This window comes from Pan paniscus, chromosome Y, assembly GCF_029289425.2.
Source record: "Pan paniscus chromosome Y, NHGRI_mPanPan1-v2.0_pri, whole genome shotgun sequence".
Lineage (NCBI taxonomy): Eukaryota > Metazoa > Chordata > Mammalia > Primates > Hominidae > Pan > Pan paniscus.
This window is the reverse complement of record NC_073273.2, coordinates 32,621,716-32,693,804: the sequence shown is the minus strand read 5'-3', so window position 1 is coordinate 32,693,804 and position 72,089 is coordinate 32,621,716.

Genomic DNA, 72,089 nt, shown 5'->3' with positions numbered 1-72,089 from the left:
GAGTGGAATGAAGTGGATTGGAGTGGAATAGAATGGAAAGGAATGGAGTGGAGTGGAGTGGAATGGATTGGAGTGGAGTGGAGTTGAGTCGAGTGGAATACAATGAAAGTGATAGGAGTAAAGTGGAATGGAGTGGAGTGGACTGCCGTGGCATGGAGTGGAGTGGAATAGAATGGAATGGAATGGTGATGAGTGGAATGGAGTGGAGTGGAGTGGAGCATTGTGGAGTGGACTGGAGTGGAGTGGAATGGAGTGGATTGAAGTGTTGTGGAGTGTAGTGCTATGGAATGGAATAGAATGGAATGGAATGGCATGGAATGGAATGCAGTGGAATGGAATGGAAGGAAATGGAATATACTGCAAAGCTATGGAAAGCTGATTTTCCATTCTATTCAGTAGAATTCCATTCCACTCCATTCCATTCGATTCCCCTCCATTCCATTTCATTGGAGTAGAGTGGAGTGGAATGGAATGGAAAGAATTGCAATGGAATGGAGAAGTGGAGTGGATTTGACTACTGTGGAGTGGAGTGCAGATGAGTGGAAAGGAAGGGAATGGAATGGAATGGAGTGGTGTGGAGTGGAGTAGAATGGAATGGAGTGGAGTGCACTGGAATGGAATGGAGCGGAGTGGAATATTATGGAGGGGAGTGGAATGGAATGGGGTGGAATTGAAAGGATAGCAATGCAGTGAATTGGAATGGAGTGGAGTGCAGTGGGGTGGAATGGAATGTCGTGGAGTGGACTGGAGTGGAGTGGGTTGGATTGGAGTGCGGTTGACTGGAATGGCATGCAATGTATTGGAATGTAGTGGAATGGAGTGGAGTGGAGTCGATTGGAGTAGAATGGAATGGAATGGAGTAGATTGGAATGAAATGGACTGGAATTGAATGAAACGGAATGGAATGGAGTGGAGTGGATTGGAGAGGGAATTAGTGGAGTGGAGTGGATTGTAATGGAATAGAATGGAATAGAATGGAATGCAGGGGAGTTTAGGAGAGAGGTGTGGAGTGGAATGGAATGGAAAGGAAAGGAATGGAATGGTGTGGACTGGAATGGAATGGAAGGAAGCAGAGGGATGTGGGGTGCAATGGAGTGCAGTGGAATGGAATAGAGATGAATGCGATGGAGTGGAATGGAGTGGAGTGGAGAGTAGTAGAGTGGAGATGAGTTTAATGTGGTGGAATGTAATCAGATGTAATGGAATGCAGTGCAGTGGAGTGGAGTTAAGTGGAACAGAGCAGAATGGAATGGATCGGAAGAAAACAGAAGAGAATGGATTGGAGTAGAGGTGAGTGGACCAGAGTGCAGTGTAATGGATAGGAATGGAGTGGAGTGGAGTGGAGGGGACTGGAATGCAGTAGAGTGCACTGAAGTAGATTGGAGTGTACTGGAGTGGAAGGAGGTGGAGTTCAGTGGAATGGAGTGGAGACGAATGGAGAGGAGTGGAATGCAGAGGAGTGGAATGGAGTGGAATGGAATGGAATGAAATGGACTGGATTGGAGTGGAACGGAGTGGAAAGAAGTGAAGTGGAATGGAATGAAGTGCAGTCGAATGGAATGAAGTGAAATGGTTTACAGTGGAGTGGAGTATAGTATAATGGATAGGAGGGAGGAGGAGTGGAATGGAACGAAGTGCAGTGGAGTGGAATGGAATGGAGTGGAATGGAATGGAGAATAATGGAATGGAATGGAATGGAATGGAATGAAATGGAATGGAGCAGAGTGAAATGGAATAGCATTGAGTGGAATGAAATGGAGTGGAGTTGAAAATAATGGAGAGGAGTGGAGGGGAGTGGAGTGGATTGCAGTGGAATGGAATGGAATGCAATGGAGTGTAGTGGAGTGGAGGGGAATGGAATGGAATGGAATTTAGTGGAGGGGAGTGTAGTGGAATGGAATGGAATGGAATGAAGTGGTGGGGAGTGGAGTGGAAAGGAATAGAATGGAGTGGAGTTGAGTGGAGTGGAGTGGAACGGAATGGAATGGGGTGGAGTGGAATAGAACGGAGTAGAATGGAATGGAATGGAATGCACTGCATTGAAGTGAAGCGGAGTTGAATGGAGTGCTGTGCATTGGAGTGGAATGGACTGGAAGGCAATGGAAAGGAATGGAATGGATTGGAGGAGTGCAGTGGAGAGGAATTGAGTGGAGTGCAGTGGAATGGAATGGAATGGAATTGAGTGGAGTGGAGTTGACTATTGTGGAGTGCAGTGGAGTGGAAAAGAATGGAGTGGAATGGATTGGAGGGGATTGGAATGGAGTGGAATGGAATGGAATGGAATAGAGTGGAGAGGAGTGGAGGGAAATGGAAGGAATAGAATGGAGTGGAGGGGAGTGTAGTGGAATGGAATGGAATGGAGTGTAGTTGAGCGGGGTGGAGTGGACTGGAATGGAATTGGGTGGAGTGGAATGGAATGGATTGGAATGGAATGGAATGGATTGGATTGGAATGGAGTGGAGTCGTATGGAGTGGTGTGCATTGGAGTGGAGAGGAGAACGGAAAGAATGGAATGAAGTGGAGGGGAGTGCAGTGGAATGGAATGGAATGGAGTGTATTTGAGGGGAGTGGAGTGGACAGGAATGGAATTCGGTGGAGTGGAATGGAATGCAGTGGAATGGAACGGAATGGAGTGGATTGAAATGGAGTGGATTCATATGGAGTGGTGTGCATTGGAGTGGATTGGAGGGGAATGGAATGGAAGGGAATGGAATGGAATGGAGGAATGAAATGTAGAGGAATTGAGTGGTGTTGAGTGCAGTGCAGTGGAAGGGAATGGAATGGAATGGAATTGAGTGGAGTGGAGTGGACTAGTGTGGAGTGCAGTGGAGTGGAAAGGAATGTAATCGAATGGAATGGAGTGTTGTGGAGTGGAGTGGAATGGAATGGAATGGAGTGGAGTGCATTGGAATGGAATGGAGAGGAGTGGAATGGAATGAAGTGCAGTGGAATGGAATGGAGTGGAATGAAAAGGATTGGAATGGAATGAAGTGGAATGGAGTGGAGTCGGATGGAATTGAGTGGAATTGACTGGAGTGGAGTGGGTTGGAGTGGAAAGGAGTGGAGTGGAGTTCAGTGGAGAGCAATGGCATGGAATGGAGTGAAACGGAATGGAGTGGAGTGGATTGAAGTGGAATGAAGTGGTATGGAGTGTAATTTAGAGGAATAAACTGGAATGGAGTGGAATTGAATGGAATGGAGTGTAGTGGAGTGTAGTGGATTGGAGTGGAAGGGAATTGATTGGAATGGACTGGAGTGGAGTAGAATGGAGAGGGAAGGAGTGGAGTGGAGTGGAGTGGAGAGCAATGGTATGGAATGGAGTGTAATGGAGTGGAACTGAGTGGAGTGGAGTGGATTGAAGAGGAATGGAATGGAATGGAGTGGAACTCAGTGGAATGGAAAGAAATGGAATGGAATTGAATAGAATGGAGGGGAGTGCAGTGGAGTGGATTGTAATTAAAGGGAATGGAATGTAGTGGAGTGCAGTGGAGTGGAATGGAATGAAATGGAATGCAGTGGAATGAAATGGTATGCAATGCAAGGCAATTCAATGCAATGGAATGTAATGACTTACAATGCAATGCGGTGCAATGGAATAGAATGCAATGCAATGCAAAGTTGGCATGTAATGTGAGCTGAGATTTTGACACTGCATTTCAAACTTCGTGACACAGTGATATCTTGTCAAAAGAAAGGATTGGAATGCAATGGTGTGAAATGAAATGGAGTGGTGTGAGGTGCAGTTGAAAAGAGTGGAGTGGAGTGCAATGGAGTCGAATGGAATGTAATGGAGTGGAATGGAGTGGAGTGGAGTGGAGTGGAGTGAAAAAGAGTGGAAAGCAGTGGGATGGAATGTAATGCAATGGAATGGTGAGAAGAAATGTGAGCTGATAGTGTGCCTCTGCAGTTCCGACTTTTTGACGCAGAGAGATCATGTCTAAAGAAAGGAATGGAACGGAATGGAGTGGAAAGAAATGGAGTGGAAGGGAGTGGAGTGAAGTGGAGTGGAGTGGAGTGGAATGGAATGGAATGCAATGGAATGGAATAGAGTGGAATGGAGGGGAGTGGAATGGAATGGATTGGAATGGAATGGAATGCAGTGGAATTGAGTGGAGTGGAGTGGATTGGAGTGGAATGCAGTGGATTGGAATGGAGTGAAATGGAAAGGAATGGAATGGAATGGAACGGAATTGATTGGAATGGAATGGAATGAAATGGAATAGAATGGAATGGAGTGGAGTGAATTGGAATGGACTGGAGTTGAGGGGAGTGGAGTGGAGTGCAGGGGAGTGGAGTCGAGTGTAGTAGAATGGAGTGGAATGGGATGGATTGGAGGGGAGTGGAACGGAGTTGAATGGGGAGGAATGGAGTGGAGTGGAATGCAACGGAATGGTGTGGAATAGAGTGGTATGGAATCTTATGCAATGGAGTAGAGTTGAGTGGATTAGGGTCTAGTGGAGGGGAGTGAAATGGAGTGGAATGCAGTGGGATGGAATGGAATGGATTGGAGTGGAATGGAAAGGAGTGGAATGGAAGGGAGTGGAAAGCAATCAAGTGGAGTGGAATGAAATGGATAGGCGTCAAAGGGAATGGAATGGAATCGAGTGGAGTGGAATGAAATGGAATGGAGTGGACGTGAATGGAATGAAATGGAGTGGAATGCATGGAGTGGAGTGGAGTGGAATGGAGTGGAGGGGAATAGAATGGAATGGAGTTGAGTGGAATGGAGTGGAATGGAGTGTAGTGAAGAGGAGTGAAGTCGAGTGGAGAGGAGGGGAGAGGAATGGAGAGCAGTGGAGTAGAGACAACTGGAATGGAGAGGAGCGGAGTGGGGTGAAGTGGAATGGGATGGAGTGTAGTGGAATGGAGTGGAGTTGAGTGGAGTGGAGTGCAATGGAGTGGAATGGAATGGAGTAGAGTGGAGTGGAATGGAGTGGTATGGATTCTTATGGAATTGAGTGGATTTGAGTGGAGTGGGTTGTAGTGCAGTGGAGTGGAATACAGTGGAATGGAACGGGATGGAGTGGAATGGAGTGGAGTAGATAGGAGTGGAAAGTTTTAGAAAGGAATGGAATGAAGACGAGTGCTGTGGAGTGGAGATGAGTGGAGTGGAGAGGCATGGTGTTGAACGGAATGGTATGGAATGGAGAGGAGTGGATTGGAGTGGAGTTGAGTGGAGTGGAGTGTAGAGGAATGGAATGGAATCGAATCGAATGAAGTGGAATGGAGTGAAGTGGAGTGGAGTGGAGTGAAGTGGAGTGGAGTGGAGTGGACTGGAGTGGAGTGGACTGGAATGGCGTGCAATGGCATGTAAGGAAGCGGAGTGGAATGGACTGGAGTGGTGTGGAATGGAGTAGAGTGGTGTGTAATGGAGTAGTGTGGAATGGAATGCAGTGGAGTGGAGTGGAATGGATGGACTGCTGTGGAATGGAATGGAATGGAGTGGAATGGAGAGGACTGTAGTGGAGTGGGGTGGAGTGTAATGGAGTGGAATGGAATGGAATGGAAAGGAATGGAGTGGAGTGGAGTAGAGAGGAATGGACTGGTATGGAACTGAGTGGAGTAGAGTGAAGTTGTGTGGAGTGGGGTGGAATGGAGTGGAGTGAAATGGAGTGGGATGGAGTGGAGAGGAAGTGAATGGAATGGAATGGAATGGAATGGAACGGAATGGAATGAAATGGATTGGAATGCAACGGAATTGAATGGCATATAGTGGAATGGAATGAAATGGAATGGAAAAGTGTTTAATGGATTGGAGTGCAGTGGATTGGAATGGAATGTAGTGGAGTGGAATGGAACGGAGTGGAATGGATTGGATTTGAGTAGAATGGAGTGGAGTGGTGTGAAGTGTAGTGGAGCAGAATGGAATGGATTAGAGTGAAGTGGAGTGGAATGCAAGTGAGTGGAGTGGAGTGGAATGAAATGGAGTGGAGAGAAATGGTACAGAGTGGAGTGGAGTGGAGTGGAGAGGAATGGAGAAGAGAGAAGTGGAGTGCAACGGAGTGGAGTGGAGAGGAGTGGAATGCAGGTGAGTAGAGTGGAGTGGAATGAAATGGAATTGAATGAAATGGAGTGGAGTGAGTGGAGTGGAATGGAATGGAGTGGCATGAAGTGGAGTGGACTGGAATGGAGTGGAGTGGAATGGAATGTAATAGAATGGATTGAACTGGAGTCGAATGAAGTGAAATTGAGTAGAGTGGAATGGAAAGGAGTGGAGTTGAGTAGAGTGGAATGGAGTGAAGTGGAGCGGAGTGCAGTGTATTGGAGTGGACCGGAAAGGAGTAGAATGGAAAGGAAATGAGTGGAATGGAATTGATGGGAGAGTAGTGGAGTGGAATAGAGTGCAGTGGAATGGAGTGGAATGGAGTGGATTGAAGTGGAGAGGAGACCATTGGAGGGGAGTGTAGTTGAATGGTAAGGAGTGGAGAGGAGTGGAGTGGGGTGGTGTAGAATGCAGTGGAATGGAATGGAATGAAATGGAGTGTAGTAGAGTGGAGTGCAGTGGAGTGGAATGGAGTGGAGTGGAGTGGAATGGGATGAAATGGAATGGAGTGTATAGAATGGAGTGGAAACGTGTAGAATGGAATGGAATGGAATGCCGTGCAATGGGATGGAGTTGAGTGGAGTGGAGAGGAGTGCAGTGGACTGTAGTAGAATGTAGTTGACTGAAGTACAGGTGAGTGGAATGGAATGGAATGGTATGGAGTGGACAGGAGTGGAGTGCAGTGGAATGAAATGGAATGGAATGGAGTGGAGTGCAGTGGAGTAGAGTGGATTGGAATGGAATGGAGCAAAGTGGAGTGGAATGGAATGCAGTGGAGTTGAAAGGAATGGAATGGAATTTAATCGAAGGGAATGGAATGGAACAGAATGGAGTGGAGTGGAGAGGAACAGAAAGGAGGGGAGTGGAGTGGAATGGAATGGAATGGAGAGGAATGGAGTGGAGTGAAATGGAGTGAAATGGAGTGTAGTGGAATGGAATACAATGGAACGGAACAGAATGGAGTGTAGTGGAGTGCAGTGGCATGGAATGGAGTGTAGTGTAGTGGAATAGAATGGAATGGAGTGAAATGAAATGAAGTGGAATGGAGTGTAATGGAGTGGGGTGGAGTGGATTGGAGTGGAGTGGATTGGATTGGAATGGAATGAGTGGAGTGGAGTGGAATGGAGTAGAAAGGAGTGGAATGGAATGGAGTGGAGTGGAAGGGAATGGAGTGGAGTGGAGTGGAATGCAATGGAGTGGAGTGGAATGGAATGGATTGGAGTGTAGTGGAGTGTAGTGTAGTGGAGTTCAATTGGTGGACTGGAATGGAATGAAGTGGAGTGGAATGGAATGGAATGGATTGGAGAGGAGTGGAATGGAGTTAAGCGCTTAGGTTGGAGTGCGGTGAAATGAAACGGAATACAAGGAGATGGAATGGAATGGAGTGGAGTGGAGTGGAGTGGAGTGGATTGGAATGGAATGGAATAGGGTACAGTGGAATAGAATATAGTGGAATGGAATGGAACGGAGTGGAGAAATGTAATGTCAGCCAAGATTGTGCCGCTGCTCTTCAGTCTGGGCGACAGAGGGAGATCCAGTAAAAAGAAAGGAATGGAATGGAATGGGGTAGAATGAAATGGAACAGAGTGTATGGGAGAGGAGTGGAGGAGAGTAGAGTGGAATGGAATTGAGTGGAGCATAAAGGAATGGAATGGAATGGAATGAAATGAAATGGAATAGAATGGAATTGCTGGGGAAATGAAATGTGAACTGAGATTGTGCCACTGAACGACAGCATGGGTGACCGAGTGAGATATTGTCTAAAGAAAATATTGGAATGGAATGGATGGGAATGGAATGGAGTGGAGTGGAGTGAAAGGATTAGAATTGAATGGATCAGAATGAAATGGTGTGGAGTGGAGTAGAGGGGAATGGAATGGAGTGGAGTGGTGTTGAGTGGAAATGAGTGGACGGGAGTAGAGTGCATTGGAATAGAGCAGAGTGGAATGGAGTGAAGTGGAGTAGAGTGGAATGGAGTATCATGGAATGGACCGGAATACAGTGGACTGGAGTGAATTGGAGTGGAATGAAGTGGAGTGCAGTGGAATGGAGTGTAGTGGGGAGGAAAGGAAAGGAATGTAGTGGAATGCAGTGGAATGGAAAGTATTGGAGTGGAATGGAATGGAATGGAGTGGAGTGGAGTGAAATGCAATAGAGTGGAGTGGAATGGAGTTGAGCGGAATGGAACGGAACTTAATGGAATGGAATGGTGTGCAGAGGAATGGAGTAGAGTGGAGTGGAATGGAATGAAGAGGAGTGGAATAGAGTGGAGTGGACTGGAAAGGAATGGAGAGTAGTGGTATCGAATGGAATGGAGTGGAGTGGAATGCAGTGGATTTGAGTGGAGTGGAGTTGAGTGGAATTAAATGCAACTTAATGGAATGAAATGGAATGGTGAAAAGAAATGTTAGCTGAGATTGTGCACAGCACTGCAGCCTGGGTCTAATAGTGAGATCCTGTCGAAAGAAAGAAATGGAATGGAATGGAATGGTATGCAATGGAATGGAATGGAATGGAATAGAATGGAATGGAGTGGAGTGGAATGGAATGGAATGAAGTGGAGTGGAGTAGAGTGCAGTGGAGTCGAATGGAATGCAATGTAGTGGAGTGGAATGGAATGGAGTTGAATGGAATGGAGAGGAGTGGAGTGGAGTGGAGTAGAGTGGAGAGGAGAGGAGTTGAGTAGAATGAAGTGGAGTGGAGAGGAATGCATTGGAGAGTAGTGGACTGGAGTAGAGTGGAATGGAATGGAGTGGCATGGAGTGAAATAGAAAGGAATGGAAGGGAGTGTAGTGGAGTGGATTGGAACAGAGTGGAGTGGAGTGGAATGGAATGGATTGCATTGGATTGTAATGGAGTGGAGTTGAGTGGAATGCAAAGGAGTGGTGTGGAGTGGAATAGAATGGAGTGCAGTGGAGTGGAATGGAATTGAGTGGAGTGTAATAAAATGAAATGGAGTGGATGGAGTGGAGTGGAGTGGAAAGGAATAGAATGAAGGAAAATGCAATGAAATGGAATGAAATGGAATGGAACGTAATGGAATTGAAGGGGAAATGAAATGTGAGCTGAGATTGTGCCACTGCTCTCCACCCTGGGTGACAGAGTGATATCCTGTCGAAAGAAAATATTGGAATGCAATGGAGTGGAATGGAATGGAATGTACTGGAGTGGAGGGGAAAAAACTAGAATTGAATGAGATGGAATGAAATGGAGTGGAGTGGAGCGTAGCGTAGTAGAGTGCAGTGGAAAGGAGTAGAGTGCAGAGGAGTGGAAAGGAGTGGAGGGGTTTTGAGTGGAGTGTAATGGAATGGAATGGAATGGGGTAGAGTGGAATGGAGTGGAGTGGAGTGGACTGGAGTGGAGTGGCATGGAGTGAAGTGGAGGGGAGTGGAATGGAGTGGATTGGAGTGGAGTGGAATGGAATGGAGTGGAATGGAATGTAATTGAATGGAATGTAGTGCAGTGGAGTTGAATGCAGTGCGCTGGAGTGGAATGGAATGAAATAAAGAGGAATGGAGTGGAATGAAATTGAGTGAAATGGAGTGTAGCGGAATAGAATGGGATGGAATGGAAAGGAATGGAGTGGAGTGAAGTAGAGTGGAGTGGAATGGAATGACATGGAGTGGAGTGGAATACAGTGGAATAATATGGAGTAGAATGGAGTGGAGTGGAGTGAAGTTGAGTGGAATGGAAAGGAGTGAAGAGGAGTGGAGTGGAGTAGAGTGGAGTGGAGTAGAGTGGAGTTCAGTGGATTGGAATGGATGGGAGAGGAATGGAGTGTAGTGTAGTGGAGTGAAATTTAATGGAATGGAATGGATTAGAGTGGAGTGGATTGGTGTGGAATGGAATGGAGTAGAGCATACTGTGGTGGAATGGAATGGACTGGAATGGAGTGGAATGGAATGGAATGGAATGGAGTGGAGTTTAATGGAATGGAGAGGAGTGGAATGAAGTGAAGTAGAGTGGAGTGGTGTGGACTGCAATGAAGTGGATTGGAGTGTATTGCAGCGGATTGGAGTGGAATGGAGTGGAGTGGAATGGACTAGGATGGAATGGAATGGAATGGAATGGTGTGGAAAGGAATGGGATGGAATGGATTGGAGTGGGGTGAAATGGAGTGGAGTGGAATGGAATGTGGTTGAATGGATTGGAATGGACTGGAAAGGAATGGAACGGAATGTAGTGGAACTGAATGGAATGGAGTGGAATGGAAGGGAGAGAAGTGGAGTGGAGTGTAGTGGAATGGAGTGGAATGGAGTGAAAGGAAGTGGAGTAGAATGCAATGTAGTGGAATGGAATGGAACGGAATGAAACAGAACAGAATGCAATGGAGTTGAGTGGGGTGGACGGGAGTGGAGAGGAGAGGATTTGAGTAGAATAGAGAGGACTGCAGTGGAGTGGAGTGGATAGGAATGGAGAGGAATGAAGTGGTATGGAATGGATTGCAGTGGAAAGTAATTGAGTGGAGTGGAATGGAATGGAATGGAATGGAATGGAAAGGCTGGGAATGGAATGGAATGGAATGGAATGGAATGGAATGGAATGGAATTGAGTAGAATGGAGTGGAGTGTGTGGAGTGGACTGGAATGGAAGGGAATGGAGGGGAACTGAATGAAATGGAATGGAATTGAATGATGAAATGAAATGTGAGCTAAGATTATGCCACTGCACCTGAGTCTGGGTGACAGAGTGAGATCCAGTCAAAATAAAGAAGGGAATAGAAGGGAATGGAATGGAGTGAAGCAGAATGGAATACAGTGGAAAGGAGTGGGATGGATTGGATTGAAATGGAGTGGAAGGAAGGGTAGTGGAATGAAGTGCAATGGAATGGAATAGAATGGAATGGAGTGTAATGGAATGGAAAGGAATGGAATGCAATGCAATGGAATGGAATAGAGTGGAATGGAATGGAGTGGAGTAGATTGCTGTTGAGTGGAGTGGAGTGGTGTGGAGTGGATTGAAATGGAATGGAATGAAATGGAATGGGATCAAATGATGAAATAAAATGGGAGCTAAGATTGTGCCACTGCACTCCCGACTGGGTGACAGAGATATAGTCGAAATAAAGAATGGAATGAAGGGAATAGAAGGGAATGGAATGGAGTGGAGCGGAAAGCAATGGAGTGAAATTCAGTGAAATGGATTGGAGTGGAGTGGAGAGGAATGAACAGTAGTGGAATGGAGTGCAATGGAATGGAATAAAATGGAATAGAGTGCAAAGGAATGGAAAGTAGTGGAATGGAATATAGTGGAGTGGAGTGGAGTGGTGTTGAGTGGATTGGAGTGGAGTGGAATGCAGTGGAATGGAGTGGAAAAGAGTGGAATGAAATGGACTGAATGGGAGTCGATTGGGGTGGAGGGGAGTGGAGTGCAATAGAGTGGCGTGGAGTGCAGTGGAGTGGAGTGGAATGGAATGAAGTGGAAGAGAATGTAGTGGAATGGAATGGAATGGAATGGAATACAATGGAATGGCATGGAATGTAAAGGAGTGGAGAGGAATGGAATGCAGTAGAATGGAATGCAGTTGAAAGAAACGGAATGGAATGAAGAGAAATGGAATGGAATGCAGTAGAGTTGAATGTAATGGACTGGAGATGAATGGAGTGGAGTGGATTGGAATGTAGTGGAAGAGAGAGGAGTGGAGTAGAATGAAATGGAGTGCACTGGATAGGAATGTAGTGGAGTGGATTGGACTGAAAAGGAGTGGAGTGGGATGGAGAGGAGTGGACAGGAGAGGAGTGTAATGGATTGCAGTGGAGTGGAATGCAATGGAGTGAAGTGGACAGCAAAGGAATGTAGTGGAATGGAAAGGAAAGAAGTGGAGTGGAGTGGAGTCGAAAGGAGTTGAATGGAGTTGAGTAGAAGGAACTGGAGTGGAATAGTGGAATGGAGAGGAGTGGAGTGGAGTGGAACGAAATGAATTGGAACGGATTGGAATGAAATGGAGTGGAATGGAATGGAATGGAGTGGAAGAGAGGGGAATGGAGTGGAGTGGAATTTAATGGAATGGAGTAGAACGGCATGAAATGGAATGGAATGGAGTGGAATGGAGTGGAGTGGAGTTCAATGGAGTGGATTTGAGTGGAATAGAATGGAATGCAGTGGAATGGAGTGGAAGGGAAAGGAATGAAATGGAGTGTAGTGGAATGGAATGGAGTGGAGTGGAGTGGAATGGAGTGGAGTGGGGTGGAATGGAATGGAATGGGGTGGAATGGAGTGGACTGGAGAGGAATGAAATGGAACGGAATGGAGTGGAATGAAACGAAAAGGAGTGGATTGGAGTGGAATGGAGTTGAATGGAGTGCAAAGGAAAGGAGTGGAGTGGAGTGGAGTGGGGTGGAGTGGAGTGGAGTGGAAAGCAATGGAGTGGAGTTGACTGGAGTTGAATTGAGTGGAGTGGAGTGGAATGGAATGATGTTGAATGCAATGGAATGGAATGGAATGCAATGGAATGGAACGGGGTGGATTGGAGTGGAGTGGATCGGAGTGCAGTGGAATGAGGTGGAATGGAGTGGAGTGGAATGGAATGGAATAGAATGGAAAGCAATGGAATGGAATGGAATGGAATGAAACGGAAAGGTGAAATGAAATGTCAGCTACGATAGTGCCACAGCACTCCAGTCTCTGTGACAAAGTGAGTTCCAGATGCAATAAACTAATGGAACGGAATGGAATAGAATTTATTGTAATGGAGTAGTGGGCAATGGAATGGAGTGGAATGGAGTGGAGTGAAGTGGAAAGGAATGAAGTGGAATGGAGTGGAATGGTATCTAATGGAATGGAGTGGAATGGAATGAAATGGCGTAGAATGGAATTGGGTGTAGTGGAGTAGAGTAGAGTGGAGTGGAATTGAGTGGAATGGAGTGAAATGGAGTGGAGTGGAATCGAGTGGAGCGGAATGAAATGGAATGGAATAGAATGATAAGGAAGGCAATAGAACAGAATGGAATGGAAAAAAGAGGTGCAGAGTGGAGTGGAGTGGAGTGGAGTGGACTGGAGTGGAATGGATGGAAATGGAGTGGAATGGAATGGACTGAAACAGAATGGACTGGTCTGGAAAGGAGTGGAGTGAAGTGGAGGGCAGTGGAGTGGAGCGTATCGATGAGCAGTGGAATGGCATGGAATGGAATGGAATGGAGGGGTGAAATGAAATGTGAGCTTAGATTGTGCCACTGTACTTCAGTCTGGGTGACGGAGTGAGATCCAGTCGAAATAGAACAATGGAATGCAATGTACTAGAATGGAATGGAATGGAGTGGAGTGGAATGGAATGAAGTGGAATTGAGTGGATTGGAGTGGAGTGGAATAGAGTGGAGTGGAATGGATTGAACTGGCATGGAGTGGATATGGGTGGAGTGGAGTGGAGTGGACGGTAATGGAATGGAATGGAGTTGAACGGAATGGAATGGAATGGAGTGCAATGGAATGGAATGGAATGGAATGGAATGAAAAGGAGTGGAGTGGATTGGATTGGGGTGCAGCGGAGTAAATTGGAATAGAATGCAGTGGAGTGGAATGGATTAGAATGGAACGGAATTGAGCATAATGGATCAGAATGGAATGAAACGGAACAGAACAGAGTGGAATGGAGTGGAGTGGAATTGAGTGGAATGGATCAAAGTGCAGTGGAATGCAATAGCATAGAATGGAAAGGAAATGAACGTAATGGAATGGAACAGAATGGAATGGAATGGAATGGAATGGAACAGAACAGATTGTAACGGAATAGAGTCGATTGGAGTGGAGTGGTTTTGAATGGAGTGGATCTGAATAGAGTGGAAAGGAACGGAATGGAATGGAAGGGAATGGAATGGAATGGAATGGAAAGGAATCGAACGGAATGGAGGGGAGTGGAGTGGAGTGCAGTAGAGAGGAATGGAGTAGAATGGAGGGAATGGAATGGAGTGGAGTGGAATGGAATCAAATTGAAGAGAACTGAATGGAATGGAATGGAATGGAATGGAAAGGAATAGAACGGAACGAAGTGGAGTGCAGTGGAGTTGATTGGATTGAAGTGCAGTGGAACGGAATGGCATAGAATGGTGTGGAATGGAAGGGTATGGGGTGGAGTGGAAAGGAATGGAATGGAATGGAGTTCCGTGGAGTGAATTGGAGTGGAGTGGATTGGAGTGGAATGTAGTGGTGTGAAGTGGAATGGGATGGAGTGAAATGGAATCGAATGGAGTGGAATGGAATGGAGTGGAGTGAAATGGAGTTGAATGGAGTTGGGTGGAGTGCTGTGGAAAAGAATGGAGTGCAGTGGAATAGAGTAAAATGGAGTAGAGTGGAATGGAGTAGAGTTCAATGGAATGCAGTGAAATGGAAAGGAATGAAGTGGAATCGAATGGAGAGGAGTGAAATGGAGTTGAATGGAATGGAGCGGAGGGTAACAGAGTGGTATGGAGTTGAATATAATGGAATGGAATGGAGTGAAATGGTATGGAATGGAGTGGAATGGAATGGAGTCTAGTGGAGTGGAGTGAAGTGGTGTGGAGTGGAAGGTAATGTAAGGTAATGTAATTTAATGGAATGCAATGGAATGGAAAGGAACGGAATGGAATGGAATGGAATGGATAGTTGAAATGAAATGTGAGCTAAGATTGTGCCACGGCACTCCAGTCTGAGTTACAGAGTGAGATCGAGTAGAAATAAAGAATGTCATGGAATTGATTAGAATGTAATCGAAAGGAATGTATGGAATGGGATGGATAGGAATGGAGTGGATTGGAGTGGAATGGAGAGAACTGGAATAGAGAGGAATAAAACTGGAATGTAGTGGAAAGGAGAGGAATGGAGTGGAATGGAATGGAGTGGAGTGGATTGGAATGGATTTGGTAGGACTGGAATGGATTGGAATGGAATGGAGTTGAGTGGAATGGAGTGGACTGGAATGGATTGGAGTAGAATGAAATGGAGGGGAATAGAATGGAGTGGAGTGGAATGAAATGGAGTGGAGTGGAATGGAAGGAAGTGGAATAGAATGGAGTGGAGTGCAGTGGAGTGGAGTGGAATAGAGTGGAACGAGTGAAATGGAGTGGAGTGGAATTCAATGGAGTGGAATGAAACTGAACGGAATGGGACAAAATGGAACGAAGTGGATTGGAGTGGAGTGGGGTGCAGATAAGTGGCGTGGATGAGAGTGCAGTGGAGTGGAATGGAACGGAATGCAATGGAATGCAATGGAGTGGAATGGAGTGGAATGGAATGGAATGGAGAGGAATGTAATGGAAAGGAGCAGAATGGATTGGAATGGAAAGGAATGGAATGGAACAGAGAGGAGTGTAGTGGAGTGGAGTGGATCGGAGTACACTGGAATGGAATGGAAATGAAAGGAACGGAATTTAATGGAATGGAAGGGAGTGGAGTGGAATGGAATGGAGTGGAGTGCAGCAGAGTGGAGTTAAGTGGATTGGAGTGGAATGCAATGAAATGGAATGGAGTGGAAAGGAATGGAATGGAACGGTGAAATGAAATAAGAGGCAAGATTGTGCCACTGCACTTCAATGTGGGTGACAGAGTGAAATCCATTAGAAATTAAAGAATGGAAGGGAAGGGAGTAAATTGGAACGGAATGGAGTGGAGTGAAATGGAGTGGAGTGGAATGCAATAGAATGAAGTGGAATGGAGGGGAATGGAATGGAGTGGAGTGGAGTGGAACTGATTGAAATTGAGTGGGGTAGAATGGCGTGTACTGGAATGGACTTGAGTGGAATGGAAGAGAAAGGAACGGAATGGAATGTAATAAGTTCATTGGAGTGGAGTGGAGTTCAGTGCAGTGAATCGGATTGCAGTGGAATGGAATGGAATGGAGTTGAGTGGAATGGATTGGAGTGCAATGGAATGGAAAGGAATGGCATGTAGTGCAACGGAGTTTAGTGGAATGGAGTGGAGTGGCATGGAGTTGAATGAAACTGAATGGAATTTAGGGGAATGGAATGAAATGCAGTGGAATGAAATGGAGTAGAGCGGAATGGAGTGTACTGGAATTGAGGGGAATGGAGAGAAATAGAGTGGAGTGGAATGGAGTGGAATGGAATGCAATGGAGGGGAATGTAATGAAATGGAACTGAATGGAGTTGATTGGAGTGGAGTTGTTTTGCGTGGATGCTTGGGCAGTGGAATGGAATAGAATGGAATGGAGTGGAGTGGAGTAGAATGGAATGGAATTGAATGGAAAGCAGTTGAGTGGAATCGAATGCAGTGGAGTGGAGTGGAGTGTATCTGTGTGGAGTGGAATCGAATTGAACGGAGTGGAATGGAATTGAATGAAATGGAGTGGAATGGAAATGAATGGAATGGAATGGAATGGAATGGAATGGAATGGAATGGAATGGAATGGAATGGAATGCAACGGAATGGAACGGAACGGAATGGAACGGAATGGAATGGAATGGAATGGAATGGTGAAATGAAATGTGAACTAAGATTGTACCAGTGCACTCCAGTCTGGGTGACAGAGTGAGATCCAGTCGAAATGAAGGAATGAAATGGAATGGAGTAAAACGGAATGGAATGGAGAGGAATAGAAAGGAGTGGAATAGAATGGAATGGAATGGAGTGTAATGGAGTGGAGCGGAATGGAGTAGAGTTTATTAGAGTGGAATGTATTGGAATGGAATGGCATGGAGTGGAATGGAATGGAGTAGAGTGGAGTGGAATGGAGTGTAATGTAGTGGAATGGAGTGAAATGGAGAGGAGTGGAAGGGAGTGGAGTGTAATGGAATGGAGTGAAATGGAATGGAATGGAAAGGAACAGAGTTGAGTGGAGTGGAGTGGATTTGAATGGAGTTGATCGGAGTGCAGTGCAATAGAATGGAATGGAAAGGAATGGAGTGGAGTTTTGTGTGGTGGAATGGAGTGGAGAAGAGTGGAGTGGAGTGGACTTGAATGGAGTGAAATCAGTGGGATGGAATGGAGTGGTGTGGAATGGAATGGAATCAAAAAGAACAGAGTGGAGTTTAGTGGAGTGCAGGTGAGTGGAGTGGATCAGAGATCAGTGAAATTGAATTGAATGGAATAGAATGGAGTGGAATGGAACGAAGTGGAGTGGAATGAAGTGGAGTGGAGTGGAATGAAATGGAATGGAATGGATTGGAATGGAATGGAATGAAATGGAATGGAATCGAATGAAATGCAATGGAATGGAATAAAATGCAATGGAATGGAATGGTGAAATGAATTGTGAGCTAAGATTGTGCCACAGCATGGCAGTATGGGTGACAGAGTGAGATCCAGTAGAAATAAAGGAATGGAATGGAATGGAATGGAATAGAATGAATTGAAATGGATTGCAGTGGAATAGAATGGAGTGCAATTCAGTGGAGTGGAATGGAATGGACTGGAGTGGAATGGAGTGGAATGGAATGGAATGGGATGGAGTGGGATGGAGTGGAGTGGAATGGAATGGAGTGAAATGGAACGGAATGGAAGGGAACGGAACAGTATGGAATAGAGTGGAGTGGAGTAGAGTAGAGTTGAGTGGAGTGGAACGGAGTGCTTTGGAATGGAATGGAATGGAATGGAATGGAATGGAATGAAGTGGAGTGGAGTGGAATGGAATGGAATGGAATGGAACAGAACGGAGTAGAATCGATTGGAATGGAATGGAGTTGGGTAGGGTGGTTCGAAGTGCAGTGGAATGGAATGGAAAGAAGTGGAATTGAATGGAGTAGAATGGAGTGGAGTGGTGTGGAATGGAGTGGAATGGAATGGAATGGGGTGGAATGGAATGAAATGGAATGGAATCGAATGATGAAATGTGAGCTAAGATTTTGCCACTGCACTCCAGTCTGCGTGACAGTGTGAGATCCACTTGAAATAAAGGAATGGAATGAATGGAGTAGAAGGGAGTGGAAAGGAGTTCAGCGGAATGGAATGCATGTAATGGAGTGGAGTGGATTTGAATAGACTGGAGTGGAATGAAGGGTAGTGGAATGGAATGCAATGGAATGGAATTGAAGGGAATGGTGTGGAATGGAATGGAATTGAACCGAGTGCAATGGAATGGAATGGAATGGAATGGAGTGGAATGGAATGGAATGGAATGGAGCAGAGTGGAATGGAATAGAATGCAATGCAATATAAAGTTGACATGTAATCTTAGCTGAGATTATGCCACTGCACTCCAGCCTGGGTGACACAATGACATCCTGTCGAAATAAAGAATGGAATGCAGTGGAGTTAAATGGATTGGAATGAAAGGAATGGAATGGAGTGGAATGGAAAGGACTGGAGTAGAGTGGATTGGCATGGAGGGGAGTGGAGTGGAATGGAATGTTGTAAAGTGGAGTGTAGTGGAGTGTAGTGGAATGGAATGGAATGGAATGGAATGGAATGGAATGGAATGGAATGGAATGGAATGGAATGGAATGGAATGGAATGGAATGGAATGGAATGGAGTGGAGTGGAGTGGAATGGAATAGAATGCAATGCAATGTAAAGTTGACATGTAATCTTACCTGAGATTATGCCATTGCACTCTCACCTGGGTGACACAGTGATATCCTGTTGAAAGAAAGGAATGGAATGAAATGGAGTGAAATGGAATGGAATGAAAGGAATGGAATGGAATGGAATGGAGTGGAGTGGAGTGGAATGGAGTCGAATGGAATGGGATGTATTGCAGTGGAATGGATTGTAGTGAAGTTGAATGGAATGGATTGGAATCAAATGTAGTGGAGTGGAGTGGAATGGAGTGGAGTGGAGTGGAATGGAGTGGAATGGAGTGGAGAGGAGTGGAATGGAGTAGAGTCGAGTGGAATGGAATGGACAGGAGTTGAGTGCAATTGAATGGAGTGGAATGGAATTGAATCAGTAGAGTGTAGTATAATGGAGTGAAGTGGAGTGGAGTGGGGTTGAGTGGACTGTAGTGGAATGGAATGGAGTAGAGTGGACTGGAGTGGATAGGAGTGGAGTGGAGTGCAACGGATTAGAGTGTAATGGAATGGAATGGCGTGGAGTGGAAAGAAGTGTAATGAAATTAATTGGAGTGGAGTGGAATGGAGTGGAACGGATTGGAACGGATTCCAATGGAAAGTTGACATGTAATGTGAGCTGAGATTGTGCCACTGCACTCCATCCTGTATGACAAAGTAATGTCCTGTTGGAAGAAAAGAATGGAAAGCAATGGAATGAAATGGAATAAATCGGACTGGAATTGAGTGGAGTGGAGTGGAGTGGAGTGGAATGAAATAAAGTGGAATGAAATAGGATGGAATGGAATGCAGTGGAATGGTGTAAAGATATTTGAGCTGAGATTGTGCCACTGAACTCCTGCCTGTGTGATAGAGATACTGTGGAAGGAAAGGAATGGAATGGAATCGAGTGGAATGGAATTGAGTGGAGTGGAGTGAAGTGGAATGGAGTAGAATGGAATGGAGTGGACTGGAATGGAGTGGAAAGGATTAGAATTTAGTGGAATGGAATGGAGTGGAGTGGAGTGGAATGGAAGGGAGTGGAGTGGAGTAGAGTGTAATGGAGTGGACTGGATTGGTTTGGAGTGGAGTGGAGTGGAATGGAGTGGAGTGGAGTGGAATGGAGTGCAGTGGAGTGCAGTGGAAATGAGTGGAGTGGAATGGAATGGAGTGGAATTGAATGAACAGAATTGAATGGAATGGAATGGAGTGGAGTGGAATGGAATGGACTGGAGTGGAAGGAATTGACTGAAGTGGATGGAAGTGGAGTGGAGTTGTGTGGAGTGTAGTGGAGTGCAGTGGAATGGAGTGGGGTGGAATGGACAGGAGTGGAGTGGAGTGGAGTTTTGTGGAGTTAATCAGACTGCAGTGGAATGTTATGGAAAGGAATGGAATGGAGTGGAATGGAGTGCAGTGGAGTGGAATGGAGTGGAATTAAATGGAAGGGAATGGAACGGAAATGAACAAACGGGAATCTGTTGGAGCTGAGCGGAGTTGAGTGGAGTGGATCAGAGTGCGGTGGAATGAAATGGAATGGAATGAAAAAGAGTGGAATGAAATGGAATAGAGTGGAGGGGAGTGGAGTGGATTGGAATGGAATGGAATGGTGTGGAATGAAATGATATGGAATGGAATCGAATGATGAAATGACATGTGAGCTAAGATTGTGTCACTGCACTCCAGTCTGGGTGATTGAGTGAGATCTAATTGAAATAAAGGAATTGAATGGAATGGAGTAGAATGGAATGAAATGGAGTGGAACAGAATGGTATGGAGTAGAATGGAGTGGAGTGGATTGGAATGGAGTGGAGTGGAATGAAGGGTAGTGGAATGGAGTGCAGTAGAATGGAACGGAATGGAGTGGAATGGAATGGAATGGGATGGAATGGAATGGAATGGAAAGGAATGGAATGGAATGGCATTGAGTGGAATGGATTGGAATGGTTTGGAATGGAATGGAGTCGAGTGGAATGGAGTGGTGTGGAGTGGAGTGGACTGGAGAGGAATGGAGTGGAAAAGAATGGAATGGAGTGGAATGGAGTGGAATGGAATTTAGTGGAGTGGAGTGGATTCAAATGGAGGGGATTGGAGTGGAATGGAATGGAGTAGGAGTGGAGTGGAGTGGAATGGAATGCTGTTGAATGGAATGGAATGAAGCGGAATGGATTGTAGTGGTATGGAATGGAATTTAATGGAATGGAATGGAAAGGAATGGAAAAGAATGGAATGGAGTGGAGTGGAATGGAATGGAATTGCATGGAATTGAGTGGAATGGAATGGAATGAAGTAGAATGAAAAGGAATGGAATAGAATGGAATGGAATGAAATGAAATGGAGTGGAGTGGAATGGAATGAGGTGGAGTGGAATGGAATGCGGTGGCGTGGAATGGAATGGAGTTGAGTGGAATGGAGTGGAGTGGAGTTGCGTGTAGTTAATCGGAGTGCAGTGGAATGTTATGGAATGGAGTGGAGTGGAGTGCAGTAGAGTGGATTGGAGTGGAATGGAATGGAATGGATTGGAATGGAATGGAAAGGAATGAACGAGAGTCGATTGGAGTTGAGCAGAGTTGAATGTAGTGGATCCGAGTGCAGTGGAATGGAATGGAATGGAGTGAAAAAGAGTTGAGTGGAATGGAATAGAGTTGAATGGTGTAGAGTAGAGTGGAATTGAATGGAATGTTGAGGAATGGAATGATATGGAATGGAATTGAATGATGAAATGACATGTGAGCTAAGATTGTGCCACTGCACTCCAGTCTGGGTGACTGAGTGAGATCTAATCGAAATAAAGGAATTGAATGGAATGGCATAGAATGGAATGGAATGGAGTAGAATGGAGTGGAGTGGGTTGGAATGGAGTGGAGTGGATTGATGGATAGTGGAATGGAGTGCAATAGAATGGAATTGAATGGAATGGAGTGGAATGGAATGGAATGGAATAAAATGGGATGTAATAGAATGGAGTGGAATGGATTGGAATGGTGTAGAATGGAATGGAGTCGATTGGAATAGAGTGGTTTGGAGTGGAGTGGACTGGAATGCAATGGAGTGGAATGGAATGGAGTGGAATGGAATGGAATGGAATTTAGTGGAGTGGAGTGGATTGGAGGGGGGTGGATTGGAATGGAATGTAGTGGATTGAAGTGAAGTTGAGTGGAATGGAATGCAGTTGAATGGAAAATAATGAAGTGGAATGGATTGTAGTGGTATGAAATGGAATGGAATGGAATGGAATAGAATGGAATGGAGTGGAATGGAAAGGAGTTGAGTGGAATTGAGTGGAATGGAATGGAACGGAGTAGAATGGAAAGGAATGGAATATAATGGAATGGAATTGAATGAAATGGAGTGGAGTGGAATGGAATGAGGTGCTGTGGAATGGAATGGAGTGAAGTGGAGTGGAGTGGAGTGGAGTGGAATATACTGGACTGGAGTGGAGTCGAGATGAGTGGAATGGTGTGGAGTGGAATGGAATTCAGTGGAGTCGACTGGACTGGAGTGGAGTGGAGCAGAATGGCGTGGAGTCGAGTGATCATATACAAGAGTTACATCACCTGGGTGATCGGTGCAGAGATATGTCACAATGTCACTGTTGGCAGAGCCTAGGCAATTGTTACATCACTTGGTTGATCAGCTCAGGGATGTGTCACAATGCCCATGTAGGCAGAGCCTAGACAAGTGTTCCGTCAGCTGGGTAATCAGTGCAGAGATATGTGACAAGTCTCCTTTAAACAGAGGCTAGACAATAGTTACATCATCTGAGTGATTAATGCAGTGATATGTCACTATGCCCCAATAGGCAGAGCCTAGTCAAGCGTTACATCACCTGAGTGATCAGTGCAGAGATATGTCACAAAGCCCCCATATACAGAGCCTAGGAAAGCGTCCCATCATCTGGGTGATTAGTACAGAAATATGTCACAATGCTCCCAGAGGCAGATCCCACACAGATGTTACATAACCTGGGTGATCAGTGTAAAGATATGTCACAATGCCCCCATAGGCACAGCCTAGACAAAGGTCCCACCTCTTGGGTGATCTGTGCAGAGATATGTCACGAAGACCCAATAGGCAGAGCCTAAAGAAGAGTTACATCACTAGGTTGATCAGTTCAGAGATGTGTCACAATGCCCATGTAGGCAGAGCCTAGTAAAATGTTCCATCACCTGGGTGATCGGTGAGGAGATATGTCAAAAAAAAAAACCCTGCAGTCAAAGCCTAGACAAAAGTTACATCACCTGATTGATCAGTGCAGAGATATGTCACAATGCCTCTATAGGCAGAGGCTACAAAAGAGTTACATCACCTGGGTGATCAGTGCAGTGATACATCCAAATGTCCCTGTAGGAAGAGCCTAGTCAAGAGTTCCATCATCTAGGTGATCAGTGCGGTGATATGTCACAAAAATCTCTGTAGGCAGAGCCCAGACAACAGTTACATCACCTGAGTGATCAGTGCAGATATCTGACACAATACCCCAACAGACAGATCCTAGACAAGTCTTCCATCACCTGCGTGATAAGTGTAGAGATATGTCACAAATCCCCCTCTAGGCAGAATATAGAGAAAAGTCCCATCACCTGAGTGAACAGTGCAGAGATATGTCACAAAGACCCCTGTAGGCAGAGCTTAGACAAGAGTCCCATCACCTGTGTGATCAGTGTAATGATATTTCCCAATGCTCCTGTAGGCAAAGCGTAGACAAGAGTTGCATTATCTTAATGCTCCGTGCAGAGAGATATGTAAAAATGCCACCTCTGGACAAAGCCTAGAAAAGAGTTACAACGCCTAGGTTATCAGTGCAGAGGTATGTCACAAAGCCCCGTGAAAGTACAGACTGGAGAAGAGTTACGTCACCTGCGTGATCAGTGCAGAGATATGTCACAATGGCCCCTGTAGGCAGAGCCTAGAGAAGAGTTGCATCACCTGGGTGATAAGTGCAGAGACATATTACAATGCCCCCTCTAGGCAAACCCTAGACAAGAGTTACATCACCTCGGTGATCACTTCAGAGATATGTCAAAACGCCCCTGCAGGCAGAGCCTAGAATTGAGTTACATCACCTAGGTGATCAGTGCAGGCATATTTCACAATACCCCCTTTAGGCAGAGCCTAGACAAGAGTTACATCACCTGGGTGATCAGGGCAGAGATATGTCACAATGCCCCAAGTAGGCATAGCCCAGACAAGAGTTTCATCACCTTGGTGATCAGTGCAGACCTATGTCTCAATGCCTCCTGTTGGCAAAGCCCAGACAAGAGATACATCATCTCAGTGATCAGTGCAGAGATATGTCAAAATGCCCCTGTGGGCAGAGGCTAGACAAAATTTACATCACCTGGGTGATCAGTGCAGAGACATCTCAAAATCTCCATGTCGGCAGAGGCTAGACAAGAGTTACATCACCTGGGTGAGCATTGCACAGTGATGTCACAACGCCCTCTGTAGGTAGAGACTAGACAAGAGTTACCTCACCTGAGAGATCAGTGCAGAGATATGTCACAACACCCTATGTAGGCGAAGACTAGAAAAGAGTTACTTCAGTTGTGCGATCAGGGCAGATATATGTCAGTTTGTCCCTGTGGCCAGAGCCTAGACAAGAGTTAAATCACCTGGGTGATCAGTGCATAGACAAGTCACAATGTCTCCAGTAGGCAGAGCCAAGACAAGAGTTACATCACTTGGGTGATCACGTCAGAGATAAGTCACAATGCCCCCTGTAGGCAGATCCCATACAAGAGTTGCATCACCTAGGTGATCAATGCAGACATAAGTCTCAATGCCACCTGTCAGTGAAGCCTATACAAGAGTTACATCGCTTCAGTTAACAGTGCAGAGATATGTCAAAATGCCACTGTAGGCAGAGCGTACACAAGTATTACATCACTTATGTGATCAGTGCAGAGATATGTCACAATATCCCCTGTAAGCCAAGCGTAGACAAGAATTACATCACCTGGGTGATCAGTGCAGAGATATGTGACAAGACCCCTTAAGCAGAGCCTAGACAATAATTACATCACCTGAGTGACCAGGGCAGAGATCTGTCACAATGCCTCTTTAGGCAGAGCTTAGACCAGAGTTACATCGCCTGGGTGATCAGTGCAGAGATATGTCACAATGCCCCCCATAGGCAGATACAAGACAAGAGTCCATCACTTCGGTGATCAGTGCAGAAATATGTGACAATGCCTCCAGTAGGCAGAGCCTAAAGAAAAGTCCCATCACCTGAGTGATCAGTGCAGAGTTATGCCACAATGCCCCATGTAGGCACAGCCTAGACAAGAGGTACATCATCTGGTTGATCAGTAAAGGGATATTTCACAATGCCCCAGCAGGCAGAGCGTAAGCAAGTGTTACATCACCTAGATGATCAGTGCAGAGATATGTCACAAGGGCACCTATTGGCAGAGCCTGGACAAGAGTTACATCACCTGGGTGATCAGTGCAGAGATATGTAACAATGCCTCCTCTGGGCAAAGCCTAGAAAAGAGTTACATCACCTAGTTGATCAGTGAAGACGTATGTCACAAAGACCCCTGAAAGTACAGCCTACAGAAGAGTTACATCACCTGGGTGATCAGTGCAGTGATACGTCACAATTCCGCTGTAGGAAGAACCTAGGAAAGTATTATATCACCTAGGTGATCAGTACAGAGATATGTGGCAAATCCCCCTTAGGCAAAGCCTTGAAAAGAGTTACATCATCTGGGGAATCAGTACAGAGATATCTCAAAATGCACCCATAGGGAGAGCTTAGACAGGGGTCACATCACCTGAATGATCAGTGCAGAGATGGGTCACAATGCCCCTTAGGCAGAGCCTAGACAAAAGTTACCTCACCTGGATGTTTAATAAAGCGTGAAGTCACAAAGCACCTTGTAGGCAGAGCCTAGAGAAGAGTTACATCACCTGCGTGATCAGTGCAGAGATATGTCACAATAACCCCTGGAGGCAGAGCCTACAGAACAGTTACATCACCTGGGTGATCAGGGCAGAGATCTGTCACAATGCCCCCTGTAGGCAGATCCCAGACAAGAGTTGCATCACCTCGGTGATGAGTACAGAAATATGTCTCAATGCCCACTGTCAGCAAAGACTATACAAGTGTTAAAACATCTCGGTGATCAGTGCAGTGATATGTTAAAATTCCCCTGTAGGTAGAGGCTAGAAAAGTGTTACATCAGCTGGGTGATCAGTACAGAGACATGCGGCAAATCCAGCTTTAGGCAAAGCCTAGAGAAGAGTTACATCATCTGGGGAATCAGTGCAGAGATATCTCAAAATGCACCCATAGGGAGAGCTTAGAGAGGGGTCACATCACCTCAGTGATCAGTGCAGACAGGTGTCACAATTCCCCCATAGGCAGAGCCTAGACAAAACTTACATCACCTTAATGATCAATACAGAATGATGTCACAAAGCACATTGAAGGCAGAGCCTAGAGAAGAGTTACATCACCTGCATGATCAGTGCAGAGATATGTCACAATGCCCCGTGTAGGTAGAGCCTTGAGAAGAGTTGCATCACCTCGGTGATCAGTGCATAGTTATGTCAAAATGCCCCTGTGGGCAGAGCCTAGACAAAATCTACATCACCGGGGTGATCAGTGCAGAAATATGTCATAATGTCCATGTAGGCAGAGCCTAGACAAGAGTTACATCACCAAGGTGATCATTGCAGAGTGATGTCACAACACCCTCTGTAGACAGAGACTAGACAAGAGTTACCTCACCTCAGAGATCAGTGTAGAGATATGTCACATATGTCACAACAACCCCTGTAGGCAAAGACTATACAAGAAGTACATCACCTGTGTGATCAGTGCAGATATATGTCACTCTGTCCCTGTGGCCAGATTGTAGACAAGAGTTACATCACCTGGGTGATCAGTGCAGAGATAAGTCACAATGTCTCCAGTAGGCAGAGCCTAGACAAGAGTAACATCACCTCGGTGATCATTTCAGAGATATGTAAAAATGTCTCCTGCAGGCAGATCCCAGACAAGAGTTGCATCACCTCGGTGATCAGTGCAGAGATATGTCTCAATGCCTCTTTCGGCAAAGCCTATACAAGAGTTACATTATCTAGGTGATCAGTGCAGTGATATGTTAAAATGACCCTGTAGGCAGAGCCTAGACAAGAGTTACATCACTTGGGTGGTCAGTGCAGAGATATCTCACAATATTCCCTGTAAGCAGAGCCTAGACAAAAGTTACATCAACTGGGTGAACAGAGCAGAGATATGTCATAAGTCCCACTGTAGGCAAAGCCTAGACAAGTTTTACATCACCGCAGTGATCAGTGCAGAGATATGTCCCAATGGCCCTCTAGGCACAGCTTAGACAAGAGTCACATCTCCTGGGTGATCAGTGCAGAGATATGTCACAATGTCCCCTTAGGCAGAGCCTAGACAAGAGCTACATAACCCTGATGATCCGTGCAGAGTGATGTCACAACGCTGTCTGTAGGCAGAGACTATAAGAGAGTTACATCACCTAGTTAATCAGTGCAGAGATATTTCACAATACCTCCTGTAGGCAGATCCTACACAAGAGTGGTATCACCTGGGTGACCTGTGCAGATATATTTCACAATGCCCCCTGTAGGCAGAGGGTTGACAAGCGTTACACCACCTAGGTGATCAGTGCAGAGATTTGTCAAAATTCCGTGTAGGCAGAGCTTACACAATGCCCCCTGTAGGCAGAGGTTAGACAAGGGTTACATCACCTAGGTGATCAGTGCAGATATATTTCACAATGTCCCCTGTAGGCAGAGGGTTGACAAGCGTTACACCATCTAGGTGATCAGTGCAGAGATATGTCACAAAGCCCCTGTAGGCAGAGCCTAGACAAGAATTCTCTCCTCGGGGTGATCAGTGTACAGATATTTCACAAGGCCCCTGTAGGCAGAGCTTAGATGAGTTACATCACCAGGGTGACCAGTGCAAAGATATGTCACAAAGCCCCCTGTAGGCAAAGCCTAAAAGATAGTTACATCACTTGGGTGGTCATTGGAGAGATCTCTCAAAATTCCCCCATAGGCGGAGCCTATACATCAGTTACATCACCTGGGTGATCAGTGCAGAAATACGTCATGATGACCCTGTAGGCAGAGCCTAGACAAAAACAACATCATCTGGATGACTAGTGAAGAGTTATGTCACAAAGCCCCTTAAGGCAGATCCTAGAAAAGAGTTACATCACTTGTGTGATCAGTGAAGAGATATGTCACAATGCCAGTCTAGGCAGAGCCTAGACAAGAGTTAGATGACCTAGGTGATTAGTGCAGAGACACACCGCAATGCCCCTGTAGGCAGAGCCTTGACAAGTGGTACATCACCTGGGAGATCATTGCATGGATATGTCACAAAGCACCCTATAGGCAGATTCTAGAAAGGAGTTACATCACCTGGGGGATCACTGCAGGTTTGTGTCACAATGCCACTGCAGGCAGAGCCTATACAAGAGTTCCATGACCTAGGTGATCAGTGCAGAGACACATCCCAATGCCCCTGTCGGCAGAGCCTTGACAAGTGGTACATCACCTGGGTGATAATTGCAGGGATATGTCTGTCACAAAGTATCCTGTAGGCAGATCCGAGACAAGAGTTACATTGCCTGGGTGATCAGTGCAGAGATATGTCACAGCCCCCTGTAGGCAGAGCCTAAACAAGAGTTATATCACCTGGGTGATCAGTGCAGTGATATGTCACAATGCCAGGTAACAAGAACCTAGACAAAAGTTACATCACCTGAGAGATCAGGGCAGAGATATGTCAAAATGTCCCCAGTATGCAGAACCCAGACAAGAGTTGCATCACCTCGGGTTCAGTGCAGAGATATGTCGCAATCCCCCTGTGGGCACAGCATAAATAAGAATTACATCACCTTGATTAACAGTGAAGAGATATGTCAAAATGCCCCTGCAGGCAGAGACTACACAAGTGTTACATCACTTAGGTGATCAGTGCAGAGATATTTCACAATACCCCCTGTAAGCAGAGCCTAGACAAAAGTTACATCACCTGGGTGATCAGTGTAGAGATATGTGACAAGACCCCTTTAAGCAGAGCCCAGACAACAGTTACAACACCTGAGTGATCAGTGCAGACATCTGTCAAAATGCCCCTTTAAGCAGAGCTTAGACCAGAGTTACATAACCTGGGTGATCAGTGCAGGGATATGTCACAATGCCCCCATAGGCAGATCCAGGACAAGAGTCCCCACCTGGATGATCAATGCAGAAACATGTGACAGTGCCACCAGTAGGCAGAGCCTAGGGAAGAGTCCCATCACTTAAGTGATCATTGCAGAGTTATGCAGCAATGCCCCCTGTAGGCAGAGCCTAGACAAGAGTTACATCACCTGGTTGATCAGTATACAGATATTTTAGAATCCTCCTACTGGCAGAGCGTAAGCAAGAGTTACGTCACCTAGATGATCAGTGCAGAGATATGTCACAAAACCCCCTATAGGCAGAGCCCGGAAAAGAGTTACATCACCTTGGCGATCAATGCAGTGCCCCAGTTGGCAGAGCCTAGTCAAGCGTTACATCACCTGGGTTATTCATGCAGAGATATGTCACAAAGCCGCCATACACAGAGCCTGGGCGACAGTCCCATCACCTGGGTGATCAGTGCAGAAATATGTCGCAATGCCCCATAGGCAGATCCAACACAAGAGATACATCACCTGTTTGATCAGTGTAGAGATATGTCACAATGCCCAAGTAGGCAGAGACTAGACAAAAGTCCCATCACCTAGGTGATCAGTGCAGAGATATGTCACAAAACCCCTGTAGGCGAGCCTTTAAAAGAGTTACAACACTTGGTTGATCAGTTCAGAGATGTCAACAATGCCCATGTAGCAGAGCCTAGGCAAGTGTTCCATCAATTGGGTGATCAGTGCAGAGATATGTGACAAGGCCCATTCAAGCAGAGCCTAGACAATAGTTACATCACCTGAGTGATCAATGCAGTGACATATCACTATGCCCCAGTAGGCAGAGCCTACTCAAGCGTTACATCACCTGGGTGATCAGTGCAGAGATATGTCACAAAACCCCCATACACAGAACCTAGAAATGTGTTCCATCATCTGGGTGATCAGTGCAGAAATATGTCACAATGCCCCCATAGGCAGATCCAACACAAGTGTTACATCACCTGGGTGATCAGTGTATAGATATGTCACAATGACCAAGTAGGCAGAGCCTGGAAAAAGTTCCATCACCTGGGTGATCAGTGCAGAGGTATGTCACAAAGCCCTGCAGGCAGAGCCTAGACAAGAATTACATCACTTGGTTGATGAGTTCAGAGATGTGTCACCATGCCCGTGTAGGCAGAGCCCAGATAACTGTTCCATCACCTGGGTGATCAGTGCAGAGATATGTCACAAAATCCCTGCAGGCAAAGCCTAGAAAAGATTTACATCACCTGGTTGATCAATGCACAGATATGTCACAATGCCCCCTATAAGAAGAGCCTAGACAAGATCATCACCTGGGTGATCAGTGCAGGTATATGTCACTAAGTCCCTTTGGCCAGAGCATAGACAAGAGTTACATCACCTGGGTGATCAGTGCAGAGATAAGTCACAGTGTCTCCAGTAGGCAGAGGCTAGAAAAGATTTACATCACCTGAGTGATCAGGTCAGAAATATGTCACGATGCCCTCTATAGGCAGATCCCAGGCAAGAGTTGCATAACCTCGGTGATCAGTGCAGAGGTATGTCTCAATGCCCCTGTCGGCGAAGCTTACGCAAGAGTTACATCATCCCGGTGATCAGTGCAGTGATATGTTAAAATGCCCCTGTAGGCAGAGCCTAGACAAGAGTTGCATCACCCAGGTGATCATTGCAGAGATATCTCATAATGCCCCCTGTAAACAGAGCCTAGACTAAAGTTACATCAACTGGCAGATCAGTACAGAGATATGTCATAAATCCCACTGTATGCGAAGTCTACACAAGTGTTACATCACTTCAGTGATCAGTGCAGAGATATGTCCCAATGCCATTGTAGGCAGACGTTAGACAAGAGTCACATCTCCTGGGTGATCAGTGCAGAGATACGTCACAATGCCCCCATAGGCAGATCCTAGACAAGAATTACATAACCCGGGTGATCCGTGCAGAGTGATGTCACAACACCCTCTGTGGAAAGTTACTAGAAAAGAGTTACATCACCTGGGTGATCCATGCAGAGATATGTCACAATGCTTCCTGTAGGCTGAGCATAGAGAAGAGTTGCATCTCCAGGGTGATCAGTGCAGAGATATGTCACAACGTCCCCTGTAAGCAAAGCCTAAGCAAGAGTTACACCACATTTGTCATCAGTTCAGAGATATGTCAAAAAGCCCCTGTAGGCAGAGCCTAGACAAGAGTTACATCACCTAGTTGATCAGTGCAGAGATATTTCACAATACCACCTGTAGGCAGATCCTAGACAAGAGTTACACCACCTGGGTGATCAGTGCAGAGATATTTCACAATGACCCCTGTAGGCGGAGGGTAGACAAGACTTACATCACCTAGGTGATCATTGCAGATATATGTCATCAATCCCCCTATAGGCAGAAAATAGAGAAGAGTCCCTTCACCTGAGTGATCAGTGTAGAGATATGTCACAAAGACCCCTGTAGGCAGAGCGTAGACGAGAGTCCCATCACCTGTGTGATCAGTGCAATGATACGTCACAATGCCCTTGTAGGCAGAGTGTAGACAACAGTTGCATTACCAGAGTGATCAGCGCAGAGGTATGTAACAACGCCCCCTGTGGGCAAAGCCTAGAAAGGAGTTACATCGCTTATTTGATCAGTGCAGAGGTTTGTCATAAAGCCCCCTGAAAGTACAGCCCAGAGAAGAGTTACATCACGTGGGTGATCAGTGCAGTGATATGTCACAATGTCCCTGTAGCAGACCCTAGAAAGGGGTTAAATTTCCTGGGTGATCAGTACACAGATATGTGGCAAATATCACTTTAGGTAAAGCCAAGAAAAGAGTTACATCATCTGGAGAATCAGTGCAGAGATATATCACAATGCACCGATAGGGAGAGCTTAGACAGGGATCACATCACCTCAGTGATCAGTACAGATATGTGTCACAATGCCACCTTAGGCAGAGCCTAGACAAAAGTTACATCACCTGGATGATCAATACAGAGTGATTTCACAAAGCACCTTGAAGGCAAAGCCTAGAGAAGAGTTACATCTCCTGCGTGATCATCGCAGAGATATGTCACAATGCTGCCTGTAGGCCGAGCCTAGAGAAGAGTTGCATCACCTGTGTGATCAGTGTAGAGATATGCTACAATGCCCCCTGTAGGGAAAGCCTAGACAAGAGTCACATCACCTCGGTGATCACATCAGAGGTATGTCAAAACGTCCCTGTAGGCAAAGTCTAGAAAGGAGTTACATCACCTAGGTGATCAGTGCAGAGATATGTCACAATACTCCTTTAGGCAGAGGCTAGACAAGAGTTACATCACCTTGGTGATCAGGGCAGAAGTATGTCACAATGTCCCCTATGGGCAGAGGCCACACAAGAGTTACATCACCTTGGTGATCAGTGCAGACATGTCTCAGTGCCTCATGTCGGCAAAGCCCAGAGAGGAGTTACCTCATATCGGTGATCAGGGCAGAGATATGTCAAAATGCAACTGTGGGCAGAGCCTAGACAAAATTTACCTCACCTGGGTGATCAGTGCAGAGACATGTCACAATGTCCATGCAGGCAGAGACTAGACAAGAGTTATATCACCTGGGTGATCATTGCGGAGTGATGTCACAACGCACTCTGTAGGGAGAGACTAGATAAGAGTTATGTCACCTGAGAGATCAGTGCAGAGATATGTCACAATGCCCTCAGTAGGCAAAGACTAGACACGAGTTACGTCACCTCTGTGATCAGTGCAGTTGTATGTCACTATGTCCCTGTGGCCAGAGCCTAGACAAGAGTTACATCACCTGGGTGATCATGTCAGAGATATGTCACAATGCCCTCTATAGACAGATCCCACACAAGAGTTGCATCACCTCAGTGATCAGTGCAGAGATATGTCTCAATGCCCCCTGTCAGCGAATCCTATAAAAGAGTTACATTATCTCGGTGATTAGTGCAGTGATATGTTAAAATGACCCTGTAGGCAGAGCCTAGACAACAGTTACATCACGTGGGTGATCAGTGCAGAGATATCTCACAATACCCACTGTAAGCAGAGTCTAGACAAGAGTTACATCAACTGGGTGAGCAGTGCAGAGATATGTCATAAATCCCACTGTAGGCAAAGCCTAGACAAGTGATACATCACCTCAGTGATCATTGCAGAGATATGTCCCAATCTCCCTGTAGGCAGAGCTTAGACAATAGTCACAACTCCTGGGTGATCATTGCAGAGATACGTCACAAAGCCCCCATACGCAGAGCCTAGACAAGAGTTACATGACCCGGGTGATCCGTGCAGAGTGATGTCACAACACCCTCTGTAGGCAGAGACTAGAAAAGAGGTACATCAGCAGGGTTATCAGTTTACTGATATGTCACAATGCCCCTGTAGGCAGAGCATAGAGAAGGGTTGCATCAATGGGGTGATCAGTGCAGAGATATGTCACAATGTCCCCTGTAGGCGAAGTCTAGGTAAGAGTTACCTTTGTCATCAATTCAGAGATATGTCAAAACGCCCCTGTGGGCAGAGCCTAGACAAGACTTACATCACCTGGTTGATCAGTGCAGACATATTTCTCAATACCCCCTGTAGGCATATCCTAGATAAAATTCACATCACCTGGGTGATCAGTGCAGAGATATTTCACAATGCCCCCTATAGCAGAGGGTAGAGAAGAGTTGCATCACCTAGGTTATCAGTTCAGAGATATGTCACAAAGCCCCGTGTAAGCAGAGGCTAAACAAGAATTCTCTCCCTGGGGTGATCAGTGAAGAGATATGTCACAAGGCCCCTGTAGGCAGAGCTTAGATGAGTTACGTCACCTGAGTAATCGGTGCAAAGATATGTCACAAAGCCCCCTGTGGGCAAAGAGTAGACAATAATTACATCACTTTTGTGATCAGTGTGGAGATCTCCCAATTCAGCTGTAGGCAGAGCTTATACAACAGTTACATCATGTAGGTGATCAGTGAAGAGATATGTCACAATGCCCCCATAGGCAGATGCAAGAAAAGAGTCCGTCACCTGGGTGACCGGTGCAGAAATAAGTCACAATACCCCCATAGGCAGAGCCTAGACAAGAGCTCCATCACCTGGATGATCAGTGCAGAATTATGTCACAAAGTCCCTTTAGGCAGATCCCAAACAAGTATTACATCACCTGGGTGATCAGTGCAGAGAAAAGTCACAATGTCACTGTAGGCAGAGCCTAAAAACGAGTTACATGACCTAGGTGATCAGCGCAGAGATACATCGCAATGCCCCTGTAGGCAGAGACTTGACAAGTGGTACACCACCTGGGTGATCATTTCAGGGATATATCACAAAGCACCCTGTAGACAGATCGTTGTCAAGAGTTACATCACCTGTGTGATCAGTGCAGAGATATGTCACAATGCCTCTGTAGGCAGAGCCTAGACAAGAGTTACATGACCTAGGTGATAAGTGCAGAGATACATCGCAATGCCCCTGTAGGCAGAGCCTTGAAAACGGTACGTGACCTTTGTGATCAATGCAGGGATATGTCACGAAGCACCCTGTAGGTAGATCCTAGAGAAGAGTTACATCACCTGGGTGATCAGTGCAGAGATATGTCACAATGCCACTGGAGGCAGAGCCCAGACAAGATTTACATAACCTAGGTGATCAGTGCAGAGATACATCGCAATGCCCCTGTATGCAGAGCCTTGACAAGTGCTACATCACATGGGTGATCATTGCAGTGATATGTCACAAAGCACCCTGTTACTAGACAAGAGTTACATCACCTGGGTGATCACTGCAGAGATATGTCACAATGCCACTGCAGGCAGAGCCTCGACAGGAGTTACTTGATCTAGGTGATAAGTGCAGATATACATTGCAATGCCCCTGTATGCAGAGCCTTGACAAGTGGTACATCACCTGGGTGATCATTGCAGGGATATGTCACAAAGCACCCTGTAGGCAGATCCTAGACAATAGTTATATCACCTGGGTGATGAGTGCAGAGATATGTCACAAGTCCCCTGTAGGCAGAGCCTAGACAAGGGTTATATCACCTGGGTGATCAGTGCAGTGATATCTAACAAAGCCGTGTAGCCAGAACCTTGACAAAAGATACATCACGTGGGAGATCACTGCAGAGATATGTCACTATCTCCCCAATAGGCAGAGCCCCGACAAGAGTTGGATCACCTCGGGATCAGTGCAGAGATATGTCTCAATCCCCCTGTGGGCACAGAGTAGACAAGAGTTACATCACCTAGGTTAAAAGTGCAGAGAGATGTCAAAATGCCCCTGTAGGCAGAGCCTAAAAAGTGTTACATCACTTAGGTGATCAGTGCAGAGATATATCACAATACACCTAGTAAGCAGAGCCTAGACAAAAGTTACATCACCTGGGTGATCAGTGCAGAGATATGTGACAAAGACCCTTTAAGCAGAGCCTAGAAAATAGTTGAATCACCTGAGTGATCAGTGCAGAGATCGGTCACAATGCCCCTTTAGGCAGAGACTAGACCAGAGTTACCCTACCTGGGTGATAAGTGCAGAGATATTTCACAATGCCTTCATAGGCAGATCCAAGAAAAGAGTCCAACACCTCGCTGATCAGTGTAGAAATATGTGACAATACCCCCAGTTGGCATAGCCTAGAAAAGAGTTCCATCACCTGGGTGATCAGTGCAGAGTTATGCCACAATGCCCCCTGGAGGCAGAGCCTACACAAGAGTTACATCACCTGGTTGATCAGTAAAGAGATATTTCACAATGTCCCTGCAGGCAGAGCATAAGTAACAGTTACATCACCTAGATGATAAGTGCAGAGACATGTCAGAAGAACCCCTGTAGTCAGAGCCTGGACAAAAGTTACATCACCTCGGTGATCAATGCAGTGATATGTCACTATTCCCCAATAGGCAGAGCCTAGTCAAACGTTATGTCACCTGGGTGATCAGTGCAGAGATATGTCACAAAGCCCCAATATACAGAGCCTAGATAAGAGTCCTATCACCTGGGTGTTTGGTGCAGAAATATATCGCAATGCACCATAGGCAGACCAACAGAAGAGATACATCACCTGGGTGATCAATGTAGAGATATGTCACAATGCCCCCGTAGGCAGAGCCCAGAAAAAAGTTCCATCAACTGGGTGATCAGTGCAGAGATATATCACAAAGCCCCTGTAGGCAGAGCATAGACAAGAGTTACATCACTCGGTTGATCAGTTCAGAGATGTGTCACAATGCCCATGTAGGCAGAGCCTAGACAAGTGTTCCAACATCTGGGTGATCAGTGCAGAGATATGTGACAAGGCCCATTCAAGCAGAGCCTAGACTATAGTTACATCATCTGAGTGATCAACGCAGTGATATGTCACTATGCCCCAGTAGTCAGGGCCTAGTCAAGCGTTACATCACCTGGGTGATCAGTGCAGAGATATGTCGAAATGCCACTGCAGGTGGAGCCTAGACAAGAGTTACATGACCTAGGTGATCAGTGCAGGGATACATCACAATGGCCCTGTAGGCAGAGCCTTGACAAGTGGTAAATCACCTGGATGATCATTGCAGGGATATGTCACAAGGCACCCTGTAGGCAGATCTGAGCCAAGAGTTACATCACCTGGGTGATCACTGCAGAGATATGTCACAATGCCACCGCAGACAGGGCCTAGACAAAAGTTACATGACGTAGGTGATCATTGCAGAGTTACATTGCAATGCCCCTGTAGGCAGAGCCTTCACAAGTGGTAACTCACCTGGGTGATCATTGTAGGGATATGTCACAAAGCACCCTGTAGGCAGGTCCTAGAAAAGAGTTACGTTACCTGGGTGATCAGTGCACAGATATGTCTTGAGCCCCCTGTAGTCAGAGCCTAGACAAGGGTTATATAACCTCGGTGATCAGTGCAGTGATATGTCACAATACCTCCATAGGCAGAGCCCAGAAAAATGTCCCATCACCTTGGAGATCAGTGCAGAGATATATCACAAAGCCCTTGGAGGCAGAGGCTTGACAAGAGTTACATCTCTTGGTTGATCAGTTCAGAGATGTGTCACAATGCCCACGCAGGCAGAGCCTAGACAAGTGTTCCATCAGCTGCGTGATCAGTGAAGAGATATGGGACAAGGCTCCTTAACGGAGCCTAGATAATAGTTACATCATCTGAGTGGCCAATGCAGTGATATGTCACTATGCCCCAGTAGGCAGAACCTAGTCAAGCGTTACATCACCTGGGTGATCAGTGCAGAGATATGTCACGAAGCCCCCATACACAGAGCCAAGGAAAGAGTCCCATCACTTGGGTGATCAGCTCAGAAATATGTCGCAATGCCACCATAGGCAGATTCAACAGAAGAGTTACATCAACTGTGTGATCAGTGTCGAGATATGTCACAATGCCCCCGTAGGCAGAGCCGAGACAAAAGTCCCATCACCTTAGTGATCAGTGCAGTGGTATGTCACAAAGCCCCTGTAGGCAGAGCAAGACAAGAGTTACATCACTTGGTTGATCAGTTCAGACATGTGTCACAATGCCCGTGTAGGCAGAGCCTAGACAAGTGTTCCATCACCTGGGTGATCACTGCAGAGATTTGTCACAAAACCCCTGCAGGCAAAGCCTAGACAAGAATTACATTACCTAGTTTATCAGTGCAGAGAAATGTCACAATGCCATCTGTTGACAGAGTCCAGGCAAGAGTTACATCACCTCGGTGATTACTGCAGAGATATGTCTCAATGCCTCCTGTCGGCAGAGACCAGACAAGAGTTACATCATCTCGATGATCAGTGCAGACATATGTCAAATTGTCCCTGTGGGCAAAGCCTAGACAATATTTACATCACCTGGATGATCAGTGCAGAGATATGTCACAATGTCCATGTAGGCAGAGCCTAGACACGAGTTACAGTACCTGGGTGATCAGGTCAGACATATGTCACAATGCCTTCTATAGGCAGACCCCAGAGAAGAGTTGCATCACCTTGGTGGTCAGTGCAGAGATATGTCTCAGTGGCCCCTGCAGGCGAAGCCTATACTAGAGATACATCATCTCAGTGATCAGTGCAGTGATATGTTAAATTGCCCCTGTAGCAGAGCCTAGATAAGTTACATCACCTGGGTGATCAGTGCAGAGATATCTCACAATACCCCCGTAAGCAGAGCCTAGACAAGAGTTACATCAACTGGGTGAGCAGTGCAGATAAATGTTTTAAATCTCACTGTAGGCAAAGCCTAGAAAAGTGTTACATCATCTCAGTGATCAGTGCAGAGATATGTCCCAATCTCCCTGTAGGCAGAGCTTAGACAAGAGTCACACCTCCTGGGTGATCAGTGCAGAGATATGTCACAATGCCCCCATAGGCAGAGCCTAGACAAGAGTTACATAACCCTGGTGATCCCTGCAGAGTGATGTCACAACGCCCTCTGTAGGCAGAGACTAGAAAAGAGTTACATCACCTGTGTTATCAGTGCAGAGATATGTCACAATGCCCTTGTAGGCAGAGCATAGAGAAGAGTTGCATCACCGGGGTGATCCGTGCAGAGATATGTCACAATGTCCCCTGTAGGCAAAGCCTAGGCCAGAGTTACATCACCTTTGTCATCAGTTCAGAGATATGTCAAAACTCCCCTGTAGGCAGAGCCTAGACAAGAGTTACATCACCTAGTTCATCAGTGCTGAGATATTTCACAATACCTGTAGTCATATCCTAGACAAGAGTTGCATCACCTGGGTGATCAGTGCAGAGATATTTCACAATGCCCCCTGTAAGAAGAGGGTAGGCACGAGTTACATCACCTTCGTGATCAGTGCAGAGATATTTCACAATACGCCCTGTAGGCAGATTCTAGACAAAAGTTGCATCACCTGGGTGATCAGTGTAGGCATATTTCACAATACCCCCTGCAGCAGAGGGTAGAGAAGAGTTACATCACCTCGGTGATCAGTGCAGACCTTTGTCAAAATTCCCTGTAGGCAGAGCTTATAAAAGAGTAACATCACCTAGGTGATCAGTGCAGAGATATGTCACAAAGCCCCCTGTAGGCAAAGACTAGACAATAATTACATCACTTTCGGGATCAGTGGAGAGAGCTCACAATTCCCTTGTAGGCAGAGCTTATAAAACAGTTACATCACTTGGGTGATCAGTGAGGAGATATGTCACAATGCCCCCATAGGCAGACACAGGAAGAGTCCGTCACCTTGGTGATCAGTGCAGAAATAAGTCACAATGCCTCTGTAGGCAGAACCTAGACAAAAACCCTATCACCTGGATGATCAGTGAAGAGTTATGACAAAGTCCCTTCAGGCAGATCATAGACAAGAGATCCATCACCTCGGTGATCAGTGCAGAGATATGTCACAATGCCACTGTAGGCAGAGCCTAAAAAAGAATTACATGATCTAGGTAATCAGCACAGAGATAGATCACATGCCCCTCTGGCAGATCCTTGAAAAGTCGTACACCACGTGGGTGATCATTTCAGGGATATGTCACAAAGCACCCTGTAGGCAAATCGTAGTCAAGTGTTACATCACCCGTGTGATCAGTGCAGAGATGTGTCACAATGTCACTGCAGGCAGAGCCTCGACAAGAGTTACTTGACCTAGGTGATCAGTTCAGATATACATCACAATGCCCCTGTAGGGAGAGCGTTGACAAGTCTTACATCACCTGGGTGATCATTGCAGGGATATGTCACAAAGCACCCTGTAGGCAGACCCTAGACAATAGTTACATCCCCTAGGTGTTCAGTGCAGAGATATGTCACGAGTCCCCGGTAGGCACAGCATAGACAAGAGTTATATCACCTGGGAGATGAGTGTGGTGATATGTCACAAAGCCATGCAGCCAGAACCTTGAAAAAAGATAGATCACCTGGGAGATCACTGCAGAGATATGTCACTATGTCTCCAATACGCAGAGCCCGGACAAGAGTTGGATCACCTCAGGATCAGTGCAGAGATATGTCTCAATCCCCCTGTGGGCACAGCCTAGACAAGTGTTACATCACCTCGGTTAACAGTGCAGAGAGATGTCAAAAAGCCCCTGTGGGCAGAGCCTACACAAGTGTTACATCAAGTAGGTAATCAGTGCAGAGATATGTCACAATACTCCCTGTAAGCAGAGCCTAGAAAAGAGTTACATCACCTAGGTGATCAGTGCAGAGATATGTCACAATACCCCCTTCAGGCAGAGCCTAGACAAGGATTACATCACCTGGGTGATCAGGGCAGAGATATGTCACAATGGCCCCTGTAGGCAGAGTCCAGGCAAGAGTTGCATCACTTCGGAGATCAATGCAGAGATATATCTCAGTGCCTCCTATCGGCAAAGCCGAGACAAGAGTTACATCATCTCGGTGATCAGTGCAGAGATATGTCAAAATGCCCCTGTGGGCATAGCCTAGACAAAATGTACATCACCTGGGTGATCAGTGATATTTCAGCACTGATCACAAGGGTGATGGGACTCTTGTCTAGGCTCTGTGTGTCTGGGCTTTGTGACATATCTCTGCACTGATCACCCTGGTGATTTAATGCCTGACTGGGCTCTGCCTACTGGAGCATAGTGACATACCACTGCATTGATCACCGAGGTGACGTAACTCTTCTCCAGGCTTTGCCTACAGGGGACCTTGTGACATATCTCTGCACTGATCATCAAGGTGATGTAACTCTTGCTTACGCTCCGCCTGCAGGGGCATTGTGAAACATCTCTTTACTGATCAACCAGGTGATGTAAATATTGTGTGGGCTCTCCCTACAGCGGGCATGGTGTCATAACTCTGCACTGATAACCCAGGTGATGTAACGCTTGACTAGGCTCTGCCTACTGGGGCATAGTGACATATTGCATTGATCACTCAGATGATGTAACTATTGTCTAGGCTCTGCTTAAGGGGCCTTGTCACACATCTCTTCACTGATCACGCTGCTGATGGAACATTTGTCTATGCTCTGCCTACATGAGCATTGTGACACATCTCTGAACTGATCAACAAAGTGATGTAACCCTTGTCTAGGCTCTGCCTACAGGGGCTTTGTGACGTATCTCTGCACTGATCACCCAGTTGAAGGGACTTTTGTCTAGGCTCTGCCTACGGGGGCATTGTGACATATCTCTACCCTGATCACCCAGGTGATGTATCTCTTGTGTTGTATCTGCCTATGGGGCATTGCGACATATTTTTGCACTAAACATCCAGGAGATGGGACTCTTATCTAGGCTCCGTGTATGGGGGCTTTCTGACATATCTCTGCACTGATCAACCAGGTGATGTAACCCTTTTCTAGGCTTTGCCTGCAGGGGTTTTGTGACATATCTCTGCACTGATCACCGAGGTGATGGAACACGTGTGTAGGCGCTGCCTACATGGGCAATGTGACACATCTCTGAACTGATCAACCAAGTGATGTAATTCTTCTCTAGGCTCTGTCTACAGGGGTTTTCTGAAATATCTCTGTACTGATCACCCAGGTGATGGGACTGTTGTCTAGGCTCTGCCTATGGGGACATTGTGACATATTTCTACACTGATCACGCAGGTAATGGGATGCTTGTCTAGGCTCTGTGTATGGGGGCTCTGTGACATATCTCTGCACTGATCACCCAGGTGACGTAATGCTTGAATAAGCTCTGCCTACTGGGACATAGTGACATACGACTGCATTGATCACCGAGGTGATGTAACTCTTGTCCAAGCTCTGCCTATAGGGGGCCTTGTGACACATCTCTGCACTGATCATCTAAGTGATGCAACTCTTGCTTACTCTCTGCCTGCAGGGGCATTGTGAAATATCTCTTTACTGATCATCCAGGTGATGTAACCATTGTCTAGGCTCTGCCTACAGGGGGCATTGGGGCATAACTCTGCACTCATCAGCCAGGTGATGGGACTCTTCTCTAGGCTCTGCCTACTGGGGGCATGGTCACATATTTCTGCACTGATCACCCAGGTAACGGACTCTTTTCTTGGATCTGCTTATGGGGCATTCTGACCTGTCTCTGCACTTATCACTCAAATGATGTAACTATGGTCTAAGCTCTGCCTAAAGGGGCATTGTGACAGATCTCTGCACTGATCACTCAGAAGATGTAACTATTGTGTAGGCTCTGCTTAAAGGGGCCTTGTCACATATCTCTGCATTGATCACCCAGGTGATGTAACTCTTGTCTAGGCTCTGCCTACGGGGGATATTGTGACATATCTCTACACTGATCACCAAAGTGATGTAACACTTGTGTAGGCTCTGCTTACTGGGGAAATTGTGACATATCTCTGCACTGATCCCCCAGGTGATGCAACTGTTCTCTGTGCTCTGCCTACAGGGGGCAATGAGACGTATCTCTGCACTGATCACCCAGGTGATGTAACTCTTTTCTAGTCTCTGCTTACAGAGGGTGTTGTGACATCACTCTGCGCGGATCACACGGGTTATGTAACTCTTGTCTAGGCTCTGCCTATGGGGACATTGTGACGTATCTCTGCACTGATCACCCAGGAGATGTGACTCTTGACTAAGCTCTACCTACAGGGGCATGGGACATATATCTTTACTGATCACTGAGGTGATGTAACACTTGCCTAGGCTTTGCCTACAGTGGGATTTATGACATCTATCTGCACTGATCACCCCGTTGGTGTAACTCTTGTCTAGGCTCTGCTTACAGGGGGTATTGTGAGATATCTCGGCACGGATCACCCAAGTGATGTAACTCTTTTCTATGCTCTGCCTACATGGGCATGTTAACATATCACTGCACTGATCACCGAGATGATGTAACTCTTGTATAGGCTTCGCTGAAAAGGGACATTGAGACATATCTTTGGACTGATCACCGAGGTGATGCAACTCTTGTCTGGGATCTGCCTACAGGGTGCTTTTTTACATATCCCTGCAATAATCACCCAGGTGATATACCATTTGTCAAGGCTCTGCCTACAGGGGCATTGCAATGTATCTCTGCACTGATCACCTAGGTCATGTAACTCTTGTTTAGGCTCCACCTACAGTGGCAGAGAGACATATCTCTGCACTGATCAGCCTGCTGATGTAACTTTTGTCTAGGATCTGCCTAAAGGGACTTTGTGACATAACTCTGCACTGATCATCCAGGTTATGTAACTCTTGTCTAGGCTTTGCCTGCAGGGGTTTTGTGACATATCTCTGCACTGATCACACAGGTGATGTAACACTTGTCTAGGCTCTGCCTACATGGGCATTGTGACACATCTCTGAACTGATCTACCAAATGATGTAACTCTTGTCTAGGCTCTGCCTACAGGGGCTTTGTGACATGTCCCTGCAATGACCACCCAAGTGATGGGACTTTTGTCTAGGCTCTGCCGACGGGGGCATTGTTACATATCACTGTATTGATCACTCAGATGATGTAACTATTGTCTAGGTTCTGCTTAAAGAGGCCTTGTTTCATATCTCTCCACTGATCACCCAGCTGTTGGAACTCTAGTCTAGGCTCTGCCTACGTGGGCATTGTGACACATCTCTGAACTGATCAAGCAAATTATGTAACTCTTGTCTAGGCTCTGCCTACAGGGGCTTTGTGATATATCTCTGCACTGATCACCCAGGTCATGGGACTTTTGTCTAGGCTCTGCCTACGGGGGCATTGTGACATATCTCTACACTGATCAGCCTGGTGATGTAACTCTTGTGTTGGATCTGCCTATGGTGCATTGCGACATATTTCTGCACTGATCACCAGGTGATAGGACTCTTGTCTAGGCTCTTTGCATGGGGGCTTTGTGACATATTTCTGCACTGATCACCCAGGTGATGTAACACTTGACTAGCCTCTGCCTACTGGAGCATAGTGACATATTACTGCATTGATCACCGAGATGGTGTAACTCTTCTCCAGGCTCTGCCTATAGGGGGCCTAGTGACATATCTCTGCACTGATCATCTAGGTAATGTAACTCTTGCTTACGCTCTGCCTGCAGGGGCATTGTGAAATGTCTCTTACTGATCCACCAGGTGATGTAACTCTTGTCTAGGCTCTGCCTACAGAGGACATTTTGGCATAACTCTGCACTGATCACCCAGGTGATGGGGGTCATCTCTAGGCTCTGCCTACTGGTGGAACTGTCATATATTTCTGCACTGATCACCCAGGTGATGGACTCTTGTCTTGCATCTGCCTATGGGGGCATTGTGACATTTCACTGCACTGATCACGCAGGTGATGTAACCCTGGTCTAAGCTCTGCCTAAAGGGGCTTTGTGACAGATCTCTTCACTGATCACTCAGGTGATGGAACTATTGTCTAAGCTCTGGTTAAAAGGGCCTGGTCACATATCTCTGCACTGATCACCCAGGTGATGTAACTCTTGTCTAGGCTCAGCTTATAGGGAGTATTGTGACATATCTCTCCACTGATCACCTCAGTGATGAAACACTTGTGTAGGCTCTGAGTATAACGGCATTTTGACATATCTCTGGACTGTTAACCGAGGTGATGGAACTCTTGTCTAGGCTGTGCCTACAGGGTGATTGAGACAGTTCTCTGCACTGATCCCAAGGTGATCTATCTCTTGTCTGGGCTCTACCCACTGGGGATATTGTGATATATCTCTGCACTGAACTCTCAGGTGATGTAACTTTTGTCTAGGCTCTGGCAACATGGCATTGTGACATATCACTGCACTAATCACCCAGCTGATATAACTCTTGTCTAGGCTTTGTATAAAGGGGGCTTGTGACATATCTCTGCACTGACCACCCAGGTGATGTAACTCTTGCCTTGCATCTGCCTACAGGGTGCTTTGTGACATATCCCTGCAATGATCACTCAGGTGATGTGCCACTTGTCAAGGCTCTGACTACAGGAGCATTGTGATGTATCTCTGAACGGGTCACCTAGGGCATGTAACTCTTGCCTAGGCTCTGCCTGCAGTGGTATTGTGACATATCTCTTCAGTGATCACCCAGGTGATACAACTTTTGTCTAGGATCTGCCTACAAGTTGCTTTGTGACATATTCCTGCAATGATCAGCGAGGTGATGGGACTTTTGCCTAGGCTCTGCCTACGGGGGCATTGTGACATATCTCTACACTGATCACCCAGGTGATGTAACTCTTGTGTTGGATCTGCCTATGGGGCATTGCGACCTATGTCACAATGTGATCAGTGCAGAGACATGTCAAAATCTCCATGTTGTCAGAGCCTAGACAAGAGTTACATCACCTGGGTGATCATTGCAGACTGATGTCACAAAGCACTCTGTAGGCAGAGATTAGACAAGAGTTACCTCACCTGAGAGATCAGTGCAGAGATATTTCACAACACTCTCTGTAGGCAAAGACTAGACAAATTACATCACCTGTGTGATCAGTGCAGATATATGCCACTACGTCCCTGTGTCCAGAGACTAGACACGAGTTACATCTCCTGGGAGATCAGATCAGAGATACATCAAAATGCCCCCTGTAGGCAGATCCCAGAAAACAGTTGCATCATTTGGTGATCAATGCTGAGATATGTCTCAATGCCTCCTGTTGGCAAAGCCTACACAACAGTTCCATCATTTCGGTGATCACTGTGGATATATGTCAAAATGCCCCTGTGGGCAAAGCCTAGACACAATTTACACCACCTGAATGATCAGTGCAGAGACATGTCACAATGTCCATGTAGGCACAGCCCAGACAAGAGTTACATCATCAGGGCAATCATGGCAGAGTGATGTCACAACATCCTCTGTAGGCAGAGACTAGACAAGAGTTACCTCACATGAGAGATCAATGCAGAGATATGTCACAACCCCCTCTGTAGGCAAAGACTAGACAAGAGTTACATCACCTGTGTGATCAGTGCAGATATATGTCACAATGTCCCTGTGGCCAGATCTAGCCAAGAGTTACATCACCTGGGTGATCAGTGCAGAGATAAGTCACAATGTCTCCAGTAGGCAGAGCCTAGAAAAGAGTAAAATCACCTGGGTGATCAAGTCAGAAATTTGTCACAATGCCCCCTGTAGGCAGATCCCAGACAAGAGTTGCATCAACTCGGTCATCAGTGCAGAGTTATGTTTCAATGCCCCCTATCCGTGAAGCCTATACAAGAGTTACATCATCTTGGTGATCTGTGCACTGATATGTTAAAATATCCCAGTAGGCAGAGCCTAGACAAGAGTTACATCACCTGGGTGATCAATGCAGATATATGTCATAAGTCCCACTGTAGGCAAAGACTAGACAAGAGTTACATCACCTCAGTGATCAGTGCAGAGATATTTCCCAATGCCCCTGCAGGCAGAGCTTAAACAAGAGTCACATCTCCTGGGTGATCAGTGCAGAGATACGTCACAATGTCCCCATAGGCAGAGCCTAGACAAGAGTTACATAACCCGGGTGATCCGTGCAGAGTGATGTCACAACCCCCTCTGTAGGCAGAGACTAGAAAAGAGATACATCACCTAGGTGATCAGTGCAGATATGTCACAATGTCCCCTGTAGGCTAAGCCTAGGCAAGAGTTACATCACCTTTGTCATCAGTTCAGAAATATGTTAAACCGCCCCTGTGGGCAGAGCCTAGACAATAGTTACATCACCTAGTTGACCAGTGCGGAGACATTTCACAATAACCCCTGCAGGCAGATCCTAGACAAGGGTTGCATCACCTGGGTGATCAGTGCAGAGATATTTCACAATGCCCCCTGTAGGCAGACGGTAGACAAGAGTTACATAACCCTGGTGATCCGTGTAGAGTGATGTCACAAAGCCTTCTGTAGGCAGAGATTAGAAAAGAGTTACATCACCTGGGTGATCAGTGCAGAGGTATGTCACAATGCCCCCTGTAGGCAGAGCATAGAGAAGAGTTGCATCACGTGGGTGCTCAGTGCAGAGATATGTCACAATGTCCCCTGAAGGCAAAGCCTAGGCAAGAGTTTCATCACCTTTGCCATCAGTTCAGAGATATGTCAAAAAGCCCCTGTAGGCAGAGCCTAGGCAAGAGTTACATCACCTAGTTGATCAGTGCAGAGATATTTCACAATACCCCATGTAGGCAGATGCTAGAAAAGAGTTGCATCACCTGGGTGGTCAGTGCAGAGATATTTCACAATGACCCCTGTAGGCATAGGGTAGACAACAGTTACATCACCTAGGTGATCATTGCGGAAATATTTCACAACACCCCATGTAGGTAGAGGTTATACAACAGGTAGATCACCCAGGTGATCAGTGCAGATATTTGTCAAAATTCCCTACATGCTCAGCTTATAAAATTGTTACATCACCTAGACAGTCTAGAAAATAGTTGCATCATCTGAGTGAACAATGCAGTGATATTTCACAATGCCCCAGTAGGCAGAGCCTAGTCAAGCGTTACATCACCTGTGTGATCAGTGCAGAGATATGTCACAAAGCCCCCCACACACAAAGCCTAGAAAAGAGTCTCACCACCTGGGTGATCAGGGCAGAAATATGTCGCAATGCCCCCATAGACAGATCCAACACAAGAGTTACATCACTTTGGTGATCAGTGTAGAGATACGTCACAATTCCCCCATAGGCAGAGCCTAGACAAAAGTCCCATCACCTGGGTTATCAGTGCAGAGATATGTCACAGAGTCCCTGTAGGCAGAGCCTAGAGAAGAGTTCCATCAATTGGTTGATCAGTTCAGAGATGTGTCACAATGCCCATGTAGGCAGAGTCTAGACAAGTGTTTCATCAGTTGGGTGATCAGTGAAGAGATATGTGACAAGGCCCCTTTAAGCAGAGCCTAGACAATAGTTACAACATCTGAGTGATCAATGTAGTGATATGTCACTATGCCCCAGTAGGCAGAGCCTACTCAAGTGTTACATAACCTGGGTAATCAGTGCAGGGATATGTCACAAGGCCCCCACACGCAGAGCCTAAAAAATAGTCCCATCACCTTGGTGATCAGTGCAGAAATATGTCGTAATGCCACCATAGGCAAATCCAACACAAGAATTACATCACCTGGGTGATCAGTTTAGAGATATATCACAATGCCCTCGTTGGCAGAACCTAGATATAAGTCCCATTACCTGGGTTATCAGTACAGAGATATGTCACAAAGCCCTGTAGGCAGAGCCTAGACAAGTGTTACATCACTTGGTTGATCAGTTCAGAGATGTGTCACAATGCAAATTTAGGCAGAGCCTAGACAAGTGTTCCATCACGTCAGTGATCAGTGCAGAGATATGTCAAAAAACTACTGCAGTCAAAGCCTAGACAAAAGTTAAATCACCTGGATGATCAGTGTAGAGATATGTCACAATGCCCCCTATAGGCAGAGCCTAGACAACTGTTACATCACCTGGGTGATCATTGCAGTGATAAGTCAAAATGCCCTTGTAGGCCGAGCCTAGACAACAGTTACATCATTGAGGTCATCAGTGCAGTGATATGTCACAAAAATCCCTGTAGACAGAGCCTAGAAAAGAGTTACATCACCTGGGTGATCATTACAGATATTTGACACAATGCCCCCATAGACAGAGCCTAGACAAGACTTCGATCACCTGGGTGATCAGTGCAGGGATATGTCACAAATCCTCCTTTAGTCAGAGTATTGAGAAAGGTACCATCATCTGAGTGATCAATGCAGAGTTATGTCACAAAGAAATAGAATGGAAAAAAATGGATTGGAATTGAACTAAATGGAATGGAATGGAATGGAATGGAATGGAATGGTGAAATGAAATGTGAGCTAAGATTGTGCCACTGCACTCCAGTCTGGGTGACAGAGTGAGACCCCGTCAAAATAAAGGAATGGAATGCAGCGGAGTAAAATGGAAAGGAATTGATTGGAGGGGAATGGAATGGAGTGGAAACAAGTGGAGTGGAGTTACATGAAGTTTAGTGCAATGGAGTGGAGTCTAATGGACTGGAATGGAGTGGAATGAAATGGGAAAGAATGGAGTGGAATGGAATGGAAATTTGTGGAATCGAATGGAATGGTATGGAAAGGAATGAAATGGAGTTGAGCGGATTTGAATGGAGTGGATCAAAGTGCAATGGAATGAAATGGAACGTAGTGGAAAGGAACAGAATAGAATGGAATGGTGAAATGAAAAGTGAGCTAAGATAGTGCCACTAAACTTCACTCTGGTGACAACGTGAGACACAGTCGAAATAAAGGAATGTAATGGAATAGAGTATTATGGAATGGAATGGAGTGGAGTGGAATGGAATGGAATGGAATGGAATGGAATGGAATGGAATGGAATGGAATGGTGAAAAAAATGTGAGGTAACATTGTGCTACTGCTCTCCAGTGTGGGTGACAGAGTGAGATCCTGTTGAAATAAAGGAATGGAATGGAATGGTTTAGAATGGACTGGTATGGAGTGGAGTGGATTGGAACGGAGTCAAATGTAGTGGAGTGGGGCGAAAAGGAGTGCAGTGCAGACGAATGGAGTGGAGTGGTATAGAGTGGAGTGGAATAAAGAGGAATGAAGTGGAATGGAATGGAATGGAGTGGAGTATAAAGGAATGGAGTGGAGTGGATTGGAATGGAATGGAGTGGAGTGGAATGGGTTGGAATGGAATGGAATGGAATGGAGTGTAATGGAATGGAATGAAGTTGAATGGAATGGAGTGGATTTGAGTGGAGCGGAGTGGAGTGGCATGGAGTCGAGTGGAGTTGAGTTGAATGGCGTGAAATTGTGTGGAGTGGAATGGAGTGGAGTGGAAAGCAATGGAGTTTAGGGGAAGGGAATGGAACAGAACGGAATGGAACGGAACAAAATGCAGTGGATTGGTGTGGAGTTGAGTGGAGTGGATCGGAGTGCAGTGGAATGGAATGAAATGGAAAGGAAAGGAATGGAGTGTATTGGAGTGGAGTGGGGTGGAGTGGAGTGAGGTGGACTGCAGTTGAGTGCAGTGGAGCAGATTGGAATGGAATGGAATGGAATGGAATGGAATGGAGTGGAATGGAATGGTGAAATGAAATGTGAGCTAAGAATGTACCACTGCATTCCAGTCTGGGTGAGAGAGTGAGTTCCCGTCAAAATAAAGGAATGGAAAGGAATATAGTAAAACTGAATGGAAAGGAGTGAAGTGGAATGGAATGTATTGGAATGGAGTGGTGTGGAGTGTATTGGAGTGGATTGGAATGGAATGGAATGGAGTGGAAAGGAAAGGAGAGGAGTGGAAAGGAATGGAGATGAGTGGAGAGGAATGAAGTTTAATGAAGTGAAATGGAGTGGAGTGGAATGGAGTGGAGTGGAATGCAATGGAGTGGAATTTAATGGAACGGAACAGAATGGAATGGAACATAATGGAGTGGAGTGAAATGGAGTTGAGTGGAGGGAAGAGGAGTGTAGTAGAATTTAATGCCATGGAGTGAAATACAGTGGAGAGGAATGGATTGAAGAAGAATAGAATGGAGTAGAATGGAATAGAACTGAACGGTATGGAATGCAATGGAATGGAGTGGAGCAGAATGGAGTTGAGATGGGTGGAGAGGATTGGAGTGCAGTGGAAAAGAATGGAATGGAATGGAGGGGAGTAGAGTGGATTGGAGTGGAGAGGAGTGGAATGGAGTGGAGTGTAATAGAATGGAATGGAATGGAACGGAACGGAAGGGAGAGGAGTGGAATGTCGTGTGGGGGAGGTGAGTGGAGTGGTTTGGAGTGCAGTGGAATGTAATGGTATGGAAAGGAATGTAATTGGAGTGGAATGGAACGGAAGGGAAAGGAGTGGAATGTCGTGGGGGGGAGTTGAGTGGAGTGGATCAAAGTGCAGTGGAATGCAATGGCATGGAATGGAATGGAATTGAATGGAGTGGAATGGAATGCAATGTGATGCAATGGAAAGCAATGGAATGGAATGGAATGGAATGGTATGTAATGGAACGTCATGCAATGGAATGCATGAGAACAGAGTGGAGTGAAGCAAATTGGAGTGGAGTTGAGTGAAGTGGAGTGGAGTTGAGTGGAATGGAATGCAATGGAAAGGAATGGAATGCAATGGAAAGGAAAGGAATGGAATGGAATGGAATGGAATGGAATGGAATGGAATGGAAAGGAGTGGAATGGAATGGAGTGGAATGGAATCGAAAGGTGAAATCAAATGTGAGCTAACAATGCGCCACTGCACTTAGAGTCTGGGTGAGACAGTGAGTTCCAGTGGAACAAAAGAATGGCAAGGAATGGAGTAAAATCGAATAGAATGGAGTGCAGTGGAATGGAAAAGGTTAGCATGGAGTGTAGTGGGGTGGAATGGAGTGGATTGGAATGGACTGGAGAAGAATGGAGTGGAATGGAATGAAATGGAAGGCAGTGGAATGGAAGAGAATGGACTGGAATCGAGTGGAGGGGAGTGGAAGGGAGTCGAGTGGAATGGAGTGGAGAGGAATGATGTGAAATGGAGTAGAATATAGTGGAATGGAGTGGAATGGAATGGAATGGAATGGAATGGAATGGAATGGAACGGAACGGAACGGAACGGAATGGAACGGAATGGAATAGAATGGAATGGAATGCAGCAGAGTGGAGTGCAGTGGAGTAAAGTGGAGTGGAATGCTGTGGAATGGAGAGAAATATAGTGGAGTGGAACGGAGTGGACTGGAAAGGAATGGAGTGGAATGGAAATGATCAGAAAGGAATGAGAAGGAACAAAATGGAGCGGAGTGTAGTGGAGTGGAGTTGATTGGAGTTGAGTGGATTGGACAGGAGTGCATTAGAATGGATTAGCATGGAATGGAGGGGAGTGGATTGCATTGGTGTGGAGTGGAGTGGAATGGAGTAGAATGCAATGGAGTGGAGTGGAATGAAATGGAATGGAAAAAAAATGGATTGGAATTGAACTGAATGGAATGGAATGGAATGGAATGGAATGGAATGGAATGGAATGGAATGGAATGGAATGGAATGGAATGGAATGGAATGGTGAAATGAAATGTGAGCTAAGATTGTGCCACTGCACTCCAGTCTGGGTGACAGAGTGAGACCCCGTCAAAATAAAGGAATGGAGTGCAGTGGAGTAAAATGGAAAGGAATTGATTGGAGGGGAATGGAATGGAGTGGAAACAAGTGGAGTGGAGTTACATGAAGTTTAGTGCAATGGAGTGGAGTCTAATGGACTGGAATGGAGTGGAATGAAATGGGAAAGAATGGAGTGGAATGGAATGGAAATTTGTGGAATCGAATGGAATGGTATGGAAAGGAATGAACTGGAGTTGAGCGGATTTGAATGGAGTGGATCAAAGTGCAATGGAATGAAATGGAACGTAGTGCAAAGGAACAGAATAGAATGGAATGGTGAAATGAAAAGTGAGCTAAGATAGTGCCACTAAACTTCACTCTGGTGACAACGTGAGACACAGTCGAAATAAAGGAATGTAATGGAATAGAGTATTATGGAATGGAATGGAGTGGAGTGGAATGGAATGGAGCGGAATGGAGTGGAATGGAGTGGAGTGGAATGGAGTTGCAGGTAGCGGAACAGAATGGAAAAGACTGGAATGGATTGGAAGTGAGAGGCGAGGAGAGGAATGGACTGGTGTGGAAGGGAGTGGAATGAAATGGAATGGAATGGAGTTGAATGGAATCAAATGGAGTGGAATGGAATGGAGTAAAGTGGAATGGATTGTAGTAGAGTAGAATGGAATGGAAAGCAGTGGAATGCAGTGGAATGTAGTGGAGTGGAGGGCAATGGAGTAAAATGGAGTGGAGTGGAATGGAGTGGAATGGAATGGAATGGAGTGGAATGGAATGGAAGGGACGGAACGGAATGGAAAGGAGTGGAGTGGAGTGAAGTTGATTGGAGTGGAACAGAGTACAGTGGAATGGAATAGAATGGAATGGAGTGGGTGGAGTGGAGTGGAATGGAATGGAATGGCATGGAGTGGTATGGAGTGGAAAGGAGTGGAATGGAATAGAGTGGAGTACAAAGGAATGGAGTGGAGAGGAATGGAGAGGAGCGAATGCAGGAGAGTGGAATGGACTGGAATGCAATGGAATGGAATTGAGAGAAATGGAATAGAAGGGAGAGGAAAGATCTGGTACAGAATGGAAGGGAAAGGAATGGAATGGACTGCAGTGTAGTGGAGTGGAATTGAGTGGAATGGATGAGAGTGCACTGGAATCGAATGGAATGCAATAGAATGGAATAGAAGGGAAAGGAATGGATTGGTGAATGAAATCCCACCTAAGATTTGGCCAATTCACTCCAATATGGGAGACAAAGTAAGATCCAGTCAAAATAAAGGGATTGAATGGCATGGAGTAGAATGCAATGGAATGGTGTGGAGTGGAATGGAATGGAAGGGAGTGTGGTGGAGTGGAGAGAAGTTGAGTGGAGTGGATCAGAGCGCAGTGGAATGGAATGGAATGAAAGAAGTGGAATGGAGTGTAATGGAGTGGAATGGGGTGGGGTTGAGTGGAATGGAATGGAATAGAAAGGAATGGAATGGAAGGGAATGGAATGGAATGGAATGGAATGGAATGGAATGGAATGGAATAGAATGGAATGGAATAGAATGGAATGGAATACTGCAATTAAATATGAGAAAAGTGGGTGGCCCTGAACTCCAGGCAGGGTGACAGAGTGAGATCCAATCGAAATAAAGGAATGGAATGGAAGATAGTAGAATGGAATGGAATGGAGTAGAGTGCAGTGGAGTGGTGTGGAATGGAATGGAGTGGAGTAAAATGGAATAGAACACTATGGAATGGATCAGAGTGCAGTGAATTGAAGTTGAGTGGAGTGGATTGGAGTACTGTGGAATGGAATGGAATGGAATGGAATAGAATGGAGTGGAGTGGAGGTGAGTGGAATAGAATGGAGTGGAGTGGAGGTGAGTGGAATGGAATGGAGTTGTGTGGAGAGGAGTGGAGTGGAATGGAGTGGAATGGAATGGAATTCAGTCGAATGGAATGGAACAGAAAGGAATGGAAAGGTTTGAACGCATTGGAGTGGAACAGAATGGAACGGAATGGAGTGGAGTGGAGTGGAGTGGATCGGAGTGCAGTGGAATGGAATTGAATGCGATGGAAAGGAATGTAATTGAATGGAAGGGTTAATGAAATGTCACCTAAGACTGGGCCACTGCCCTTTAGTCATACTGACAGAGTGAGATCCAGTCGAAGTAACGGAATAGAAGGGAATGGAATGGAATGGAGCAGAATTTAATAAAATGGAGTAGAGCGGAAAGGAATGCTGTGGAATGGGGTTTAGTGGAGTTGAATGGAGTAGAGTGGAATTGAATGAAGTGTAATGGAATGGAAAGGAGTGGGATGCAATGTCATGTAATGGATTGGAGTGGAGTGGAGTGGAATGGAGTGGAGAGAAATGGAGTGGGGTGGAATGGAGTGGAATGGAATGTAATGTAGTGTAATCAAATGGAATGGAGTGGAATGGAATGGAGTGGAGTGGAGTGGATTTGAGTGGAGTGGATCAGGATGCAGTAGAATGGAAAGGAAAGGAATGGAGTAAAGTCGAGTGGATTGGAATGGAATTGAATGGAATGGAGGGGAATGGAATAGGATGGAGTGGAATGGAATGGAATGGAATGGAGTGGAATGGAATGGAATTAAGTGGAATGAAATGGAGTGGAATGGAATGGAATTGAGTGGAATTAAATGGAGTGGAATGGAATGGAGTGGAGTGAAGTGGAGTGGAATTTAGTGGAATGGAGTGAAATGGAGTTGAGGGGAATGGGGCGGACTGGAATGGAAAAGAGAGGAATGGAATGGAATGGAATGAAACGGAATGGAACGGTGTGAAGTGGAGTAGACTGGAGTGTAGTGGGGTTGAGTGGAGTAGACCAGAGTATATTGGAATGGGATGGAATAGAGTGGAGTAAAGTGGAATGGAATGGACTGGAGTGGAAAAGATTGTAGTGGAGAGGAATGAAGTGGAGTGGAGTAGAGTGGAATGGAGTTTAATGGAATGGAATGGAACAGAATGGAGTGGAGTGAAGTGGAGTGTAGAGAAGTTGAGTGGAGTGGATCGGAGTGCACTGAAATGGAGTGGAATTGACTGGATTGGAGTGGAATGAAATGGAGTTGAGTGGAGTGGAGTGCAGTGCAGTGGAGTGGAGTGGAATGGAGTTGAATGGAATGGAGTGGAGTGGAATGAAATGGAGGGGAGTGGACACAAGTGGAATTAAATAGAATGGAAAGGAATGGAATACAATGGAATTAAATAGAATGGAATGCATTGTAATGGAGTGGAGTGGAGTAGAATGAAGTGGAATTTAGTGGAGTAGAGGGGAATGGAGTGGATTTGGGTGGAGTGGAGTGGAGTGAAGTTGAGTGGAGTGGATCGGAATGCACTACAATGGAATGGAATGGAGTTGTGTGGAATGGAGTGGAGTGGATGGGGTGGAGTGCAATGGATTTGTCTCTAATGCAATGGAATGGAACTGTATGAAATGGAATAAATTGAAATGGAAAGGAATGGACAGGAATGACGAAATGAAATCTGCACTAAGATTGTGTCACTGCACTCCAGTCTTTTTGACAGAGTGAGATACAGTCGAAATAAGGCAATTGAATGGAATGGAGTAGAATGCAATGGAAGGGATTGCAGTGGAATGGAATAAAATGGAATGGAATGAAAGAAGTGGAGTGGAGTGGAATGGAGTTTAGCGGAGTGGAGTGGAGTGGAGTGGAATGGAGTGTAACGGAAAGGAATGGAATGGAATTGAGTGGAATGGAATGGAAATGAGTTGGAATCGAGGGGATTGGAGTGTAACGGAGAGGAGAGGAATGGACAGGAGTGGAAAGGAGTGGAAAGGATTGGAATGGAGTTGAATTGAATAGAGTGTAATGGAATGCAGTGGATTGGAATGGAGTGGAGTGCAGTGGAGTCGTGTGGAGTGGAGTGGAATGGGGTGGAATGGAATGGAATACAGTGGAATGTAATGGAATGTAACAGAACGGAATGGAAAGGAACGGAATGAAACGGAGTGGAGTGGAGTTGAGTGGAATGGATCAGAGTGCAGATAAATGGAATGGAATGGCATATAGTGGAGTGTACTGGAGTGGAGTGGATTGGAATGAATCGGAATGGAATGTAGTGGAGTGGAATTCAAGGCAATGGAATGGAATAGAAGGGAATGGAACAGAATAGAACGGAATGGAACGGAACAGAGTGGAGTGAAGTAGAGTGGATTGGAGCTGAGTGTAGTGGATCAGAGTGCAGTGGAATAGAATGGAAAGGAATGGAATGCAATGGAGTGGAGTGGAGTGGAATGGAGTGGAGTGGAGTGGAGTGTAATGACTCAGAATGGAATGGAGTTGAGTGGAATGGAGTGGAGTGGAGTGGGATGGAATGGAGTGGAATGGTGCCTAATGGAATGGAATTTATTGGCTTGAAATGGAATGGAATGGATTGCAATGCAGTTCAGTGGAGTGGAGTAGAGTGGAGTGGATTGCAATGGAATGGAATGGAAAGGAATGATACAGAATGTATTGGAGCGGAGTGGAGTATAGTGGAGTGGAGTGGAGTGGAGTGGATAGAGTGCAGAGGAATGGAAGGGAATGGAATGAAATGGAATGGAAATGAATGGAATATAGTGGAGTGGAGTGGATTGGAGGGGAATGGAATGGAATGGATAGGAATGGAATGGAATGGAATGGAAAAGAGGGCAGTGAAGTGGAGTTGAGAGAAGTTGAGTGGAGTGGATCGGAGTGCAGTGGAATGGATGGAATTTAATGGAGGGGACTGGAGTGGATTTGTAAGGAATTGAGTGGAGTGGAGAGGAATGAAGTGGAGTGGAGGGGAATGGAAAAGAATGGAATACAATGGAATGGAGTGGAGTGGAATGAATTGGATTTTAGTGGAGTGGAGGGGAATGGAGTGGATTTGTGGGGAGTGGAGTGGAGTGAAGTTGAGTGGAGTGGATCAGAGTGCAGTTGAAAGGAAAGGAATGGCATGGAATGGAGTGTAGTGCAGTTGAGTGGAGTGGATTGGGGTGGATTGGGGTTGATTGGTGTGGAATGGAGAGGAATGGAATGGAAAGGAATGGAAAGGAATGGAATGGAATGTAGTGGAGTGAAATGGAATGGAATGGAATGGAACGGAATGGAATGGAATGGAATGGAAAGGAGTAGAGTGGAATGGAAGGTAATGGAGTGGAATGGAATGGAGTGGAGTGGAGTGGAGTGGAATGGAGCAGAAAGGAATGACGTGGAATGCAATGCAATGGAATGGAGTGGAATGGAATGGGACAGAATGGAATGGAACGGAATGGTACAGAGTGGTGTGCAGTGGAGTGGAGTTGAGGGGAGAGGATAGGAACTCAGTGGAATGGATTAGAATGGCATGGAATGGAATGGAATGGAGTGGAATTGAGAGGAGTGGAGTAGAGTGGAGGGGAGTGCAGTGGAGTCTAAGGGAATGGAATGGAATGGAATGGTCAAATGAAATGTTAGCTAAGATAATGCCACTGCACTCCAGTCTGGGTGAAAGAGTGAGATCCAGTCGAAATAAAGGAATGGAAGGGAATCAAGTGGAATGCAATGGGATGGAGTGGAGTGGAATGGAAGGGCCTGCAGTAGGATGGAGTGGAGTGGAACGGAGTGGAGTGGAATGGAGTGCAGTGGAGTGGAATGCAGTGGAGTGGAATGGAGTGGAGTGGAATGGACTGTAATAGAGGGTAATGGAATGTAAAGGAGCAGAATGGAAAGGAATAAAGTGGAGTGGAGTGAAGAGGAGTAAAGTGGCATGGAGTGGAGGGAGATGGTGAGGAGTGAAATGGAGTGAAATGGAATGGAATGGAGTGGAATGGAATTTAGTGGAGTGGAGAGGAGTGGAGTGGAATAAAGTGGAGTGTATTGGAATGGATTTGACTGGAATGGAATGGAGAGGAAAGGAAGGGAACGTATAGGAACAGAACAGAATGGAACAGAGTGGAGTGGAGTGGAGTGTACTGGAGGTGAGTGTAGTGGATCAGAAGGCACTGGAATGGAATGGAAAGAAATGAAATGGAATGGAATGGAATGAAATGGAGTGGAGTGGAGTGGAGTAGAATAGAAAGTAAAGGAATGGAATGGAATGGAATGGAATGGAATGGAATGGAATGGAATGGAATGGAATGGAATGGTGAAAAAAATGTGAGGTAACATTGTGCTACTGCTCTCCAGTGTGGGTGACAGAGTGAGATCCTGTTGAAATAAAGGAATGGAATGGAATGGTTTAGAATGGACTGGTATGGAGTGGAGTGGATTGGAACGGAGTCAAATGTAGTGGAGTGGGGCGAAAAGGAGTGCAGTGCAGACGAATGGAGTGGAGTGGTATAGAGTGGAGTGGAATAAAGAGGAATGAAGTGGAATGGAATGGAATGGAGTGGAGTATAAAGGAATGGAGTGGAGTGGATTGGAATGGAATGGAGTGGAGTGGAATGGGTTGGAATGGAATGGAATGGAATGGAGTGTAATGGAATGGAATGAAGTTGAATGGAATGGAGTGGATTTGAGTGGAGCGGAGTGGAGTGGCATGGAGTCAAGTGGAGTTGAGTTGAATGGCGTGAAATTGTGTGGAGTGGAATGGAGTGGAGTGGAAAGCAATGGAGTTTAGGGGAAGGGAATGGAACAGAACGGAATGGAACGGAACAAAATGCAGTGGATTGGTGTGGAGTTGAGTGGAGTGGATCGGAGTGCAGTGGAATGGAATGAAATGGAAAGGAAAGGAATGGAGTGTATTGGAGTGGAGTGGGGTGGAGTGGAGTGAGGTGGACTGCAGTTGAGTGCAGTGGAGCAGATTGGAATGGAATGGAATGGAATGGAATGGAATGGAGTGGAATGGAATGGTGAAATGAAATGTGAGCTAAGAATGTACCACTGCATTCCAGTCTGGGTGAGAGAGTGAGTTCCCGTCAAAATAAAGGAATGGAAAGGAATATAGTAAAACTGAATGGAAAGGAGTGAAGTGGAATGGAATGTATTGGAATGGAGTGGTGTGGAGTGTATTGGAGTGGATTGGAATGGAATGGAATGGAGTGGAAAGGAAAGGAGAGGAGTGGAAAGGAATGGAGATGAGTGGAGAGGAATGAAGTTTAATGAAGTGAAATGGAGTGGAGTGGAATGGAGTGGAGTGGAATGCAATGGAGTGGAATTTAATGGAACGGAACAGAATGGAATGGAACATAATGGAGTGGAGTGAAATGGAGTTGAGTGGAGGGAAGAGGAGTGTAGTAGAATTTAATGCCATGGAGTGAAATACAGTGGAGAGGAATGGATTGAAGAAGAATAGAATGGAGTAGAATGGAATAGAACTGAACGGTATGGAATGCAATGGAATGGAGTGGAGCAGAATGGAGTTGAGATGGGTGGAGAGGATTGGAGTGCAGTGGAAAAGAATGGAATGGAATGGAGGGGAGTAGAGTGGTTTGGAGTGGAGAGGAGTGGAATGGAGTGGAGTGTAATAGAATGGAATGGAATGGAACGGAACGGAAGGGAAAGGAGTGGAATGTCGTGTGGGGGAGGTGAGTGGAGTGGTTTGGAGTGCAGTGGAATGTAATGGTATGGAAAGGAATGTAATTGGAGTGGAATGGAACGGAAGGGAAAGGAGTGGAATGTCGTGGGGGGGAGTTGAGTGGAGTGGATCAAAGTGCAGTGGAATGCAATGGCATGGAATGGAATGGAATTGAATGGAGTGGAATGGAATGCAATGTGATGCAATGGAAAGTAATGGAATGGAATGGAATTGAATGGTATGTAATGGAACGTCATGCAATGGAATGCATGAGAACAGAGTGGAGTGAAGCAAATTGGAGTGGAGTTGAGTGAAGTGGAGTGGAGTTGAGTGGAATGGAATGCAATGGAAAGGAATGGAATGCAATGGAAAGGAATGGAATGGAATGGAATGGAATGGAATGGAATGGAAAGGAGTGGAATGGAATGGAGTGGAATGGAATCGAAAGGTGAAATCAAATGTGAGCTAACAATGCGCCACTGCACTTAGAGTCTGGGTGAGACAGTGAGTTCCAGTGGAACAAAAGAATGGCAAGGAATGGAGTAAAATCGAATAGAATGGAGTGCAGTGGAATGGAAAAGGTTAGCATGGAGTGTAGTGGGGTGGAATGGAGTGGATTGGAATGGACTGGAGAAGAATGGAGTGGAATGGAATGAAATGGAAGGCAGTGGAATGGAAGAGAATGGACTGGAATCGAGTGGAGGGGAGTGGAAGGGAGTCGAGTGGAATGGAGTGGAGAGGAATGATGTGAAATGGAGTAGAATATAGTGGAATGGAGTGGAATGGAATGGAATGGAATGGAATGGAATGGAATGGAATGGAACGGAACGGAACGGAACGGAATGGAACGGAATGGAATAGAATGGAATGGAATGCAGCAGAGTGGAGTGCAGTGGAGTAAAGTGGAGTGGAATGCTGTGGAATGGAGAGAAATGTAGTGGAGTGGAACGGAGTGGACTGGAAAGGAATGGAGTGGAATGGAAATGATCAGAAAGGAATGGGAAGGAACAAAATGGAGCGGAGTGTAGTGGAGTGGAGTTGATTGGAGTTGAGTGGATTGGACAGGAGTGCATTAGAATGGATTAGCATGGAATGGAGGGGAGTGGATTGCATTGGTGTGGAGTGGAGTGGAATGGAGTAGAATGCAATGGAGTGGAGTGGAATGAAATGGAATGGAAAAAAAATGGATTGGAATTGAACTGAATGGAATGGAATGGAATGGAATGGAATGGAATGGAATGGAATGGAATGGAATGGAATGGAATGGAATGGTGAAATGAAATGTGAGCTAAGATTGTGCCACTGCACTCCAGTCTGGGTGACAGAGTGAGACCCCGTCAAAATAAAGGAATGGAGTGCAGTGGAGTAAAATGGAAAGGAATTGATTGGAGGGGAATGGAATGGAGTGGAAACAAGTGGAGTGGAGTTACATGAAGTTTAGTGCAATGGAGTGGAGTCTAATGGACTGGAATGGAGTGGAATGAAATGGGAAAGAATGGAGTGGAATGGAATGGAAATTTGTGGAATCGAATGGAATGGTATGGAAAGGAATGAACTGGAGTTGAGCGGATTTGAATGGAGTGGATCAAAGTGCAATGGAATGAAATGGAACGTAGTGCAAAGGAACAGAATAGAATGGAATGGTGAAATGAAAAGTGAGCTAAGATAGTGCCACTAAACTTCACTCTGGTGACAACGTGAGACACAGTCGAAATAAAGGAATGTAATGGAATAGAGTATTATGGAATGGAATGGAGTGGAGTGGAATGGAATGGAGCGGAATGGAGTGGAATGGAGTGGAGTGGAATGGAGTTGCAGGTAGCGGAACAGAATGGAAAAGACTGGAATGGATTGGAAGTGAGAGGCGAGGAGAGGAATGGACTGGTGTGGAAGGGAGTGGAATGAAATGGAATGGAATGGAGTTGAATGGAATCAAATGGAGTGGAATGGAATGGAGTAAAGTGGAATGGATTGTAGTAGAGTAGAATGGAATGGAAAGCAGTGGAATGCAGTGGAATGTAGTGGAGTGGAGGGCAATGGAGTAAAATGGAGTGGAGTGGAAAGGAGTGGAATGGAATGGAATGGAGTGGAATGGAATGGAAGGGACGGAACGGAATGGAAAGGAGTGGAGTGGAGTGAAGTTGATTGGAGTGGAACAGAGTACAGTGGAATGGAATAGAATGGAATGGAGTGGGTGGAGTGGAGTGGAATGGAATGGAATGGCATGGAGTGGTATGGAGTGGAAAGGAGTGGAATGGAATAGAGTGGAGTACAAAGGAATGGAGTGGAGAGGAATGGAGAGGAGCGAATGCAGGAGAGTGGAATGGACTGGAATGCAATGGAATGGAATTGAGAGAAATGGAATAGAAGGGAGAGGAAAGATCTGGTACAGAATGGAAGGGAAAGGAATGGAATGGACTGCAGTGTAGTGGAGTGGAATTGAGTGGAATGGATGAGAGTGCACTGGAATCGAATGGAATGCAATAGAATGGAATAGAAGGGAAAGGAATGGATTGGTGAATGAAATCCCACCTAAGATTTGGCCAATTCACTCCAATATGGGAGACAAAGTAAGATCCAGTCAAAATAAAGGGATTGAATGGCATGGAGTAGAATGCAATGGAATGGTGTGGAGTGGAATGGAATGGAAGGGAGTGTGGTGGAGTGGAGAGAAGTTGAGTGGAGTGGATCAGAGCGCAGTGGAATGGAATGGAATGAAAGAAGTGGAATGGAGTGTAATGGAGTGGAATGGGGTGGGGTTGAGTGGAATGGAATGGAATAGAAAGGAATGGAATGGAAGGGAATGGAATGGAATGGAATGGAATGGAATGGAATAGAATGGAATGGAATACTGCAATTAAATATGAGAAAAGTGGGTGGCCCTGCACTCCAGGCAGGGTGACAGAGTGAGATCCAATCGAAATAAAGGAATGGAATGGAAGATAGTAGAATGGAATGGAATGGAGTAGAGTGCAATGGAGTGGTGTGGAATGCAATGGAGTGGAGTCGAATGGAATAGAACACTATGGAATGGATCGGAGTGCAGTGAATTGAAGTTGAGTGGTGTGGATTGGAGTACAGTGGAATGGAATGGAATGGAATGGAATAGAATGGAGTGGAGTGGTGGTGAGTGGAATAGAATGGAGTGGAGTGGAGGTGAGTGGAATGGAATGGAGTTGTGTGGAGAGGAGTGGAGTGGAATGGAGTGGAATGGAAAGGAGTTCAGTCGAATGGAATGGAACAGAAAGGAATGGAAAGGTTTGAATGCATTGGAGTGGAACAGAACGGAACGGAATGGAGTGGAGTGGAGTGGATCGGAGTGCAGTGGAATGGAATTGAATGCGATGGAAAGGAATGTAATTGAATGGAAGGGTTAATGAAATGTCACCTAAGATTGGGCCACTGCCCTTTAGTCATACTGACAGAGTGAGATCCAGTCGAAGTAACGGAATAGAAGGGAATGGAATGGAATGGAGCAGAATTTAATAAAATGGAGTAGAGCGGAAAGGAATGCTGTGGAATGGGGTTTAGTGGAGTTGAATGGAGTAGAGTGGAATTGAATGAAGTGTAATGGAGTGGAAAGGAGTGGGATGCAATGTCATGTAATGGATTGGAGTGGAGTGGAGTGGAATGGAGTGGAGAGAAATGGAGTGGGGTGGAATGGAGTGGAATGGAATGTAATGTAGTGTAATCAAATGGAATGGAGTGGAATGGAATGGAGTGGAGTGGAGTGGATTTGAGTGGAGTGGATCAGGATGCAGTAGAATGGAAAGGAAAGGAATGGAGTAAAGTCGAGTGGATTGGAATGGAATTGAATGGAATGGGGGGGAATGGAATAGGATGGAGTGGAATGGAATGGAATGGAATGGAGTGGAATGGAATGGAATTAAGTGGAATGAAATGGAGTGGAATGGAATGGAATTGAGTGGAATTAAATGGAGTGGAATGGAATGGAGTGGAGTGAAGTGGAGTGGAATTTAGTGGAATGGAGTGAAATGGAGTTGAGGGGAATGGGGCGGACTGGAATGGAAAAGAGAGGAATGGAATGGAATGGAATGAAACGGAATGGAACGGTGTGAAGTGGAGTAGACTGGAGTGTAGTGGGGTTGAGTGGAGTAGACCAGAGTATATTGGAATGGGATGGAATAGAGTGGAGTAAAGTGGAATGGAATGGACTGGAGTGGAAAAGATTGTAGTGGAGAGGAATGAAGTGGAGTGGAGTAGAGTGGAATGGAGTTTAATGGAATGGAATGGAACAGAATGGAGTGGAGTGAAGTGGAGTGTAGAGAAGTTGAGTGGAGTGGATCGGAGTGCACTGAAATGGAGTGGAATTGACTGGATTGGAGTGGAATGAAATGGAGTTGAGTGGAGTGGAGTGCAGTGCAGTGGAGTGGAGTGGAATGGAGTTGAATGGAATGGAGTGGAGTGGAATGAAATGGAGGGGAGTGGACACAAGTGGAATTAAATAGAATGGAAAGGAATGGAATACAATGGAATTAAATAGAATGGAATGCATTGTAATGGAGTGGAGTGGAGTAGAATGAAGTGGAATTTAGTGGAGTAGAGGGGAATGGAGTGGATTTGGGTGGAGTGGAGTGGAGTGAAGTTGAGTGGAGTGGATCGGAATGCACTACAATGGAATGGAATGGAGTTGTGTGGAATGGAGTGGAGTGGATGGGGTGGAGTGCAATGGATTTGTCTCTAATGCAATGGAATGGAACTGTATGAAATGGAATAAATTGAAATGGAAAGGAATGGACAGGAATGACGAAATGAAATCTGCACTAAGATTGTGTCACTGCACTCCAGTCTTTTTGACAGAGTGAGATACAGTCGAAATAAGGCAATTGAATGGAATGGAGTAGAATGCAATGGAAGGGATTGCAGTGGAATGGAATAAAATGGAATGGAATGAAAGAAGTGGAGTGGAGTGGAATGGAGTTTAGCGGAGTGGAGTGGAGTGGAGTGGAATGGAGTGTAACGGAAAGGAATGGAATGGAATTGAGTGGAATGGAATGGAAATGAGTTGGAATCGAGGGGATTGGAGTGTAACGGAGAGGAGAGGAATGGACAGGAGTGGAAAGGAGTGGAAAGGATTGGAATGGAGTTGAATTGAATAGAGTGTAATGGAATGCAGTGGATTGGAATGGAGTGGAGTGCAGTGGAGTCGTGTGGAGTGGAGTGGAATGGGGTGGAATGGAATGGAATGCAGTGGAATGTAATGGAATGTAACAGAACGGAATGGAAAGGAACGGAATGAAACGGAGTGGAGTGGAGTTGAGTGGAATGGATCAGAGTGCAGATAAATGGAATGGAATGGCATATAGTGGAGTGTACTGGAGTGGAGTGGATTGGAATGAATCGGAATGGAATGTAGTGGAGTGGAATTCAAGGCAATGGAATGGAATAGAAGGGAATGGAACAGAATAGAACGGAATGGAACGGAACAGAGTAGAGTGGAGTAGAGTGGATTGGAGCTGAGTGTAGTGGATCAGAGTGCAGTGGAATCGAATGGAAAGGAATGGAATGCAATGGAGTGGAGTGGAGAGGAATGGAGTGGAGTGGAGTGGAGTGTAATGACTCAGAATGGAATGGAGTTGAGTGGAATGGAGTGGAGTGGAGTGGGATGGAATGGAGTGGAATGGTGCCGAATGGAATGGAATTTATTGGCTTGAAATGGAATGGAATGGATTGCAATGCAGTTCAGTGGAGTGGAGTAGAGTGGAGTGGATTGCAATGGAATGGAATGGAAAGGAATGATACAGAACGCATTGGAGCGGAGTGGAGTATAGTGGAGTGGAGTGGAGTGGAGTGGATAGAGTGCAGAGGAATGGAAGGGAATGGAATGAAATGGAATGGAAATGAATGGAATATAGTGGAGTGGAGTGGATTGGAGGGGAATGGAATGGAATGGATAGGAATGGAATGGAATGGAATGGAAAAGAGGGCAGTGAAGTGGAGTTGAGAGAAGTTGAGTGGAGTGGATCGGAGTGCAGTGGAATGGATGGAATTTAATGGAGGGGACTGGAGTGGATTTGTAAGGAATTGAGTGGAGTGGAGAGGAATGAAGTGGAGTGGAGGGGAATGGAAAAGAATGGAATACAATGGAATGGAGTGGAGTGGAATGAATTGGATTTTAGTGGAGTGGAGGGGAATGGAGTGGATTTGTGGGGAGTGGAGTGGAGTGAAGTTGAGTTGAGTGGATCAGAGTGCAGTTGAAAGGAAAGGAATGGCATGGAATGGAGTGTAGTGCAGTTGAGTGGAGTGGATTGGGGTGGATTGGGGTTGACTGGTGTGGAATGGAGAGGAATGGAATGGAAAGGAATGGAATGGAATGTAGTGGAGTGAAATGGAATGGAATGGAATGGAACGGAATGGAATGGAATGGAATGGAATGGAAAGGAGTAGAGTGGAATGGAAGGAAATGGAGTGGAATGGAATGGAGTGGAGTGGAGTGGAATGGAGCAGAAAGGAATGACGTGGAATGGAATGCAATGGAACGGAGTGGAATGGAATGGGACGGAATGGAATGGAACGGAATGGTACAGAGTGGTGTGCAGTGGAGTGGAGTTGAGGGGAGAGGATAGGAATTCAGTGGAATGGATTGGAATGGCATGGAATGGAATGGAATGGAGTGGAATTGAGAGGAGTGGAGTAGAGTGGAGGGGAGTGCAGTGGAGTCTAAGGGAATGGAATGGAATGGAATGGTAAAATGAAATGTTAGCTAAGATAGTGCCACTGCACTCCAGTCTGGGTGAAAGAGTGAGATCCAGTCGAAATAAAGGAATGGAAGGGAATCAAGTGGAATGCAATGGGATGGAGTGGAGTGGAATGGAAGGGCCTGCAGTAGGATGGAGTGGAGTGGAACGGAGTGGAGTGGAATGGAGTGCAGTGGAGTGGAATGCAGTGGAGTGGAATGGAGTGGAGTGGAATGGACTGTAATAGAGGGTAATGGAATGTAAAGGAGCAGAATGGAAAGGAATAAAGTGGAGTGGAGTGAAGAGGAGTAAAGTGGCATGGAGTGGAGGGAGATGGTGAGGAGTGAAATGGAGTGAAATGGAATGGAATGAAATGGAGTGGAATGGAATTTAGTGGAGTGGAGAGGAGTGGAGTGGAATAAAGTGGAGTGAATTGGAATGGATTGGACTGGAATGGAATGGAGAGGAAAGGAAGGGAACGTATAGGAACAGAACAGAATGGAACAGAGTGGAGTGGAGTGGAGTGTACTGGAGGTGAGTGTAGTGGATCAGAAGGCACTGGAATGGAATGGAAAGAAATGAAATGGAATGGAATGGAATGAAATGGAGTGGAGTGGAGTGGAGTAGAATAGAATGTAAAGGAATGGAATGGAATGGAATGGAATGGAATGGAATGGAATGGAATGGAATGGAATGGAATGGTGAAAAAAAATGTGAGGTAACATTGTGCTACTGCTCTCCAGTGTGGGTGACAGAGTGAGATCCTGTTGAAATAAAGGAATGGAATGGAATGGTTTAGAATGGACTGGTATGGAGTGGAGTGGATTGGAACGGAGTCAAATGTAGTGGAGTGGGGCGAAAAGGAGTGCAGTGCAGACGAATGGAGTGGAGTGGTATAGAGTGGAGTGGAATAAAGAGGAATGAAGTGGAATGGAATGGAATGGAGTGGAGTATAAAGGAATGGAGTGGAGTGGATTGGAATGGAATGGAGTGGAGTGGAATGGGTTGGAATGGAATGGAATGGAATGGAGTGTAATGGAATGGAATGAAGTTGAATGGAATGGAGTGGATTTGAGTGGAGCGGAGTGGAGTGGCATGGAGTCGAGTGGAGTTGAGTTGAATGGCGTGAAATTGTGTGGAGTGGAATGGAGTGGAGTGGAAAGCAATGGAGTTTAGGGGAAGGGAATGGAACAGAACGGAATGGAACGGAACAAAATGCAGTGGATTGGTGTGGAGTTGAGTGGAGTGGATCGGAGTGCAGTGGAATGGAATGAAATGGAAAGGAAAGGAATGGAGTGTATTGGAGTGGAGTGGGGTGGAGTGGAGTGAGGTGGACTGCAGTTGAGTGCAGTGGAGCAGATTGGAATGGAATGGAATGGAATGGAATGGTGAAATGAAATGTGAGCTAAGAATGTACCACTGCATTCCAGTCTGGGTGAGAGAGTGAGTTCCCGTCAAAATAAAGGAATGGAAAGGAATATAGTAAAACTGAATGGAAAGGAGTGAGGTGGAATGGAATGTATTGGAATGGAGTGGTGTGGAGTGTATTGGAGTGGATTGGAATGGAATGGAATGGAGTGGAAAGGAAAGGAGAGGAGTGGAAAGGAATGGAGATGAGTGGAGAGGAATGAAGTTTAATGAAGTGAAATGGAGTGGAGTGGAATGGAGTGGAGTGGAATGCAATGGAGTGGAATTTAATGGAACGGAACAGAATGGAATGGAACATAATGGAGTGGAGTGAAATGGAGTTGAGTGGAGGGAAGAGGAGTGTAGTAGAATTTAATGCCATGGAGTGAAATACAGTGGAGAGGAATGGATTGAAGAAGAATAGAATGGAGTAGAATGGAATAGAACTGAACGGTATGGAATGCAATGGAATGGAGTGGAGCAGAATGGAGTTGAGATGGGTGGAGAGGATTGGAGTGCAGTGGAAAAGAATGGAATGGAATGGAGGGGAGTAGAGTGGATTGGAGTGGAGAGGAGTGGAATGGAGTGGAGTGTAATAGAATGGAATGGAATGGAACGGAACGGAAGGGAAAGGAGTGGAATGTCGTGTGGGGGAGGTGAGTGGAGTGGTTTGGAGTGCCGTGGAATGTAATGGTATGGAAAGGAATGTAATTGGAGTGGAATGGAACGGAAGGGAAAGGAGTGGAATGTCGTGGGGGGGAGTTGAGTGGAGTGGATCAAAGTGCAGTGGAATGCAATGGCATGGAATGGAATGGAATTGAATGGAGTGGAATGGAATGCAATGTGATGCAATGGAAAGTAATGGAATGGAATGGAATTGAATGGTATGTAATGGAACGTCATGCAATGGAATGCATGAGAACAGAGTGGAGTGAAGCAAATTGGAGTGGAGTTGAGTGAAGTGGAGTGGAGTTGAGTGGAATGGAATGCAATGGAAAGGAATGGAATGCAATGGAAAGGAATGGAATGGAATGGAATGGAATGGAATGGAGTGGAATGGAATGGTGTGGAATGGAATCGAAAGGTGAAATCAAATGTGAGCTAACAATGTGCCACTGCACTTAGAGTCTGGGTGAGACAGTGAGTTCCAGTGGAACAAAAGAATGGCAAGGATTGGAGTAAAATCGAATAGAATGGAGTGCAGTGGAATGGAAAAGGTTAGCATGGAGTGTAGTGGGGTGGAATGGAGTGGATTGGAATGGACTGGAGAAGAATGGAGTGGAATGGAATGAAATGGAAGGCAGTGGAATGGAAGAGAATGGACTGGAATCGAGTGGAGGGGAGTGGAAGGGAGTCGAGTGGAATGGAGTGGAGAGGAATGATGTGAAATGGAGTAGAATATAGTGGAATGGAGTGGAATGGAATGGAATGGAATGGAATGGAATGGAACGGAACGGAACGGAACGGAATGGAACGGAATGGAATGGAATGCAGCAGAGTGGAGTGCAGTGGAGTAAAGTGGAGTGGAATGCTGTGGAATGGAGAGAAATGTAGTGGAGTGGAACGGAGTGGACTGGAAAGGAATGGAGTGGAATGGAAATGATCGGAAAGGAATGGGAAGGAACAAAATGGAGCAGAGTGTAGTGGAGTGGAGTTGATTGGAGTTGAGTGGATTGGACAGGAGTGCATTAGAATGGATTAGCATGGAATGGAGGGGAGTGGATTGCATTGGTGTGGAGTGGAGTGGAATGGAGTAGAATGCAATGGAGTGGAGTGGAATGAAATGGAATGGAAAAAAATGGATTGGAATTGAACTGAATGGAATGGAATGGAATGGAATGGAATGGAATGGAATGGAATGGAATGGAATGGTGAAATGAAATGTGAGCTAAGATTGTGCCACTGCACTCCAGTCTGGGTGACAGAGTGAGACCCCGTCAAAATAAAGGAATGGAATGCAGCGGAGTAAAATGGAAAGGAATTGATTGGAGGGGAATGGAATGGAGTGGAAACAAGTGGAGTGGAGTTACATGAAGTTTAGTGCAATGGAGTGGAGTCTAATGGACTGGAATGGAGTGGAATGAAATGGGAAAGAATGGAGTGGAATGGAATGGAAATTTGTGGAATCGAATGGAATGGTATGGAAAGGAATGAACTGGAGTTGAGCGGATTTGAATGGAGTGGATCAAAGTGCAATGGAATGAAATGGAACGTAGTGGAAAGGAACAGAATAGAATGGAATGGTGAAATGAAAAGTGAGCTAAGATAGTGCCACTAAACTTCACTCTGGTGACAACGTGAGACACAGTCGAAATAAAGGAATGTAATGGAATAGAGTATTATGGAATGGAATGGAGTGGAGTGGAATGGAATGGAGTGGAATGGAGTAGAATGGAGTGGAGTGGAATGGAGTTGCAGGTAGCTGAACAGAATGGAAAAGACTGGAATGGATTGGAAATGAGAGGCGAGTAGTGGAATGGACTGGTGTGGAAGGGAGTGGAATGAAATGGAATGGAATGGAGTTGAATGGAATCAAATGGAGTGGAATGGAATGGAGTAAAGTGGAATGGATTTTAGTAGAGTAGAATGGAATGGAAAGCAGTGGAATGCAGTGGAATATAGTGGAGTGGAGGGCAATGGAGTAAAATGGAGTGGAGTGGAATGGAGTGGAATGGAATGGAATGGAGTGGAATGGAATGGAAAGGGACGGAACGGAATGGAAAGGAGTGGAGTGGAGTGAAGTTGATTGGAGTGGAACAGAGTACAGTGGAATGGAATAGAATGGAATGGAGTGGGTGGAGTGCAGTGGAATGGAATGGAATGGCATGGAGTGGTATGGAGTGGAAAGGAGTGGAATGGAATAGAGTGGAGTACAAAGGAATGGAGTGGAGAGGAATGGAGAGGAGCGAATGCAGGAGAGTGGAATGGACTCTAATGCAATGGAATGGAATTGAGAGAAATGGAATAGAAGGGAGAGGAAAGATCTGGTACAGAATGGAAGGGAAAGGAATGGAATGGACTGCAGTGTAGTGGAGTGGAATTGAGTGGAATGGATGAGAGTGCACTGGAATCGAATGGAATGCAATAGAATGGAATAGAAGGGAGAGGAAAGATCTGGTACAGAATGGAAGGGAAAGGAATGGAATGGACTGCAGTGTAGTGGAGTGGAATTGAGTGGAATGGATGAGAGTGCACTGGAATCGAATGGAATGCAATAGAATGGAATAGAAGGGAAAGGAATGGATTGGTGAATGAAATCCCACCTAAGATTTGGCCAATTCACTCCAATATGGGAGACAAAGTAAGATCCAGTCAAAATAAAGGGATTGAATGGCATGGAGTAGAATGCAATGGAATGGTGTGGAGTGGAATGGAATGGAATGGAACGGAATGGCATGGAATGGAATGGAAGGGAATGGCATGGAATGGAATAGAATGGTATGGAATGGAATTGAATTGTGAATGAAATGTGAGGTGAGATAGGGCTACTACACTTCATTCTGAGTGACAGAGTGATACCCTGTCGTAATAAAGGAATAGAATGGAAAGGAGTAGAATGGAATGTAATAGAGTGGAGTGGAAGGGAATGGAAAGGAAATAATTGGAGTGGCGTGGAGGGGCGTGGAGTTTAGTGGAGTGGATGGGAGTTCAGTGGAATGGAATGGAAAGGAATGGAATGGAGTGGAGTGGAGTGGAGTGGAATGGAATGAAATGGAGGGTAGTGGAGTGGAGAGGAGTGGGGTGGAATGGAGTGGAGTGGAAAAGAATGGAATGGAATAGAAAGGAATGGAATGGAATGGAATGGAATGGAATGGAATGGAATGGAATAGAGTGGAATGGAATGGAGTGAAATTGATGGGAATGAAGTGAAGTGGAGAGGAGTGGAGTGAAATTAAGTGGAATGGAACAGAGTTGGGTGGAGTGGAATGGAACGTAATGGAACGGATTGGAATGGAAAGGAATAGGGTGGAGTGGAGTGGAGTCAATTAGATTGGATCAGAGTGCAGTGGAATGGAATGCAATGCAATGGAATGGAATGGAATGGAATGAAATGGAATGGAATGGAATGAAATATTTTATAATCATCAATGAAATGTGAGCTAACATTGGGCCACAGAACTCCGGTTTGCGTGAAAGAGTGAGATTCAGTCGAAATAAAGGAATGGAATGGAATGGAGTAGAATGGAATGGAATGGAGTGTAGTGGAATTGAATACAGTGGAATGGAGTGTAGTTGAGTTGCATGGAGTCGAGTGGAACCTAGTGGAGTGGAATGAAATGTCATGGAATGGAGTGGAATGGAATGGAATCGCGTGAAAAGGAGTAGAGTGGAGAGGAATGGAGTGGAGAGTAATGCAGTGGAGTTGATTGGTGTAGAATGGAATGGAATGTAGTGGAATCGAGAGGAATGGTATGGAAAGGAATGGATTGGAGTGGAGTGGAGTTGAGTGAAGTGGATCAAAGTGCAGTGGAATAGAATGGAAAGGAATGGAATGAAATGGAATGGAGTGTGTGGAATGGAGTTTAATGGAGTGTTGTGGGGTGGAGTGGAGTGGAGTTCTGTGGAATGCAATGGAATGGAAATGAATGGAATGGAATGGAATGGACTGCAATGGAATTGAATGGAATGGCATGGAATGGAATGGGGAAATGAAATCTGAGCTAAGATTGTGCCACTGTACTCCAGGATTTTTGACAGAGTGAGATAGATTAGAAATAAAGCAATTGAACGGAATGCAGTAGAATGGAATGGAATGGAGTGGAGTGGAAAGGAATTGATTGTAATGCAATGGAGTGGACTGGAAAGGGATGGAGGGTAATGGAGTGGAGTGGAGTGGAATAGAGTGGAATGGAGTGGAATGGAATGGAATGGATTAGAATGGAATGGAATTGAGTTGGAATCGAGTGCATTGGGGTGGAATGGAGTGAAGCAGAATCGACTAGATTGGAA